Source organism: Vitis riparia, chromosome 16, assembly GCF_004353265.1.
Source record: "Vitis riparia cultivar Riparia Gloire de Montpellier isolate 1030 chromosome 16, EGFV_Vit.rip_1.0, whole genome shotgun sequence".
NCBI classification, from domain to species: domain Eukaryota; kingdom Viridiplantae; phylum Streptophyta; class Magnoliopsida; order Vitales; family Vitaceae; genus Vitis; species Vitis riparia.
Genome location: NC_048446.1, coordinates 15,150,977 through 15,223,065, shown reverse-complemented (window position 1 = coordinate 15,223,065; position 72,089 = coordinate 15,150,977). Strand labels below are relative to the sequence as shown.

At 32.6% G+C, this 72,089-nt stretch overlaps 2 protein-coding genes across 4 annotated transcripts; one reads left to right on the top strand and one right to left on the bottom strand.

Annotated features, from left to right (window-relative positions):
- Positions 1-28: 28 nt before the first annotated feature.
- LOC117933050 (CDGSH iron-sulfur domain-containing protein NEET) lies at positions 29-854 on the bottom strand. The gene is made up of 2 exons (XM_034854409.1): positions 557-854; positions 29-301 (listed from the first exon to the last, which is right to left on the bottom strand). The coding sequence occupies exons 1-2, from the start codon at positions 808-810 to the stop codon at positions 202-204; spliced, it is 354 nt and encodes a 117-aa protein (XP_034710300.1). The 5' UTR covers positions 811-854; the 3' UTR covers positions 29-201.
- Positions 855-35,676: 34,822 nt separating this feature from the next.
- Positions 35,677-70,167, top strand: LOC117933577 (K(+) efflux antiporter 5). 3 transcript variants are annotated; one of them, XM_034855006.1, is made up of 21 exons: positions 35,677-36,028; positions 39,602-39,645; positions 46,996-47,063; positions 47,168-47,252; positions 47,337-47,398; positions 47,585-47,660; positions 47,801-47,875; positions 53,316-53,387; positions 53,500-53,583; positions 53,689-53,757; positions 53,854-53,931; positions 54,039-54,127; positions 54,408-54,504; positions 57,743-57,796; positions 66,193-66,288; positions 67,296-67,484; positions 67,583-67,660; positions 68,702-68,746; positions 68,952-69,047; positions 69,573-69,656; positions 69,890-70,167. In XM_034855006.1, exons 1-20 carry the CDS (start codon positions 35,794-35,796, stop codon positions 69,612-69,614), a joined length of 1,734 nt encoding a protein of 577 aa, XP_034710897.1. In that variant the 5' UTR covers positions 35,677-35,793; the 3' UTR covers positions 69,615-69,656; positions 69,890-70,167. The 3 variants fall into 3 exon arrangements, with proteins under 3 accessions (XP_034710897.1, XP_034710896.1, XP_034710895.1); XM_034855005.1 differs by lacking the exon at positions 69,890-70,167 and having other exon boundaries at positions 69,573-69,865; XM_034855004.1 differs by lacking the exon at positions 69,890-70,167 and having other exon boundaries at positions 35,678-36,028; positions 69,456-69,865.
- The last annotated feature ends 1,922 nt before the right edge of the window (positions 70,168-72,089 follow it).

Below are 72,089 nucleotides of genomic sequence, written 5' to 3'. Positions count from 1 at the left end.
TCTGTTGCTGCTGCAGACAAGAACGAAGAACAAGAAAAAATGAACGGTACTTTGACCTCTACGATTGTGAGATGAAACTATGTTTGTTTCAGTAAAAGTTTGGTAGAAACACATTGCATCGAAACATCATTCATCAGATAAACTCCGAAGTTTCAGTTTTCAAGTCTAGCATGCCGAGAAATGAATGAGATGAAAAGATTACTACTTTTTCAAAAGCAAAGGCCCAACGTTATCTCCAGTAGCTTTGTTGTGCTTCACATGGCTTCCATCACAGAGTGGGAAAGTCCCAGACCTCCAACACCTGCACCCACATAGCCATTAACTGAAGCTGTTGAACCTATACCATTCTTTTATCACTAACAAAGAAGGTAAAGAATTGGTCAACAAAACAAGCAAGCAAGCAGACATAGAAAACACGACTTGGGGATACTTTGGGAAGGAAATATGTACCAATGAACAATTTGAAAATCAAGAGACTGAATACCACTTTCCCTTTTTTTCTTTTGTTTTCCTGGTATTTCTCAACAACCAAACAGAGCATAAAATGAGAAAGTACCTGCAGTAAGCAGTGACGGGTTTGGCGAGCTCAGCGACTGGAACAGAGTCAACGACTTTCTCTTCCGTTTTCCTAATCTCTGGGTTTATAGTCTCTGCCCTCACCACCACAGCTCTCCTCGCTGCACCAGAGGAAGAGATGGGGAATTGGGTGCCGAAGCTTCTTCCTCCTCTGCCACTCTTCAGTGCCTCCATTGACGGCGATGATCTTGCGCTGTATGAGAACCCAGCTCCCACCATGCTCACCGATGCCATTGTGAAAATCCCTGTCTCTCACTTCCGTTTCTGGTGGAGAGGGTGAGTTGGTGGGGATCTATATCAAGGTGAAACTTGTGGAGGGCACGCTCCTTCTGATGCGTCGAAATCGAATGGGTGATGTAGTGCCACGTTTGTTGAAGAGGAAATTACGCTGCCTAACGGTCTTTTTGGGGCTTTGGACCGGGACTGAATCGACGGTTCTTTTTGGGGCCTTTGGGCCGGGACTGAATTGGTGGTTCACGTGCTCAATAAATTTACAGTAGCTGGGTTTTTAAAATTTTATGGGCTTTTAAAAAGGCACAATGATCCAACTCCTACCCCAACCCAGCCCATGGCCCAGCGAATATCTGACATAAAGTGCTGAATGAGGGTGTGGGACAAGTAGCAGCTGATTTAAAAAAATTCAGCTATTTAAACATGCACAGCTTACAAGGGTAGGGCTTGAATCAAAACAATAAGATATATTTTTTAAACGTGTATATATATATATAGTATATATTATATCCTTCCGTTTTCGATATGCATTTTTACATTTAAATACTATATATATTTTATTTAATAAAATTTAAAATATTAATATATTTATATATAAAAGATAAAAAAATAAATATTATTAATTTTAATTTAATAATATATATATATATATATATATATTTATGACATCACTAGTTCGATAGTGATTCAGTCACCAATTTGATCTTCGAATCGATAATTTTTTCTGTTCATTAATCGGTCTGATTCTAAAAACATTACACAAAACACATTTGACAGATAAAAATTGTTTCCTATGGTATTTTTAAATAACGCCTTTTAATTGTTTTATAATATTTTTACATGTTATTTGAGAGTTTTTTTTAATATGTAGAATAATTAAAAATAAAATACTAGATATAAATATTATTTTTAAAATATATTTAAAAATATTAAAAATAAGTTAAAATCATTTTAAATTTCCACACAAATTTTTATTTTATAAAAATTGGATAACAATTTTTAAAACCTATTTTTGTTTTAAAAAACATTTACCAAACAAACTTTCAATGCCAGTTTGTCATTCCACCTAGGTGCTTAGACCAAACCTAAATGGTTGGGTAGGATTCAATTTAGGTAGGTTATTATTAAGATGGGAACATAATTAAGTTGATTAATCATGATTAAATTAAAATTTGTTTAATTGTTAAATCAAATCTACTCCATTTAGGATTGTTTGATTTTGATTATTGTCCCAACTTAAGTCAAAGCTAGACTCGCATAATTTGTGAAAAAAATAATAATTAAAAAAAATATTTCCACTACTAAATATAGAATCCAAAAATATAATAATTCAACCAAAAAGGTGAGATAATAATAAAACTACTATATTAAAAAAAAACTATATTATGATTCAATTCAAATGTCTAAGAATTCTTTTACTTAAGCTAAGTTGATAATTTTGATTATTTATTTGGAAAAAAGGGTATTGTTGGATCACCTCTTACATCTATAAAAGAATAAAGGTATTATTTGATAATTTTTTTATAAGGCTTATTTAGAAGATTTTGAAAAATAATTTGGGAGAATTGAGCTTTAGACCCATTTGGCTTTGATAATTAATAAAGAATCCTTCAAACACCTATAATTGATTTCAAGGATATGAGATGAGAATAAACAAAAATACCCACTTAACTCATTTTTGTCTTTATTCTACCACCCTTCACATGCCACTATTCTTTCTTATTTAACAATTTTTGAATTTTTCATTATTTTTTAAAACTCTTTTATAAATAATTGAAAAATCAAAAATATTTTTTTATTTTTAAATTATAAATAACCAAAAATTATATTAATGATTCAAAGACTATTTTGGAAAATAATTTCTAAAAAAATATTAATTTAAATAAATAAAAATTACATTTTACATTTATTTTTATCTTTTATATTTTAGAAGTAAATAATTTAATGATTAAAATACTATTTAAAATAAATATATTCACTATTTTAATTTTTTTTATTAAAAAGTATTTTAAAGTTTTTTTTTACTATTATAAAATAAAGTGTTTATTTTTTTTAATCTTCTTTCTTCCTTATTTTAATAACTTTTTGAACATGACTTTTAGTAATAAGTTATATGAAATGTTTCAAATTTGTTTATTAAGAATTTATTTTAATGATTTGAATTAATTGAAAATTTATTAAAATAAGAAAAAGAAAAAGAAAGAAAGAGGATGGATGGAAAACTTTTATTTTAAGTACTTAATTAAAATGTTTTCATATGATCGAACTTTAGAAGTGAATTATATCAATACATAGTAGAGATTGAAATTTTCTTATATAAAAGGGTTGAAATGTATATTTACTTATTTTAGATGAAAACAAGTAGTTAAAAATTATATAGATTATATTTGAGTTTGGTTTTAAAATATTTTTCTAGTTTTTATTTTTTATTTTTAAAAATAATTTTTATTTTCTATATTGTCTCTTTTTGAAAATATTTTTAATTAAAAAATGAAAACTATTTTTTAAAATGAAATTGAAAACCTTGTTTAGTACTATTTTTTTTATATGAAAATAAAAAAATAATAAATTTTATTTATTTATTTATTTATTGCATCACTGTACAATTGTATTACACTAACCGTATAAGGGAAATGTGCTAAATGTACAAAGGTGTACAAGGCTACCCTTTGTGAAATATTATAATCGATTATGAGTCATTCCTTTATTTTTTTTATCACTCATGAATTGTATATATATGTCATGCACTTTATTTAATTCATGCATGAAAATTCCAATATTTTTCCTAATAATAATATTTGGAGAAAAAAAATTTTGACCTTAAATCATCTACCATCCTCTCAACTAAATCAATGAAAATATGGTTAAACACTCCTATGTGGACACATAACTTAGGAGAGATATAAAATTTGTGTCATTGTATAAGGGTATTACACTAAATGTACAAGGGAAATATACTAATTGTACAAAGATGTATAAGATTACCATTTGTGAATGATTTTAATTGATTCTAAACTACTTTTTATTTTCCTTGTCACCCAATAATTGTACAACTATGTCCTGCACTTTATTTAACTCTTACATGAAAATTCTAATATTTTTTCCAATAATGATATTTGGGGAAAAAAATTGACCCTAAGTCATCCACCATTTTCTCAACTAAACCATTGAAAATATGATTAATACACCTACATGGATATATAAATTAGGAGATATATGAAATTTGTGTCATTGTACAAGTGTATTACACTAACTGTACAAAGATATTACATTAACTGTACAAGGGAAATGTGTTGAATGTACAAAGAGTGTACAAGGTTTCTAATAGGTTTTATACGATTTTTAAATAATTTGAATTTGACATTAAGACGATTATTGATAGTTTTGTTTTTCTTTTTTTTTACCAAACTATGTCATTAAGACATTCTCTACAAAAATTAACACATAGGAAATAAAATTAAAATCAATCATATTTGAATTGTTCATTATAAGTAAACTAAATGAAATATATATTTTTACTATTTTGCCTTTGTAAATATAATTTCATTGTTATCAATAGAGATTAAAAAAATCATATTTAAATGACATTAAAAATAAACAAAAATTATTTTTATAACATTTTTATTTTTTAAAACCATTAATTTAAATTATGAAATTAGTTTTAAAGTTAAAAATATTTGTTGTAATTATAATTTTGAAGATTTCATGATTTTTATCTTATTACTTTGAAAAAATTGCTTTAATAAGAAAGTATTTATTTTAATGGTTTTAAATATTTAAATCTTTATTAAAAAATATTTAGGATTAGTGTGGAGAGCAATTAGATAATTTTGGAATGAAGAAATTTTGAATATTTTTGAAGACTTTAATTCGGCCAATTACCCTATTTACATTTTCAAAATTATTGGAAGGTTGGTAAATTAGTCTTATAAATATTGTCTTCTTAATTAATATATATATATATATATATATATATATATACATGTGAGTATTTACATTATATTCAAAAAAATAATAAACACCATGTGCCTAATTTGCAAGTTAGAAAAAAAAAATTAATAATATTTTATGAAGGAATTTAAAAAGTATTTATTATATGTTCTATAAATTTGAAAAAAATATAATATTTGATGATATCTAATTTACAAGTTAGAGTAAACAAATAATACTAATATTTTAGGAGATGTTTAAAAATTGTTTAATATATATGAGAAATAATATAGGTTTGAAATAAAGAATGATATTTATTATATTTTATGTAAGTTTGAAAAAAAGAATAATATTTGATAAGGTATTTAAAAGTTATTCACTGACAAAAATACATTTGGTAATAATAATTTTTAACCATCTTTCATATTTGATGAAGAAAAATGATTCAAGTTGGTTCCTCTGTTAAATAGGTGAGAGAAGAGCAAAAGAGTCAAAGAGAGAATGAGAAAGATGAGGTGATTGGTTAGTTTTTTCATTTAATAGTCAAGGGTATTTTAGAGATTTTTTAAAGATAATATCCTTACTCTCAATTTCCACTCTTTCATTAGGTGTTGGGCTTAAATATGAAACTTATATGGACCATACATTAATTTTTGGGCCCAGCTGGGCCCAAAACACAATTTTCCCAAATAATTTTTGATAAAATTTCTTAAGTCTTCTTTAATTATTATTAAAATAAAATTTGGTTTAGAAAATTAAATATAAAAAATGATTTTCTCGAAATATTCTCCATCAAGGTATTATATTCATATTCACAAGATACAAGTTCCTAAGAGTATTTTTCATCTTTCCCCATATTGTTTAAATAAATAAAAGAAAAATTGAAAATACCTCATAAATGTGTAAAATATAATTATTTTTAAAATGAATTATAAAAAGGTTGCTTTCTATCCAATGTTTGTCAAATGCATTTTTTCTAAGTTATAACTCTATTTTGAAGAAAATTACCAAACAGGGTCAAAGATTTCGAACTCAAACTAATAATAACAATAATAATAAACAAAAATAAAAAATAAAATCACAAGAGAAAACCACCTAACCTTTAAAAGTACGTAACATGTAATAATCAATATGTATAATGTTCTTATGAGCCTCTAAAAATATGAGCTTGAAGTAATCAAAGAAGATTTCACTAAACAAGTCCAAACCACTAATATAGGCATTATTAATTAATTATTATTATTTTTCAAATTTTGATACCTATGAGATAATCAATTTTTCTAAAAATTTAAATTTATAAAATTTGAACTCATAAGCATCATGTTCTCTAGCACCCTCCCTCACATATAGCCTCGTACCCATATGTATAGAGATACAAAACCCATAAGTAAACAAACGATGAACCACCTCTTTACTATGAAGTGAAGTGTAGTCTAAAAGTAGTAAAATAACAAACTAAAATTTACATGTTTCAATAGTCAATGAAGGAACCAAAGGGAGACAAAAGATTGTTTAATTCTTATTTATCATGAAGGAAAGATTACATTACCCAACTTATATTGTAATCACAAATATCTACACAGGGCAAATACCAATTACAAACAGATTCTTCAAATCACTTTTCTCTGTTAATTCTCCCCTTTAAGTTGGTGTTGAAGCAACAATGGAGCTTAACTTAGAGTCCATTTTGTAGGGTTTTAAAAATATTTTTAATCTAAAATCTATTTTTTGAAGAAAAATCAAGTGTTTGACAAAATTTAGGGAACATTTTAATTTTTTTTTTAAATTACTTGTAATATTTTTTGGAGTAACACTTAATTGATGATTATCCTAAAAATACTTTTAGAGAAAAGACTTCATTCGAAACACTTTGAGTAAAAATATTGCCAAATGTGCTCTTAGACAATATCTCTTCAAATCTAGTTATAGTTAAACTTTTTGTAAATATATTAACTAGTTGTTGATCACTATGGGTAAAAGGTATATAAAGTATATTGACTTGAACATTTTTCTAAAAGTGACAACTAATTTCAATATGCTTTGCTTGCTCATGAAAAACTAGATTGGAAGCAATATGTATAACAACTTGATTATCACATAACAATTTAGTCCACTTAGAAACACAAAAATTTAAATCCTTCAACAAAACTCTAAGCCAAATAATTTCACTAGTAATTGTAGCCCTAACATGATATTCAACTTCTATATTGAACCTAAGAACTCAAGGTGCAACTTAGATAGATTAGACCTATACATGAAATTCATTTGTTCAAGCTTAACCCAACTTGAGGTTTAACCCAAGCTCAATATAAGTTTATTTCCCTAAACTTAGGTTCAAATCAAGTTAAGCTTGGGTTAGTAAATACATGTTTAGATTAGTCGGGTGAATAAGCATTATGTAAATTTAATATCCATTTTACTAAATATTTTATCATTCATCCTATATTTAATAAATAAAAACTATTAATATATTCATTTTATTAGGTTTCTAGAACCTTCACAAATGAATATGGTCATATGTAAATTTACAACCTTCATTTACATAATTAATTTAATAGTTGTAAACCTATGCTACACTCAATAACATGAATCAAAATCCCTACAATAAAAGACAAAATAGAATAAAACAAAAGAACATAAAAAAAAAAAAAAAAAAAAGTGGCATTTTCAAGCAATTTCTAATTTAATAATCAAATTAAAAGTAAAATTTATACGAAGTCAAGCTAACTCGACCCAGTTCTACACTCGAGAGAAGGGTTGAATTGGATGTTGTCAATTTTTGCACAAACTCAGTAATTTACTAAATTAATGCTTAACATGTATGTAATGAAATAATTTAAACAAATTACAAGTAAGCAAGAGAGAGAGAGAGAGAGAGAGAGAGAGAAAGAGAGAGAAAGAGAGAAAAGAGAGTGTAAATAGTGGTTTGACAACCACCTACATTCATTCCCTCCAACTTCGTCCCAAGCCTGCCTAGAAGTGTTTCACTAAATCAAGAGCTCCTTCAATCGAGGCTTTTTAATATCTTTTTACACTAAGATTCAAGGTTTTAATAGACTTTTATAAATGCTCAAAGTGTTTACTCAACAATATGAATAATTTGCAATAAATAAAAGAGTACAATAATGAATTGAAATGCAAGTAGGAAAATGCTAAGCTCTAAGGTAAAATCAAGAAGGTTAGTCCAAGGTTTCTTCTAATGAGGTTTTGATGATAAAAAATATAAGGTTAAAGTTACCAATGATTCAATCAATTCAATTCTCTAAGGTTTTTAAGAAATTAAAGATAATTCAAGTCAATTCAATGGAAGATCATGGTTAACGAAGGCTCGATACTATTGAATACCCTTGAAGACTTCAGAACCAATGTAAAATTGGTCTTGTTGATGAACTTGAGTCATTTAAAAATTTTCATGCATTTAAAAGTTTTAAATTCATCCGCTTATGCTTTCAAATTAAACATATTTTGATAAAATTGGACGGTTTCATATTTTTTGATAAGCCCTAGCTTAAATTCCTTTAAATCTATTCTCAAAGGATTTATGTGATGTTTTCAAAGCTTTTCTTGGGAGTCCTACCCTTGTCTAATCTCATTTCCGCAATTTTACTTTAATGGTTGATGTGCACTTTGTGCACCTTGAAGGTCCAATGAGTTATTTTTAAATGATTAAGTCAATAACCTTAGTTAGTGAAATTAACTACTCAATCGATTGACTCCAGATGCCTAAAGATTACCTACTGGGGCATTAAATGCCTAATGACTAGTTAACTGATTGGACCCATTGCTTAGTTGGTTAAGCCTAAGTATTAGGTTTTAGGTACCTCAACTACTCTCCTATATTTGAGCTTCCAAATACATTTATGTACAAGAGACCTTAAACATTCAATTATTTACCAACCAAAAATCATTCAAAGTTCTTTAATGAATTCACTCCTTCATTTGCAAATCTCTTTATGCACTTCTTATCACTGAAAATTGATGTTTTTCATATATGAAAATAGGCTTTTGAATAGATTTTGAGTGTGAATCATTATCTTTTAACTTAATTATATGTTAAGTCCCAATTAAGGACTAATGTTTACATGTCGTAAAGAATGCAACTAAAAGAGTATAACATGTGTATAAATTTGAATGCATGACAATCCAAAAGGATGATGTAAGCAAAGTGGAGAAGCTTGAATCACTAAAACAAATATGATGTTTTACAATAAATGTTTCTATAATAAAAAGTTGGGTTTTTTGTGACAAATATATTTTTACCACAAAAAAATTTTTGTTGTGAGTTTGTCGCAACAAGTTCACTAATAAATTTTATCGACGAATAGAAATGTTGTCACTAAAAGTTACTTTTAGTGATGAATAATATTTTTTACAAAAAATAAACTAGTCATAGTAAAAAAATATCTCTATTTTGAGACAAGCTTTGTGATGAAAAGTCTATTTTTACAATGAATGCTATTTTATGGAGATATCATATCTTTAACGACAAATCTAAGTTTGTGGCAAAAAATATTATGGTAATAATTTTTTTTTTGTAGGTTTCGAGCATGAGTTTTTATTTCTAGAAACATGATTACACCTCTACACCTATCCAAAGCTTAGAAGAAGACATTTTGGTTACCTAATAATTATTATATTAAATTATAATATTTGTGCCTCGAACTCATAACCCTTCATTTTATCATCACTTTTTGAAAAGAATTTTGTCATATCTTTTATCACAAATCTCTATTATAAATAAACTACTAAAACCTAAATACATGATAACTCTAACTAAAAAAAAATGAAAATAAAAAATAGAGTTACCACGACTTTGTAGTATTCCCGGTTGTCATCATTTGAGATTAATTCTAATGTGTTTAATTGTTTTTATATTATAATGATTGATTATTTGCTAAATATAAAAAGAAAAAAAAATCCTAATGTAAATGAGAAAATAAAGGCTAAACTTAAATGAGAAAAACACCTAAGAAAGGGGGGGGATGAATTGGGTTTTTAAAAATTCTTTTTGAAAACAACAAATTCAACCACAATAGAAACAAATATAAAGAGATAGAGTTAGAGAAATCAAACTCAGATTTTATAGTGGTTTGACACTTCCTTGCTTACGTCCACTCTCCTCAATCTCCTAATCGAGTGAGGGTTCCACTAACTTGAAGCTTCAACCAAGCTTCTAATCTCCTTTACCACTTGGATTCCTGCTCCAATGGGCTCTTACACAATCTCTTCAAGATTAAACTCACTTGAAGACTTTAACACTCAATTTACAAGAATGAACTTCTCTCAACCTAGTTCAATAATAACTCAAATACAAATCAAAGCTAGGATGAATCACAAAGGTGCACTAAATGATATGCAAGTGAAGATTTAATGCACCAAGAAAGAAATGAGAGCTTTTAAGGTAAGAACAAGTGGGTAGACAAATAAATGCAAGTGTTCTATATCTCATAACTGAAGTGGAGCTTTCTATTTATAGGTTTCTAAACTTGGGAGCCAAGAAAAAAAAAATCAGCCTCAATCAGTCGAGTTGGGGGTCGACTGAATGATTAGCCATTAAAACATTTAATGCTTTGGCAGGTTACCGTTGCTTCGATCGGACTTCGATTGGACCTCGATTGAAGGTCGATCGGAAAGGAAGATACCTCAATCGGGAAGGAAAGGATACTGGAAGAGGTAGAGTATGTTTTTGTACTCATCGACTAGACCTCAATTGGGCAAAGGGAACCGGTCGATCAGTACCCTGGCCGGTTGAGCCAGTTGGCCTAGTGCCTCAACTGATTCAACATTTTGGCCCTGAAAACCTTTTTTTTTTATTTTTTTTTATGTTCTTTTCTTTTCTAATACTTAGGCAAGGTTTTTAGGTAAATTAATATGCCAATTTTGAAACGTTTTGCCTAAGGTACATTTGATAAAACTCAGGTTTTAATGAAATTATAAGTTTAAAGAATAAATCGAGTTTTCCAAAGATGCATGAAATGATATGTAACCTAAGTGCATCCATGCATTCATCTTACTTACATTTGTTTCTTATGATTAAAGGTCTTCCAAATGTCTTGATCTTGTATCCATTAGGTCATTTGATGAATTTCCAATTTAATACCTGAGATTTTTTACAGTTCAAACAAATTAGTAACTTAACCATGATTTGTTATCATCAAAACCTGATTAGGAGAACCCTTAGGCTAATAGTAAATAAATTAGAATAAAATATGGACAAAGATTTCCTAAAATAAACCTATTTAAATGATACAACGAACATTGATTTTTAATTTAATTTATCAAGATTGAGGATCCATAATCCAACTTTAGGTATAGACTTTTAAGCAATATAAGGGTATATAATTTAATAGTCTTAAGGTAATGCATGGTCTAGGGAGATCAACCTAAGTTCTACACCTTAGCGTTGATCCGTATCCTAATTTTTAATATTTTATTCTACCGAATTACTTATGAATATGAAATCTAAGTTTAGGTTTAAGGTTTTTAGGCTTTTACCACTATGTGTAGATTTACCTTAAGGTAGATAACAATGACAAAACCTATGATAATTAGAGATCGAGAATTACCAAGAATCCTTAGTATCAAGGAATGTGCGATTGTACCATATCCTATGTCAAATTAACTTTAGAGTGTATTTTGATTTCAATATAATACTCAAACCTTTTATTCATTCCATTATTAGTCTGATTTCACCCATAGTTTCCTTTTGGATGTAACCTTAAGTTTTTATGTTTCACCCTAAGATGACTTTTTAGCTTCTTACAAGCATCTCTTCACATACATAGACCATAAAAGAATAAAAAAAAACTATTCTTAATTTTAAAGAAATTAAAAAAAAAATCATTTAATAATAAAAAGAAAAAGAAAAAAAACTAAGAAAAACCTTCATGGTCTTCTTCTCCCCTAAAAATTGCCAAGACATCTCTAATTCTCCTAAAAAAAAATCAAGAACTCTCTCATTCTACTAATAAATAAATAAATAAATAAATAAATAAATAATAAAAAACTCCCTAAAAAACTTAAAAATTGAGTTTTTATAGTTTTCATAAAACCCAATACATGATATATTTCTATTGACCACTTATTTTATAAATAATTACCTAAAATTGACAATAAAATAAAATAAAATAAAATCATGATTTCTAGTCATATAAGGTCCACTTATGATGGATAGAATGTCTAATATGCAATTCTCGAGGTGGATGAAGCGAAACATCAAAGTGGCAGTGTGTGATTTCGAATTTGGGATCATTTCAAAATGGATTTCAAAATCATAAGTTGAATTTTGAAATCATAAGTTAAATTTTGAAATGGTTCTTTAGTTTTTCATAATTGTCTTCAAATGACTATAACTTTTTCGTTTTAGCTTTGATTTGTGCACTGTTTAAAGCGTTGGACTTCTACCTTCTTAAGCTTCAAAACTATATGTGGCTTGTCCCAAAAGGATCATGAGAAGTACTTTCATAAATCATGTCAAGGGAAGGGTATGTGCTACTACTAGGTTTGAATTCCAAATTCCATTTTAAGTTTGATTGCATTTGCTTCCAATCCCTTTCCTCATGGTTGCTTGCCATCTATCTCAACTCACTCTATAACATTCATTACTAGTATTCCATGCTCATGACTCACTCATTTCAACCTTTCTTGGACTCTTCATTGTTCACAAGTTTTGAATATCTTTGTTATGCATGTTTAACGTTTTCTACTTTTTTGGTTGATAATGACTTTTACACTTATTATTTTTTTTCATACCTTAAACCTAAAGTTTGGTTTAAAATAGAAGTTAGATCCATAATTAGGGTTTTAACAACAATTTGAGTTAAAGTTGGATGAATTGAGCTTTTTATATTGCATAAATCATATCACATATGTGTCATTTGAGTGCATCTTTTGTCTTCAATCATTCTTCTATAAACCAATTGATGTTTAAAGAGGTATAACAAACTTTTAATTGAGTTTAACATTATTTCTATCTTTATATTCATATCAAATTATAATTATTTTTTATACTCTTGTCAATGAACTAGTAGAAACTTACAAAAGAAAATTATATATTTCAAAACAAACTTTATAAAATTATTAGTATTTATTTACATAATTATTCTTTAAAAGAATATCCAAAGATATAATTTTTTTTTTAAAAAAAAGAAAAAGAAAATTGAGATGTAAAACAAATAAAAACTTCATTTTTTTAAGAATATTCAAAGATAGATTTTTTTTAAAAAAATAAATAAAAGAAAACCGATATTTAATTGAATTATAAGAGAAGCCAAAATTTTTAGTAAAAGAATCTTTGAAAAAAAATCTAATAGTTATGTAAATAAAAAGAAATTAAATGGGAAAAAATGTCTATGCTAAGATTAAGAAACTTTTTTTTTCTAATGTTTTTGTTATCTTATTCTATTTAATTCAATATATTTTTAATTAATAAATACATTTTTGCCATGAAAATTTTAAAATAACATGTAGTTTCAAAATTTATATATTTTTGTTAATTTTTTTAGAAATTTCATTTATATCCTCAAAATTATAATTGTTAAACTCACATAAAAAAAAAAAAAAAATCAAATGATTGAATTTTTTTATACTTTTTCTCAACATCAATTTTTTTTATGCTTTAATAAAAAGACAATTTTTATTAATGATTATTTTGTATAATACTTTTATAATTTATTAAATATGTAAATATTAATTAGTTAATAGTTTTACTTAAATTTTAATTTATAATAGAAAAAGTGGTGTGTATAAAATTAAAATAAAAAGTAATTTTCTATCGTAAATTAGATTTTGGAAGAAAAAAAATTGAAATTTATAAGTCTTTTATTACATGTTTTTTTTATTATAAATAATTTTGTGCTAAAAAGTAAAGTTCGTAGCATAATGCCACATATTATGTGTTTTCAAGACAATGAATTGTGACTAAAAGTGACATTTTGTCATAAACAATCTTGAGGCAAAAGATGGAGTTCATGGCACGATATCGCGAAAATTATTTTCGCTATATTTTTAGCAATGAAAAGTAACTTTGTAACAACATTTAATATTTTACCATAAATAATTTTGTGGTAAAAAGTAAAGTTCATGGCAAAATGTCATATATTTTGTAAAAATTATTCTCGCCATATTTTTAGTGAAGGGAATTTATGGTTAAAAGTGGCATTTTACCACAAAATTGAGTTTATGACAAAAAAAAAAAAAAAAAAAAAAAAAAGAGGCAAAAAACAATATATGTTGTAGTAAATGCATAAGAAAAGATGAAAGCAAAGAAAACAGGATTTTCGATCCATGAGAGTGAATTTCAATACCAATTCGTTATAACAAGGGAGCCCAAAACAATTTTGATATATGAAGCTTCAATATCGAATATTTGATTCATTAATTTGACGAGGGAATTAAAGTTTCAATGGGTATAGAGAGTTTCACCTTTTGTCAAATTTTGTTTCGACATTAAAAAGTCATTTTGATATAGCATTTTTAGTATGAAGAATTAGAATTATATTGGATAAGATGAGTTTAAGAGATTATTGAAATAAATTTCAATACCAATTTAATACAAAAAAATGAATTTCAATACCATTTCAATACATTAGAGGTACTAAAATCACCCAATAGTAGCATTCCAAAAGGGGAAGGATGAATTAGGTGACTAAATTTTTTTCAAAAACAATTCAAGTTAAGCAACAAATGAAGTAATATAAGTAAAGATAATAGAGGAGAGATGCAAACTCTTTTTATAGTGGTTTGATGAAAAGTAAGACTTTCCAATTACCTTTTGAAATGTCCAAGGTCCAGATTGGTTGTTTCATTGACCAATTTTCTTGCTTCAAGTCATGAATGGAACAAGAAATATGAGAACCATTCTTTTTTTCACAACATAAAAGCCTTGACCTTCTTTTTCACAGAGAAAAACAAAAATTTCAAGAGAAAAAAGACTTTTGTTTCTTTAGAAAGAAAAATTGTATTCTTTTTTGGTTTTCTGGAATAGAAGAAAAACATATTTCTTCACTGTCATTTTTAGAGAGAAGAAAAAACATGTATTCTTTATCTCTAGTTTCTCAGGGAGTGTTCTCACATAGAGAGATAAGATTAAAAAAAAAACTCATTTTTTATTTTTATTTTAATAGTGATAGTTTTTGGGTAGTTTTGAAACTCCTAGAAACTGCTCCCCTTATTTATCCAATTTATTGGGTCGGGTCAGCCCACTTGAGCACCCAAACCTAACTCCAACATCTCCTACTTGCACAAGATGGGTTGTACTTGCTCGACCACTTATCCAAGTCCATTGTATTCCACTTTTGAAAATCATTCATATAGGCAAATGGGTTGTGTGACCATGTGAGCACACCTGCAATTTGGGAGCTATATACTTATGGACCTGTTAGGGATACATAGTAGCTTAACCAAAAAATAAAAAAATAAAAAATTATGAGTGAACAGTAATAATCATGTCTCATTGTACCTCATACTTATTTAGTTACATTTTTTAATGTATACACTTAATCCCTTAAAACTGTAAGCTATCCAACATTATAAATGTATTCCCAATTATATCATCTACAAAAACAATTAACCGATCAACCATAAACACATCTTTATCAAAGTAACTCAAAAAAAGTCTTCATTTTAAGCTCATGCTTTTTAGATCCAAATTAATTTCTTGCTCAATATGTCCCATAAGGATAAATTATTTCATTTTCGTCAAAAACATACCAAAGTAACAACATTAATTTGTCACCTCAAAACATAGTCAAAAGTACAAAGAGTACAATAATGAGCTATTATACTTGTAATAAGCCCTAAGGATCTCACACAGTGAGAATGTAGGGATTAATCACTCGCTTTCCTTATTAATCACATTCAAATACATGTAGTATGAAATACATGCTATGGTGGTTTCTCTCCACTTAGAGAGTGTATTTCAAACTACCACCATATGGACCTCAACTAAGAGCTTCATACTAGTAGCTTGTTTGAGTTTCGCATCTATGGTTCTCCTTAAACCTTTTTTGCTAAAACTTAAAATTGGTTCAAACAAGCAAATGTAATTATGGGCGATTACATTTGGTCAAGATGTCATTTATTATAAACCTCATCTTGATACTTAATCAAAGCGACACTCATCATCTCTTGTATACTTTTCACTCATTTATCATCATTAGTATATTGTGTCGCATCTTAACTTATAAACATATTGATTGGGGTGGTTGCTCGTATGAGAGAGCCAATCTCTACATGTTGACATACATATATATGTAAGTACCAATTACATATTCAATTATATGAATAACAAATACTCGTTTCATTTTATCATGTATAAAGTATTTTATATACAATCAATAATGATCGATGACATATGATCCACATAGATCATAACCTACACAATCCTAGTGACTTTACATATACAAAAAACATGTTTCTTATAATGGATTTCACGAATGGATCAACATCCATTTCATGTGTAGGTAAATATTTCAAGATCACCTCATTTTGTGTAGTAATATCTCTTATAAAATTATTCTTGGTATCCATATGCTTAGTTTTTCCATGATATTTTGGGTCCTTTACATAAGTGATCACAACTTGACCGTCACTATAGATTGTTGTTGGCCCCAAAGCATCCTTGACTATTCCCAAGCTTTGCAAAAAAAATCTTTTCAACCATACGACTTCTAATATTACAACTAAACAAATAGTAAATTCAACTTCCATGGTTGACAAAGTTATACAAGTTTGTTTCTTACTTTTCTATAAGTTGACACCATTATTAAGCAAGATTGTATATCTAGATGTTGATTTGCGCTCATCTAGATCACCTACCCAAACAACATGTGAATAACTTACTAATTGCAATTTTTTGCCTTGATAACAAAAGAAATAGTCCACAATGTCTTTTAAATACGGAGAATTCTCTTTACTATTTTCCAATACATCATTCTAGGATTTTCTTGGTAACGACTCACCATCCCAACAACATAACATAATATATATATATATTACGTTATATATATAGTCTTGTACACATCGTAGCATACATTAGACTCCCAATAGCACTAGAGTAGGGGACATTAGTTATTTTTTTTCTTTTGGAGTCTTTGGACTCATTTCTTTACTTAGGTTTTCACCTCTTGCAAATGGAGTGTCAGTGGGATTGCAATCTTGCATATTAAATCATTCAAGGGTATTATTAATATAGTGCTCTTATGAAAGAGTCATTAGTATGTGAGAACGATCTCTATGGATCTTTACTCCAAGAATATAAGATGTTTCTCTTATATCTTTCATCTCAAAAGAAGATGACAACCATATTTAAATGGTTTGAACAAACTCCAAATCATTTCCAACTATAAGTATATCATCCATGTATAAAGATAATGAGAAAATAAATGCTATGCTTAAATGAGAAAAACACCTAAGAGGGGGGTGAGTTGGGTTTTTTTTTAAAAAACTTTTTCAACACAACAAATTCAAGCACAATATAATAAAAAAAATAAAGAGATAGAGTTAGAATTCAAACTTGGATTTTATAGTGGTTCGACACTTCCTTACCTACGTCCACTCTTCTCAAGCTCATAACTGAGTGAGGGTTTCACTAACTTGAAGCTTCAACCAAGCTTCGAAACTTCTTTACACTTGAATTCCAGCTCCAATGGGCTCTTACACAAACTCTTCAAGATTCAAACCTCTTGAAAGCTTTAACACTCAACTTTTACAAAAATGAATTCCTCAACCTAGCTGAATGATAGATCAAATACAAATCAAAGCTAGGATGACTCACAAGGGTGTACTAAAGGATATGCAAGTGAGGATTTAATGCACTAAGAAAGAAATGAGAGATTTTAAGGCAAGAACAAATGGGTAGACAATTGATTGCAAGTGTTCTCTATATCATAAATGAAGTGGAGCTCTCAATTTATAGGTTTTCAAGCTCGGGAGCCAAGAACAGCAAAAGACAGCCTCAACCGGTTGAGCTTGGGGTCGACCGGTTCACTAGCCGTTGGAGCATTTAATGCTTTGATAGGTTACCATTGCCTCGACCGGACCTCTATCGGACAAGAGCAATAGGTCGACCGGTTCCCTAATTGGTTGAGCTGGTTGGCCAGAGCCTTGATCGGTTCAAACTTTTGGCCCCGAAAACCTATATTTTTCATTTCTTTTCTTTTCTAACACTTAAGCAAGGTCTTTAGGTAAATTAATATGCCAATTTTGAAACGTTTTGCCTAAGGTACATTTGATAAAACTCAGGTTTTAATGAAATTGCAACTTTAAAAAACAAACCGAGTTTTTCAAAGATGCATAAAAGATATGTAAACCCTGAGTGCACCCATGCATTCATCTTACATTTGTTTCCTATGATTAAAAGGTGTCCGAAAGTCTTAATCTTGTATCCATTTGGTCATTTGATGAATTTTCGAATTTATACCTGAGATTTTTTATCATTCAAATCAATTAGTCATTTAACCATGATTTGTTATCATTAAAACCCGATTAGGAGAATCCTTGGGCTAACAATCTCCCCCTTTTTTATGATGACAAACCTTGGTTATCTAGGAGAAGAAAAAAAAATCTTCCCATCAAACCAATCATGAATCAATCAATCAAAATTTATGAATGTAAAACCAAGATAATCAGGACATGCGAATTTTCAATAGGAAACAATGTAAATCATGAAAATAGCATATCATATATATATAGTAAAGTCAAATGTACATGAAACATAAACATATAAGCTAATCCAAACAGATATGACAATGATATGCATGTAGGTATCCTAGATCCTAGATATCTCTCCCATTTTGGCAACATAAAAAAGAAACGAAAGGGGTCTTTATGAGATCAAGACTGAGAATGTGGAAGTGGAAACACAGAGCGGAGTTAAGTCATCATCTCCTTATGCTAACTCTCCTAGAGACTCTCAATGTGCTCAATCCTCTGCTGGAGATGATCAAATCTAGCCTGCTGCTGATCCATGCGATCATCCATACGCTCAAATCTCTATTGTAGATACTCAAATTGAAAAGTGAAGTCAGTTTGATACTGATCCATGCGATCCTCCATGGAATAGAATCGAGTATCACTGACTACTGCAAGTTCCTCCATGCGAGTGTCAAGTGAGCTGATCTGAGCAGATAAATCCATTCAAGACGCATGATCAGGAGCGTGAGGTGCCTGATGAGGTGATGTCTCGGTGTGAGGAGGCTCAGTGAATGATGGCCTAGAAGATGATCTCGTTGTGTATGTCGACTCAAACATCATCGACTCTGAAAATGTGGCCTCAAACTGAACACCCTCTGACTAGAGTGATGGGATGTCAAGCTTGGGCTCTCTCTACTCAAAGTCTCTCTAAAGGTCTAACCCACCCTCCATCTCTTTAATCTCGGCCTCCTTCTCTACTCCGGGATGCATTTGTCCCTATCCCCGGGCCTGTGCTGGTAGTCTCTTTACTCTCCTAATCCAGGACCCATCGGGGGCCTTTTCAAACTTCATCCGCCCCAAAGACTACTCATTATATGTATAATAAATATTGGGGGCCTCGAAATCTATGTCATTGCTCAAATCAACCCCGACATCCTTGAATACTCTAGTGAGGAAGTGACCATAGGGGAATACACGGGTCGTGCTCTCACAGCATGATATCACGTGCATCATCATCAAATATCCCACGTGAATCCATCTCTCCATCAGAATGGAGTCCACAAGGAATGCCTCAAGGTAGAAGACCTCATCTCGGTGTCCACCTCGTGGCAACATGATGGAGTAGATCAAGTGGTGAAGTACTCGGCTGATCACGGTCAGACTATGTGTCGATGGTTTCCCCATGCCCTAGGCGTCTGCAAGTCCACACATCCTTTGAATGACCTCTCTAGGTTCGAAACCAGGCACAGTGGGCCAAGCCTTGGACTTATACACCCTAAGTCCAATTGGAGCAATGTTGAAAATGCGGCAGATGCTCTCTAGGTCCATCTGGATCTCAATACCTCTAACGGTGGAAATGTTTGGTCCACCAAGTCCATATGCCACTCTCGAATAGAAATCTCACACCAGATTCGGGAAAATCGACTCCGAAATCGTCACTACTGGCAGCTAACCCATCCGTCTGAAAAGTCTCTCAAACCCGAAATGCTGTAGTTAAGATAAATTGATACTTCTCCCTGGAACTAGTTTTCTTTGAGCGAACTTCTGCTTGTACCTCTAATAATCATGTCAAACCTCGTTTTTCGATGAGCCTCCATCTAAGCAGGTTGAGACGGCTCAATAGGGTGCTTGTCCTGTGCCCTAGAGACAACCGTCTATTTCTTATGAGCCATCAGAAAGTCAAAGATGAAGGGGACGAGGCTGGTAGAGAGAGAAGCACACACCTGAAACCTTAGGTGCGCAGGCAAAAAAATGTAACTGGCTGTGACGCGCGTTGAAGAAGGAGAAGTCGTCCCAAATCCAAAGCCCTAGCCTCTGATCATCCCAAAATCCACTCCAAGGCCTGCAATCGGTCCAATATCTTGCCCAAATTGGCCGCTGGAAGCAGAAATGTGAAGAACCCTGAAGAAATGGAGGAAAATAGTGGAAAAAATGAAGCGTGGGAAACTCTTTAAAATCCCAGCCCCAACGAACCGATCGACCGGTCTTAATCCAATTGACCGCCTGGTCAACGGTCAACGTAATTTGACTTTTCTCCTTTTGTGTATTTTCTCGTCTCGTGATTCTCCCTTGCCAATTTCAGTTGAAATCCCCAATTTTTGATACCCAATGCCAAGGAAATTTTGATTTTTGGTCAAAAATTGACCATTTATCTAAGTATATGTCTATATGATGCATATGATGTGAAATTCATGCAATCAAAAGGTATATTCATTAAGAATTCATTACATCATAAAGAAATTACTCCTAGTTGTCATCTAATATCAACAAATTATTCTTCACTTAGAGGTTTTGTAAAAATATCGGCAAGTTGATCTTTTGTTCTTACAAATTCAAGTGTAATGTCACCCTTTTGTGGATGGTCTCTAAGAAAATGATGTCTAATCTCTATATGCTCAATCCTAGAGTGTTGCACGAGATTTTTTGAAATATTTATGGCACTAGTGTTATCACATTTAATAGGAACATGCTCAAAAGATAAATCAAAATCACTAAGTGTTTGTTTCATCCTAAGAATTTGTGCACAACACAAACTGGTTGCTATGTATTCGACTTCTGTCATTGATAAAACTATTGAATTTTGCTTCTTACTATGCCATGAAACAAGTGAGTGTCCTAGGAAATGACAAGTTCCACTAGTGTTTTTTCTTTCAACCCTACAACTAGCAAAATCGACATTCAAGAATCCAATTAATTCAAAGTTATCACTCTTGGGATACTATAAGCCTATGTCCATTGTCCCTTTCAATTATCTAAGAATTTGTTTTACGACACTTAAGTGAGATTCTTTAGGACAAGATTAAAATCTAGCATACAAGCATACACTATACATGATGTTGGGTCTACTAGCGGTCAAATATAGCAAAGAACCTATCATGCCTCTATACATAGTTGAGTCAATGGATTTACCTTTCTCATCCTTATCAAGTTTAATGAATGAGCTCATTGGAGTCTTCATTGTTTTGGCTTCTTCCATGTTGAACCTTTTGAGAATATCTCTTATATATTTTGCTTGATTGACGAATGTTCTTTCCTTTAGTTACTTGATTTGAAGTCCAAGGAAGAAGTTGAGTTATCCCATCATGCTCATTTCAAACTCACTGTGCACGCATTTAGAAAATTCTTCACAAAGAGAGACATTAGTAGCTCCAAAAATAATATCATCAACATATATTGGAACTAAGAATATGTCATTTTCTTTGGTCTTTATGAAAAGAGTTGTGTCAAATTTTCCCATTTTAAAACCATTTTTCAAAAGAAATTTACTCAATCTTTCATACTATGCTCTTGGTGCTTGTTTCAAACGGTAAAGTGTTTTTTTAAGTTTAAAAACATGGTTAGGAAAGTTAAAACTTTGAAAACCGGGTGGTTGTTCAACATATACTTCTTCATTTATAAAGCCATTTAAGAAATCACTTTTTACATCCATTTGATATAAAATAAAGTCTTTAAAACATGCAAAGGCAAGTAGCATCCTAATGGCTTCCAATCTAGCTACGGGGGCAAAAGTTTCTTCATAATTTATCCATTCTTCTTTATTAAAACCTTGGGCTACCAATCTTGCTTTATTTCTAACATTTATGCCATTTTCATCCATTTTATTTATAAAGACCCATCTAGTTCCAATAACACTTTGATTTTAAGGTATTGACACTAATTACCATTCTTCACTTCTTTCAAATTGATTTAACTCTTCTTGCATAGCAATCATACAATTTTCATCAACTAGAGCGTCATTTATATTTTTAGGTTCAATTTGAGAGATAAAAACAAGATTATTGCAAATATTTCTAAGAGATGATCTAGTTCTTACCCCACTAGATGGATTACCTATAATTTGATCTTGTGGGTGGTTGATGACAAACTTCCAATCTTTAGAAAGGTCTTAGCTTGATTCACCTTGCACTTGTTGAAAATGGGGTAGTGCCAATGGTGATTCTTCTTTCTTGGGATCCTCTCCAATTTTTTTTTTTGTTGCCTTCTATCTTCAATTGGCAATTTTTCCATGGAGGTCTCTAAGCTTAAATCATCATCAAAACTCTCTCCTTCTTGGAGAGAATTATTAGATTCATCAAAAATAATATGGATGAACTCCTTTACAACCATGGTTCTTTTGTTGAAAACTCTAAAGGCTTTACTTGAAGTTGAGTAACCAAGGAAAATTCCAACATCCGATTTTGCATCAAATTTTCCAAGATTGTATTTGGTGTTTAATATAAAACATTTGCACCCAAAGACTTTAAAATAGCTAATGTTGGGTTTCATATTTTTCCAAAGCTCATAGAGAGTTTTCTTAAGAATGAGTCTCAATAATATTTTATTTAAAACATAACACGAAGTGTTAACCGCTTCGGCCCAAAAATATTTTCGTAAATTGTTTTCATTTAGCATGGTTCTAGCCATTTCTTGAAGAGTTCTATTTTTTCTTTCAACTAACCCATTTTGTTGAGGAGTTCTAGGAGCCGAAAAATTATGGTTAATATCATGCTCATCAATATTCTTCAAAATCAATATTTTCAAATTCTCTCCCATTATCACTTCTTATACAAGTAATCGTAAAATCTTTTTCATTTTGAACCTTATTACAAAACTTTGAAAACTCATAAAAGACTTTATTTTTTTGACTTAAAAACAAGATCCATGTATATTTAGAGAAGTCATCCACAATAACATGTGCATAAGATTTTCCTCCAAGACTTGGTGTCCTAGAGGGACCAAATAAATCCATATGCAACAACTCAAGAGGCCTAGAGGTTGAAATGAAATTTTTGTTTTTGAAAGAGTTTTTGATTTGTTTCCATTTGACAAGCTTCACAAATTGTCTTTTTGAAAATTTATTTTGGGAAGGCCTCTAACAAGTTCATTTTCATTGAGTTGGGAAATGAGGTTCATGTTAGCATGTCCCAACCTCCTATGTTACAACCAACTTTGATCATGCATGCTTGAAAAGCACCTATCATGACCATCATATTTTGCAATATTTATAGCGTAAACATTATCACATCTATGGCCCATGAAGATGGTTTTATCATTTTGAATATCCCTGATGATGATGCAATGAGATGCTTCAAAAATCACTTTAAAACTTTTGTCACAAAGTTGACTAATGCTTAAAAGGTTATGTTTTAAACCATCCACTAATAAAACACTTTCAATAAAAGAAGATGTGTCATTACCAATGTTGTCTTGACCAATGATTCTTCATTTTGTATTGTCTCCAAAGGTAACATATCCTTCCTTTCTCTCTGTAAGGAAAGCAAACTTGGATTCATCCCCGATCATGTATCTTGAGCATCCACTATCCAAGAACCACTTATCCTTCTTTGAAGCCTACAAAATAAAATTCAAGTTAATTTAAGTAACCATATCTTTTTGGGTCCTTAAGGGTTAGTAAGCTTGGGTTTTTCAATCCAAACCTTTTTAGCTTTTGCATTTGAATTCTTTTGAGAACCATTTATTAAGGGACATGTACTACTAATGTGCCTTCCTCTTCCACAAAAGTTGTAAGTGGTAGAAGGACTTGCACTTGAGGATTCTTTTACAAAGTAGTTTTTAAAGTACTTTTGATTTTTTGAAGATTTGAATCTTAGCCCTTGTTTGTCAAAAACACATTTTTGGCTAGCTAAAATCATTTCAAAAGATTTTTGTCCATAAGAGAAAATTGAAAGAGAGAAGGTCAACCATTCATTTTTCTTTTTCAAGGTCTCATTTTCATTTCTCAAAATCTCATTTTCTTTTTCAAGATGAGTTTTATAAATTTCAACAATTGAAAATTTCTCTTTCATTTCTTCAAGTTCTTTTTCAAGTTCTTGAATTTTCTTTTTAAGAGAATTATTTTTCAAACCAAGTTTTTCAAAATCCTCATATAATTCTTCAAAAACATCATGCATATCTTCATCACTAAAGTTAGAGTTTACCTCATCAAGTTCATCTATTGCAATGAAGCACATGTTTGCCACTTCTTTCTCATTTTCTTCTTCGAAGGATTCTTCACTTTCACTCCAAGTGGCCATCATTATCTTCTTCATTCTTCTATTGGCTTCACTTTTATAGAGAGGACAATCATATTTTATGTGTCCTGGTTTTTTGCATTTGAAGCACACCAAATCTCTTTTCTCTTCTCATTTCTCCTTGTCACCATGAGATGAAGATTCCTTTTTAGAAATGTCTCTTCTAGAGCTGAACCTTCTTCCTCTAAACCTTTTACCTCTCATGTATTTGTTGAGCTTTCTTGTGATGAGGGCTAGATCATTATCCTCTTCACTTTGTTTTTCTTCTTCAAATTCTTTTTCTTCCTTAGTTGTAGCTTTGAGAGCTATGCTCTTCTTCTTTTTGTTTTCACCTTCTTGTAGCTTCTTTGTCAAATTGATCTCATATGTCATTAATGACCCTATGAGTTCCTCCATAGGTAGTTTGGTCAAGTCTTTTGCTTATTGAATTGCGGTGACCTTGGTATGCCACTTTGATGGGAGAGACCCCAATATCTTCATCACATTTTCGGATTCCTTATAGGTCTTTCCCAAAATTTCAAGACCATTGACAATGTCGGTGAACCTAGTGATCATCTCAACAATGATCTCATTTTCTTTCATTGAAAACAATTCATAGTTATGAACAAGTAAATTTATTTTTGACTCTTTTACTTGATTTGTTCCTTCATGAGTTATTTCAAGCAATCTCCAAATTTATTTAGCCTATTTGCATTGACATATTCTATTATATTCATTTATATACATAGCACATTGTAAAGTAAAAACGACCTTAGCATTTAATTGAAAATTTCTTCTATCAAGCTTATTCCATTCTTGCTTAGGTTTTGGAACCAAGAATCTATCAACTAGTTTTGTAGGAAAAGTTGGGTCATCTTCAATGACGTCCCATACGCCTAAATCGGTTGATTGTAAATACCAAGTTATTCTAGTTTTCCAATAGGGATAGTCGGTTCCCTTTTGTTGGGTATACCCTTTAGCTACTAATTGAACTTTATAATTTTCAATTGATCCATCTATCTTTCGTTTTATTTTAAGAATCCATTTGTTCAATAGTTTTTCAATCTTATGGCATATCAACCAAGTCCTAGATTTGATTTTTTCGCATCGACTCCAATTCCTCTTTTATTGATTTTCTCTATTCATTTTTAGTTGGATAAGTAAGAGTCTCTTGAACCAACTTAGGCTCAACATCATCATATTGAGTGACAATATGAACTTCCTCTTCAATCTCAAATAGTCGTCGATGAATAATTTATTGAGAACTTTTTCTCAACATCGACTCTTTTACTGTACTTGCTACAAGTCCTAGTTCACTCTCACTTGATTTAAACATCAATTGTTGTTCGATTATGGATCTTATTTCGAGATCCATCATTTCATAAAGATGTAAATCCTTATCAATCTTACCCGTAGTAGAAAATCGTCCTCTAAAAATGTGACATCTTGTGATTCTAATTCAATTACTATTTCATCTTCATGCTCACCTGTGAATACATACCCTTTGAAGAGTTCATTGTATCTTAAAAAGGAACATTTCCTTCCTTTAGGACTCAATTTTCCATATTTATGAGAAGGAGTGTGAACATAAGCCACTGAACCCTAAGGTCGCAAATTGCTAGGATTAGGCTTTTGGCTATTAGATAACTCACATGGAGTAGATGGAACAAACTTTGAGGGTACTTGGGTAAGCACATTAGAAGTAGTTAAGAATACGTCTCCCTAATATGAAATGGGAAGATTTAATTGAGTCATCATTGATTTAACCATGTCTAACAACATTCTATTCCTCCTCTTAGCAACATCGTTTTGTTGTGGAGTCCTTGGAATAGTCTATTGCGTACCAATACTCTTTTCATCACATAAATCTTTAAATTTTTTTGATAGATATTCTCTACCCTGGTCTGTTTCTTATGTTTTAATCCTTTTGTCTAACTGATTCTCAACTGAATTAATATAACATCTAAAACAATCTAATGTTTATCACTTATGAGAAATCATATAAACATGACCGTAACGAGTAAAGTCATCTATAAATGTGATGAAATACAAGACCCTATACCTTGCTCTAACACTCATAAGACCATAAAAATCAAAACAGATCAATTGCAATGGTATTTTAGTTCTAATTCCATTTCCAAATGGTTTTCTTGTAGTTTTATGAACTAGACAATATTCACAATTTAGCATATCAATTTTAGTGAATTGACCAAGAAGATTTTCTCTGACTAGTCTATTCATTCTTCTTTGTCTAAGATCACATTATCACATGCATTTCTAGAAGTAGTCATTAACGAATAATAACTATCATTAGTACTAGACAACACACATTTATCAATGTCAAAAACTATAAAACCATCCAAAATAAATCTAGAACCATAATATGTTGTTCCCAAATACAACTCCATTACTGAATCATGAAAATTCAAATTGAAACCTAAACTAAGAAGGACTAACATAAATGTTAGCCCAAGGGTTCTCCTAATCGGGTTTTGATGATAACAAACCATGGTTAAGTGACTAATTGGTTTAATGATTAAGAATCTCATGTATAAACTCGAAAATTCATCAAATGACCAAATGGATACAAGATCGAGACGCTTGGAAGACTTGTGATCATAGGAAACTAATGTAAGATGAATACATGAGTGTACTTAGGATTTTCACACGTTTCATGAATCTTTGGAAACTCGGTTTATTCTTTAAAACATCGATTTCATTAAAACCAGAGTTTTTAACTAATATACCTTAGGCAAAATGTTTCAAAATTGGCTTAATAATTTACCTAAAGACCTTACCTAAGTGTTAGAAAAGAAAGAGATTAAAAAAATAGGTTTTCAGGGCCAAAAATGCTCAACCGGTCGAGGCTATGGCCAACCGGCTCAACCGGTTGAGGAACCGGTCGTCCAGTTGTGCTCGTCCGGTTGAGGATCGGTCGAGGGAGGTAAAAAACCTTCTCTCTCTCCCAGTAGCCTTCTCTTCTCGGTCGAGGTCCGGTTGAGGCAACGGTAACCTGTCATGCATTAAATGCTCCAACGGCTAGTGAACCGGTCGACCCCTAACTCTATCGGACGAGGTTACCTTTTGCTGTTTTTGACTCCCGAGCTTAGAAACCTATCAATTGAGAGCTCCACTTCATTTATTGACAAGAGAACACTTGCATTCAATAGCCTACCTACTTGTTCTTGATAAAAAAGCTCTCATTTATTTCATAGTGCATTAAATCACCACTTGCATATCCTTTAGTGCACTCTTGTGTGTCATCCTAGCTTTGTCTTGTATTTGAGCTATCCTTAAGTTAGGTTGAGGGATTATATCTTGTAAAAATTTGAGTGTTAAAGCCTTCAAGAGGGTTGAATCTTGAAGAGGTTGTGTAAGAGCCCATTGGAGCCAGAATCCAAGTGTAAGAAGATTGGAAGCTTGGTTGAAGCTTCAAGTTAGTGGAACCCTCACTCGGTTAGGAGGTTGAGGAGAGTGGACGTAGGCAAGGAAGTGCCGAACCACTATAAACCCGAGTTTGAATTCTCTAAACTCTATCTTTTTACTTTGCTTATATTGTGTTTGAATTTGTTGTGATTGAAAAGATTTTAAAAACTCAATTCACCCCCCATTTTGGGTGTTTTTCTTAACTAAGCATAGCCTTTGTTTTCTCAATAAAGACCAAATTTCGTCGAATATCCGGAGCATAAAGAACATCATGTAGGAATAGGGTCTGTCCTTTATGCAATTCCAATTTGCAAGTTCCAATACCCTTAACCCTTAACTTTGAAGTTTTTCCTTGCATGAATCCATCTTGTATTGAAACTAATTCGCTGAAACTCTACATAAGCTCCTTGGTCTCTAACTATATGGTTAGTGGGGATTGAGTCTACTTTACTTCAATACACTCACAAGTAAAGTAACCTTTGTTACCACAATTATAGTGTTTTAACTTGCTCTTATCCTTTTTAGCATGCTTAAACTTCTTGCGTGTCTCAATTTTTTCTTTCTTTGAAGCATCATCAAATCTCTTATTCTTCTTAAAGAATTTTCTATTACGCTTAAAGTCGAAAGTTTTGTGTGAATTGGATTCAACTACATAAGCTTGTTCATTAGACCTAGCAACCACAAGTTGCTTGACTTCTAATTCAAGATGGCGAACTATATCATCAAAGGTCTTGATACTCTCATTATGTGTCATGTTCACCACCATGTGTTCCTAGCTCTTTGGTAGAGATTTGATGAGCGCCTCAACTTGTTGCTCATCAGTGAAGACATGCTAGGATGTCTTAAGCTCTCTTCATTCTTTTTCATCTCCTTGAGATGTTTCATTGTATGGTTCAATCACATCTTGTAATTTCCAAATTTCATTACAAGTTTTCTCAGCTTTGTAGTTGAAAGTCCACCATACTTTTCCTTTAGAACTTGTCACATTCATGATCATTTTGGTAAGCCTCATACTCAATCAAGAAATCATCTTGCATACAGTTTAACAATGTAATATGAGTTATTATTATTATTTTTAGGCCATATAAGCCTCCTGATTTCTTCTATGTTGAGTAGAGTTTCCTTGTTTAAGTTCTTATATGACATGATTTAGTGTTTCAAGAGTTTCTTGCTTTACAAGGATATACTAAACTTTGAGATGTCAAACCTCGTAGTTATCGCCATTTAGTTTCTTACCCTTATTTAGTTATATTATGATGTTCCTAGTTGTAGTCGACATATTCAACTACTTAGAGGTATTGCACAATCTTATTAATTGGTACTTCTATGGATATTGATACTTTTACTTGCTCTAATCATATTCTAATATGTAATAACCTTAAATTACAATAGAAATGAAAGTTCACTATGTTCCCAATTAGCTCCTATATATAATTTTAATTATTACAAATTAGAAATAATCTATACAAGTATTTCTAATTTTAGGTAAGAAATTACTTAAATTTCTTTTTAACCTAAAACCCCTCATTCCATAAAAAATAATATTATACAACTAGCATGCATCAATAACATATATTAAAGAACCAAAGACATGCATGTAAATAAAAGACATACTTATTTATCAAACGATAAATATTCATGTCATATCTTACATATAAGATATTTACATTACATGTACAAAGCATAAAAAAGTAACATGTAAAAAAAAAACTTATCTTCTCTCTTGAAACTAAAAATATAAACAATATTAAGATTATTCACAATGTCTTCTATAATTCTAGATGTTGTTTTCAATAACCATAATCTTCTTATGAAAAAAAAAAATCTAACCTAGTTGGTAGAGTACAAAACTCTTATCCTTATGGTCACGGATCAATCCTTTTCATGGGCAATCCTTTTTATTTATTTATTTATTTATTTTTATTTTTTCATTGAATAACAGATACTCATATTTAAGACTGTTATTTTTATAAATAGTCTAATTATATTTGAACAAATAAAAAATTACTAGACACTAAGTTAAAAATCTTGTAATAGAAATGAGGGCATCAAAGCCCGAACTTGGGTCTCAAGTGAGCATAAGAGAGGTTCTAACCAACAAGAGTAATTCAACTTTGATGTTAATGAGTAGATTAAAACATATTTAACATTACAACTCAAAAATTACATTAGATATTAAGTCAAAAATCTTGTAATAGGAATGAGGGTGTCAAAGCTCGAAATTGGGTCTCAAGTGAGCATAAGAGAGGTTCTAATCAACAAGATCAATTTAACTTTGATGTTAATAAGTAGATTAAAACATATTTAACTTTTTTGTATAATCATTACTTTTTCAAAAAAATGAGCCCTTCTGGAACCATAATCAGAAATTGTGGCTTTTGTATAAATCCTTTTGGTTTTTTTTTTTAGTGTCTTGGAATAAAGCCAATATATATATTATTATTATTATTATTTTTTGAATTTAGGAATAATGTATTTTTGAACCACAACCAATTTTTTTTTTTTTTTTACTTTGTTCATTTCTTTTTCAAAGAAAACATTCTTCTTTAAAGAAAATATCCCTCTTCTTCTGAAACAGAGAATAAACAAAAAGACCAAAAGCTAGAAAACAACTTAATGGGGTTTTGATACCAATAATGAAAAATAAGGCTTCCTGGTTACCTTTTGAAATGCCCAAGATCCAGATTCGTTGTTTCACTGACCAATTTTCTTGCTTCAAGTCATGAATAGAACTATGCATGCGAGAATCATTCTTTTTTTTTCACAACATAAGAGCCTTGACCTTCGTTTTCATGGAGAAAAACAAAACTTTCAAGAGAAAAAGGACTTTTGTTTTTTCATAAAGAAAAATTGTATTCTTTTTTGGTTTTCTAGGATAGAAAAAAAACATATTTCTTCACTGTCATTTTCAGAGAGAAGAAAAAACACATATTCTTTATATCTAGTTTTTCAGGAAGTGTTCTCACACACAGAGAGATAAGATAAAAAATAAAAAATAAAAACTCATTTTTATTTTTTATTTTAATAGTGGCAATTTCTAGGTAGTTTTAAAACTCTTAGAAACTGCTTCCCTTATTTATCCCATTTATTGGGTCAGGTCGGGTTAGCCCACTTGAGCACCCAAACCAAACTTCAACATGGTTCAACAAACTTGTTTACATCTACTCTCCATCTCATTTCCGAGTAAGGTTCTATTAACTAAGACTTCAAATCAAGTTTTCAAACTTGTACACTTGGATTTAATGACTTCAATGGACATTACAATTCCTTGTAAATTCGATGTCAACTTGAAGATTAAAAACACTTAACCTTTCAACAATAATGGGCTTTTAACAACTCTCAATCTAATAAACTATGACTTAATACAAATGAAAGCTAGGATAAATTCAATGGGTGCATTGATTAGAGCTAAAATATGTGCTCTAACAGCACATATTCAATATGATTTGTGCACCAAAGGATATTCAAATCAACAAACTTGACCCAAATCAATACTAAAGCCCTAGCCATGAGTTTAACTTGTACTTTGGAGACTTATCTCAGGTTAGAAGGAAGAAAAGGGTGCAAGTTGAATCACTTTAGATTTTGAAAGATAAAAAAAGGGCTAAATGAGAAAATAAGTGACTCAAGACTCATGGACCATGATGAAAGACAAGACGAGGATATCATGAGTTTGGAAGATGAGAAATGACCATTATGGAGTAAGAAAGAAGGCAAGAAAACATGGGAAATGAGGCATGAAGCAAGATTCAGCTGCATAGAAATTTGGAACTTAAAATCTAGTGACAACATGTACTTTGACTTTGAGGACAAATTTGAAGTACTTTCCAAAGTCTATTTTAGACATACTATATATCGTTTCGAAGCTCGTGAAGTTAAGAGTTCAACACTTTAAACGGTATACAAATAAAAGTTGAAATAAAGAAGTTATGATCATTTGAAGACAACTGTACAAATCTGAATAGCCATTTCAAAATGATTTCGAAATTCAACTTATGAATTCGAAATCCAATTCGAAATGACCCCAATTTCGAATTCACCCACTGCCAACTTGATGTTTCGCCTTCTATACCTTGGGAATTGCATCCATGACACTCCATCCGCCCTAAGTGGGCCCCACACGACTAGAAATTGCCATTTTATTATTTTTTTAATCGTTTTTATATAATTATTTTTGTAATAAGTAGCCAATGAGATTATACCACATGTTAGGTAATTGATGATATTATATAAACTCTCTTAGTTCTAGGTTTCAAGGATCTTGGATTTTTTTTTTCGGAGAGTTTGACATTGAAAGTAGAAGAAGATGAGAATTTTGGTTTTTTTTTCTTTATTATTATTATTATTATTATTATTATTATTATTATATATATATATATATATATATATATATATATATATATATATATATATATATATATATATATATATATATATATTTAGTTTCTTTTGATTCAAATTATGAATTTTTACCCTATTATGGATTGTGAATGTGACATCACCCCCAAGAGAGGTTAAGAAGCCAACTTGGGGGTTGAAACATGAAAACCTAAGGGCTAGGAAACCTATAGGGACAATGGGTAAATTATTGTAACAATGAGATTAATTATTGGTTGGGTGACAATTTATCAATTTTTTTTATCCTATTCTTGTGAGTTAGTTTAGGGAACGATACAGTAGGTTATTACCCAATACTAGTGATTTTTAGTAATTCTTAATAATTAGTTATCCTCGTATTTCCTATCGTTATTTGCCCCAAAATAAAGCTATAAAGAGTAGGCAATGTTAAAAAGACAAATCTTAAACTGGTAATCAATTTTATTCATTTGATGGTTTTGATACTCTATTTTAAAAAGGAAAAATTAGGTTTCAGAGGCAATTTTGAGTTATAGAAGTCAACTTGATCGCGAGTAGCAAGGATCCCAATACCCTAAGATCATATTACTTAAAAGACCTTTGTTTTTTCTAATTTATATACCCTAGGTTGGATTGTGGAAAGCCCCAAACTTGAAACAATTGAATTTAAAATTAATATTCATTTTGTTGTTAATTTAATTTCTTTAACTTAGTATCACATTATTCACATATCATTTTTCACTTTAAGATTTAAACAAAAACAATTCATTTATTCTAGTATTGATAATTTCCATAAACCAGTCCTTGAGGACGATACCCGGAGTACTAAAAAATTGTAGTGACTCTTTCTCTAGTTTTTCTTAACTAAAGTTACTACGTAAAAAGGCTAAGTAGTTTGGTATAACAAAGAAGTTCGGTCATGCATTAAATGGATTTGCGATTGAATGATTAAATGCATTTGAGTTTGAGAGCTTTGAATAAGAGAAATCAGTTGGTAAACAAGTTAATGCAAATGTTATCTTGTTAATAAATGCAAATGAACTCTAAATTTATGGAAAACCAACCTTGGACACCTTATTTTGAAAAAGTCAATCTCGATCAGTTGAGCTTTGATTCAACCGATTGAGTAGTTGTTAGACACTAAATGCACTATAAGTGACTTTTGGTCCTTTTTAAATTTCGACCAATCCTTGATCGGACCTCAACAAAAAAAGGTTGAGCCCCTATCAATAGCACGAAGGTTTTGAAAGAGAGAATATTTTTTAGAGGTTTGAACAATCCTCAATTGGGAACACCCAATCAATTGAACCGGTTCAAGATGACCTTATTCGATTGGGCTAAAACTAGCTCAAAAATCCCCTTTTTCTAGCCCAAAACTTCTCCTTGTTTTTTAACTCTTTAGACTTGTTTACTACAATATTCTCAAGATTAATGTTGATAATTCTATATTCTTTGGTACTTTTGTGATTTAATTATCTCATTTATTAATTTTAGAGGCCTTGTATATTCCTCCTTGTCATGATGCTTTAGGAGTTAGATGTTAAGGTTACCTTAAAGTTGCTTGATCAGATCTCTTCATATAAATGGAGGGAGATCCATACACCTTTAAAATGTTTGTTCAAATTTGTTAGCTTAAGGGTTATTTTAAGTACATTTTGATGATAACAAAATATGGTTAAATGGACTAACGTGTTTAATCAAGTAAAGTTTAAGGTCTTATTGAGAAAATCAAAAGAAAACTTAAAGTTCACCTTTAAAAGTTCAAATGATACAAAAACATGGATATATGAAGATAAGTATTGTCTAGAAATTTGTGTAAGATGAATCATTTGATGCACTTAAAATTAAAACATTTTTCATGCATTCATTCATACTTAGTTTGTCTTAAAAATGATCTTAAATGTCTATAAAATGAATGAATATGTCTTGTACAATAAAATCTTAGGTTAAGTTCTTTCAAAATTAATTTACAAAAGTTTATAAATGAGTAACCTAACCTTTGGGAAGCTTTGAACTATATATATTCACCTCTAGGCTACTTATATATTCATCCTAAATATTTTCCAACTATTTTTGCAATAAATATTTTTAAAGAATATTTAATAAGCCATAAATATATTTATAAATATTTTTGTGTGAATTCTAAAAAAAAAAAACTTTGGAATTAACTTTAAACTTATTTCAATTTTTTTTTGACTATAAAACCTTGGAGATGGGGTTTGTGCCTTAGAATTTTATTGAAAATAAGAAGAAATTATGGAAGAAGATAAAAGAAAGTGTGAAAGAAAAGGAGAGAAGGAATACTTTAGATACATTGAAAATATTTAGATGAATTTATTAATATGATTAATGTTTCAGAAATTATATTTGCATATACATCTACACATCCACCAAATATAATTAATACGGCAAAAAATATACGCCTTCTATTGTTATCTTCCACGCTATACCTTCTCCATTTTTTTTTTCCTTCCAACAAATCCTAATACAAAATTTTTTTCGTCCAAACTTATTTATTAATAAAAAAAGTATTCGAGTTAAGTTCAAAACTAATTTCATTTTTTTGTGTTTTTTTAATCTATACATTACCATTATATTTGTTCGATATAAATTTGATTTAGGACTTATTATGTATATAATTTGTATTAGATATTTATTATAAAAAAGAAAATATTTGAGAGGAATTTAGAAGTGAAAATATTTTAAAAAAATAAAAAAGTTTCCCACAATACCATACAAAGTTCAAGTGATTTTTCTTTTTAATTTTTTTTTATAATTGTTTTGTGTTCATATTTGTTTTAAAATTTATTATTTTAATTGAATTTTTTTATTTAGTATATTTTTTTTAAAGTCCTTTTTTATTTTAAAAAAATTAATTTGTAAATGCTATTTATTTAGAATTTAATTTTGTTATAGTAGCTATATTATTGAACTTAATAGCAATTAGTAATGCAAATCACGTGGAATTTACGACTAATAATAAACGTAAAAAAAACGAGTGTGATAATAACAGCCACCGTGGTTCTTCCCGTTTACATTCGTGGAAATGAAGGCAAGAGCCCACCGCGTGTACTTTACACGCTCCAATAGCCTGGGAGAAAATGCACGTGCTCTGACTCTTGGCCATGGTCAAGCACTCCATCTCAGCGCGTGGAAAAAGTACTCCCCTCTGTGCATTATTACCTAACGGGGAAACGAAGCGAGTCTTTCCTCCTGCATTAAGACCTAACGGGGCAACGTGACATCTAAACTACCATATACTACTCATTTAACACTAATATTGATATGCCCCACTCTCTCGCTCTCTAATAATTATTCCACTCGCCACCTCTACCTCACATCTCTTCCTTTCCTATTAACTTCATTTTGCTTTGTCCTGGAAAAGCAGTGTCAGTTATACACGTGTCATCGAATGCCAGCGAGTATTTGAGTTCTACACACCACCGCGAGTAGTCATATGAGGACTAATCAAAAAGAAAAAAGCAAGACTTTTCCTTCACAAAATGTCATACACAGACAATCCCGCCCTCGCTTCGCAAAAACAACCCGAACCAAATCATACCTCTCTCTCTCTTTATTAATTTCTCATGCCTTCTCTCCCAAGCTCCATTTGTTTCTCTTTCTAGATTTTCTCTCGCTCTCTCTCTCTCCAATGGCGAAGCTATTCGCCTTCGGAGCGTTGTGGTTGTGCCTTGTGGTGACGGTGATTTGTCCAAGACACTGCGTTTCGGTGAGATCTGATCAAGAGATCAGGGACAGGTTTTATGGCAATCTTCTCAACGGTACGGCGCCGGATTCTGGTGACGGAAGCATCGCCAAGATGTTCGATCGCGTTCTCGAGAAAGAGTTCTCCGAGAAAGAGTTTTCCGAAAACGATCAGCCTGAAGGTAAGGCTTTTGCTTCTTTGTTTTTTTTATTGTGAGTTGCTGGTTTGTAGTGGTGTTAGATGCGATTTTCTTCTGAAAATTGCTTGACTAACGAATAAAAATAGTATATATAGAAAGTGTATGCGAATTGAGAAGAACACTTTTGGAACTAATTTTGAGTTTTTATAAATCGTTATATTCGTGTGATTTATTTGCTTGTTTATTGTTCCCTACAAAATGCGAACTATGATTTGCGAAGACGAGATGAGCCGCCGAGTTGAAAACTTGGATGTGGCAACTCTTCAAAATGCAGCGTCGAAAACTTTTAAAAATATGGACCTATTTTCAGAGTAAAACCTTTTAAATTGTTGGACGGAAGACCTATTTATAATGCACAGCTGAACATTGGTCTTTATGAATATTTTTTGAATGTACTTGTTTACACGCCCTTTTTCTTTATCCTTGTGAGGAGTATGTTGGCTCACATAGTGGAGTCATAGATAAAAGGTTTAGGGGAAATGGACTCACCAAATGTTTTCTATATGGAAAATGCTTAAAAGAAACCCCAAGTTTTGACCAAGTGCATAGGAAAGTGACCCATTTGCAATTGATGGAAATTGAGACGATAATGTAATCTCAGTTTGCATTAGACTTTGTGTAAAGTCTTTTGTAGCATTATTGTTTATATTAAATTTGAAATTTTTGGTTTAGTTTAAGTTTTATTGTGTATGTAGGTACACTGTTCAAATTTAAGGCACCATTTGCATGTTTTTGTTGGAATAAATGGAGATGGACTCTGTTCCAAGTGCTGGTCCAGGTGCAGTTGTGTGTCGAGAAGTGGACATGCACCCAACAAAACAATCCTTCGGATACCAAGTCATAGTTTTTGAAAAATATTGCTTGTTACCTTGAAAAGCTCTTTCTTATTCAATCATAACTGAGGCAATTTATTTGGATTTAGTGTCCATTCATGGTGTAACCCTAAAAATGATTTGAAATTGGTCTCCTCTTCTTTCATCATAATCATAATATTCTTGGCCAGATCATGATTTACCTTTTAATGTGTGTGTATATCATTTGCTAATATTTTCTTTGTTAAAATCCTCTATATTATGTCTTTAGGCACAGAGGCAGCATTGTAGCCAAATGATCATAAGTAGTGACTTCAAAAGATGCTGATGCTGGATTCTGTATCATGTGTTGTACTGCATTTTATAGAGTATTCTTTATTGGTTAAAACAACTGATCTATGATAGATGAATTTGACTTACATTCACATACTATTTTGTGCTGAATAAACCGATTGGTTTAAGTAGGCTATCCATTCTACATTAACTGTATCGTTCTTTGTATCTGAATGGTCCATGTGTGTGGTTGAATGCTACCACTGCCTAATCCATGATTAATTCTAACACAGCAGATGATTTGCTGAAATACACAATTAGTATCCACAAATAGCCATAATCCATCCAACAGAAGTGTAGAACACTCAGTTAGCTTGACTAATCAACAACCTCACAAAAGGCTTTAGACAAGTCTGTCAACCTCAAATACTCGAATTGTATTCTATATTTATCAGTTAGGTTTAAACCAGGTGATCCATAGATCAACAAAGGTCACAGGCTCCAGAATAAAAATCTATCTCCTTGGCCATTCACATAAGCTCTTGTGGTAGAGATGCTCAACAAATTGATAACCAGGGTTGTTGAGGACTGTGATGATGTGATCTAGTGCAGGAGACTTACATGACAAGAGTATGCCACTTTCAATTTGCAAATCAGTTCAATTTCCCCCCTACAACCAAGGAAGGGCATGGACATGACCTTAAGCTTATGCTTTAGCCTTTGGGATTGTGGTTGGCCTAAGGATCAACATGGATACAAGTGAGTTAGTTGCTGTCAACATAAAAAAATTGGTTCCCTTCTTGGATTGACCACTTGTTTAAGGCTTCATCTCAATCAAAACCTACAACAGCTCATTTTTAGGATACAATGGTGGAGTAGGTCTCCAAATGATTAGTTGTTTAGATTGAAAGCCCACTTGTATGTGGGTGGTGGGATCACCTTAATTTATGGTTTGTTTGGCATATATCTCATTCCAGTATTTGTTAGTATTCAGAATCCTAGTCAAAATTTCAAAGAGATTTCCTATTGTCTAGGTCTGATGAGGGTTTGAGAGGTCACCTAAAAGGTGGACCAAGTCTGTAGGCTGAAGTCTAAGGAGGTTTAGGATTTAGGAGAATTTCAATGAGGAATGAAGTTTATATAGGAAAATGGTTATGGTGGTTCCATAAAGAGAATAACTCTTTATGGCACTAGGTAATCATGCATATTTACAGACTGCATAGATAAAGGGGGGATAGGGTGCTGCAGTGTTGTTGGGACAATGTGGTTAGATATTGCCATTTATGCCTTTGGAAAGCTAACACAATGTTTAATTGACTTTATTCATCATATTCTAGTGATGGTTCCCTTATTGATTTCTCTTTTTGGTAGGATCTATGGTGGGAAGTTAAATGTGTTTGTGATCTCTTTCTTGTCTTTATTCTCTTTGGAGTTTAAGGAGTTCTCCCTATTACCAGGTTCCACTTTCAGTGCATGGCTCTCCCTTTGGGAATTTTGAATTCCAGAGGAATATTTTTAGATCGAGAATGAAGATTTATTCAACTCTTCGCTTGACGTGTTTTCCTCTCTCTTGCTCTACTCAACAAAAGGTGTTGGACCTTGGGGCCTAGTATTTTTTATTCTTGTCTAAATCTTTCTTCCTAGCCTTTTTAAAAGTGGATTTGCCTTCTCCCTGCCCCTAAGCCAGACTTATTTGGAATTCCAAAGCTTTCCTTGGTCCTTTGCTTGGTTAGCGGCTAAAAGAAAGATAGATACAAATAATTGGCTTGCAACCAAGGAGACCTCAAAAAGTTAGTCCCAATTACTGTGTTATCCTTGAGGAAGGGGTAATTTTCCTTCATAGTCATATTGTTTTAGAGTTGCTACAGAGGCCTTTTGCAGTAAATAGGCTTATTCTCTGTCTCCTTTTGCCCTTCCTCATTGACATCACAACCCCCCATCCCAATGCTTTGTCACCTTCATTTATGGTCACAATTTTCTAGGAAGTAATGGGAGAAAATTTTTTGTGTCAACACCAGCAAATGTTGAAAACAAAGTTTCTTTTGTATGGTAGCATTGTTGCCACAAAGCATGGGTGTGTGTAAGTGCAAATCCATTTCCTGATATTAGTATTTTTGGAAGTTTTCATTCCCAGAATCCATAGCTCTATTGTTGTGTCATGGGTATCAGGGTCACAAATTGTTGCTTTGCTCTATTATGTTTAGGGACTTCTAGTGAAACAATATGTAAGGCTGCTATATAGCCTATATTACATTCTGTGCTCCATATCTGTACTCTATAGATTGAAATTTATGCTTTATCCTCTGCTTGACTTATGCAAAATTATATGTTGCATAGTCTTAGAAGTCTCAGTTATGGATTGAATTATGGCCCTTCAATCTCTCACTTTCAGTCATTTTCTTGATACTTGATTAATTCCTCTGATGCTATTTTCTTAATGTTTGATCCTACTCCTTTTTAATTTTCATAGGATCCAATGGAAGCAGCTTCAATAGCAGTGTAGCCGATCAACAAGTAAGTTTGCTTCTCTTAAAAATTTTTGGACAGAAGTGCAGTATTTTATATCAGTTTTACTCTATTGTAACAGGCTTAGTCCACCTCCCTTTGTATGTAGGGTTTGTTCTGAAAATTGAAAACTTTGGGCCTTATGTGTATTGCATGTCATGCAACTCAAACACTTGTTTGATATATCTAACCAGAAAACTTGAGATGCTTCACATGCCATGTTAACTTTTTTTTCCAATCACAATTGATATTTCCATAATATGATAGTTAATAGGAAAATTTTGGATGACATGCTGGTAACTAGTTAATATAAATATGGTTTAATTTCTTTGATGATACAAATTAAGTAATGATTTCCTTTGACCTCCCCACTTTTGAGCGAATGAAGAGACAATCTTGTTCAACATGTTTTGTCCTTTCATGAAAACATGATTTCTAGCACTATGAATGAGTGCTTTATTGTTGCAATCGAGAGGAGTTGATCTAATATTGGTATGCCAACTTCTTGTAGAAAGGTTTTTAACTAAGTCAACTCACATATCATACTTGCTATTGCCTAATACTCTGCGGTTGAACTAGAGCGAGCCACAATTGATTGTTTTTTGCTCTTCTAGTTTACAAGATTACCTCCAAGAAAATTGTAATAACTACTAGTTGATTTTCTATTATGGGGAGTTCTTGCCCAATCAAAGTTAGTGTATCCTTCATTGTGTGATGTCTTGAGGATTGATATGGAAGACCACAATCAAGATTTCCCTTGCAATATTTCAAAATTTGTATCACTACATTCAAGTGAGAAACCTATGGAGTGGTCATAAATTAGTTGACAATGCTGACTATGTAAGAGATATTTGGTCGAATAATGGTTAAATAAATCACCGTTCCCACTTATCTCCAATGCAATCCGAGATCATCCACTAACTCGCTTTCATTCATCAACTTTTTATTGGTTTCCACAGGGTTAGCATTAGTTATTTATTAATTTTTAATATCAGAAGGCTTAGCAATAGGTTTTGCACCCATATAACCTATATCTCTTAAATCATCGAGAATGTACTTTTGAGACTAGCAAATGCTTCTTTTTATTATTTATTTATTTTTTAGTTTTTTTAATTTTTAATTTTTTATCTTCAAACTCCAATACCTAGAAAATAATGAAGCTTACCTAGATCTTTAGTGCAAAAATTGGTGTGAAGGTGACAAATCAAAGTATCAATCCTTTTTTGGTTACTCTTAGCAATAACAATATCATCTACATGTACAATGAGGATTGCGATGTTATGATTTGTCCTTTTGAAAAGAATTGAATGACAGTCATGCTATGAGATACTATTGCTTTGTGAATTTTTCAAACCATGCATAAGAAGAATTTTTTTTGATAGGCAAGAAGATAAATATATTAAAAAGGGCTACCAAAAGAACGACCCATGGTATATAGACAATTTACACCAACCGCCAAGAGGCAACACCAAAAGCCAAATCTACAAAACATGAATGGCTAATATAATGCCACCCTCAGCGAGATCCCAACCAATCGAAAAAACTAAAAAGAGTGGAAGGAGCATCATTTATAAACATCTTAGTCTCAAACAAAAGAATTTTTTAGTCTTTGGAGGGAAAGCTTGTCTTCATCAAAAACCATTCTATTCCTTGCCTTCCAAACTGTTCAGAAGATGCATAGGCAACTCACTCTCCAAACCTTCTTACTCTTTTTGCCCATAAAAAACTATGCTAACCAAGAAGAGTCTCTCTAACCAATGAAGGAAGCACCCAAGATACTCCAAAAAGGGTAAAAAGCAACTCCCATTATATCCTTATCTCAACACAGTGGATAAGGAGATGGTCTGTGGATTTTTCCTTAGTGTGGCATAGAAAACATTTATTTGCTAAAGACCTTCCTCTTTTCTGAACTTGATCCAAGGCTAAAACTTTTCCCCAAGTCACCTCCCATGCAAAGAAACTAACTTTAGATTGCACCCACGCCTTCCATATGAAATTGGATGGAAAAGAAACTGATGTCCCCAGCTCCAAAGCGGTGTAGAGAGACATAACTATAAACTTCCCACTCTTTGTCTTTGTCAAAAGCACCCTATCTTTCTCATCCCTACACACCCTCAACCCATGCAAACTTAACGAAAATCTCTCCACACATCCCTCCTCCCAATCATTGAAAGGTTTAAAGAAACAAGGACTCCGCCCCTTCTCCCCTTAAATAGAAGAATTCCAAACTTCCTCTACCCATGCCTCCTTAGAAACTGCTAAGACAAATAGGGAAGTGAAGGAGCTACATAAAGGTGCAACCGCATACCACTTATCCTTCCAAAACTTGACCCTCTACCCATGCACACCAAGAAGGAGATCCTACTACTCACAAGATCCCAATCCTTCTTTATGGCTTTCCAAAATCCAACACCATGCCCTTCCTTCACTTCCCAAGAACACCACTCCCTTCCTTTTTCCCCATACTTCCCATTGATAACTTGATTCCAAAGGGCCTCCATTTTGTTTGCAAAACCCCAATTCCATTTGCAAAGTAAAGCCTTATTGTGCGTATAGAGACACTTCACACCCAATCCCCCTTTCCTTTTGTCTAAGTAAATAGTATCCCACCTTACTATATGTGGTTTCCGCATAAGAGCCCCATCATCCCATAGAAAGTCCCTCTAAATTTGCTCTAACTTCAATCTAATCGACTTTGGGATGCACAACAAGGACATAAAATAAATGGACAAGCTAGACAAGGGGCTTCGAATTAGGGTAATTCTTCCTTCGTTGGAGATGTATTGTCTCTTCTGCATGACCAACTTTTTATGAAACCTTTTCTTCCACTCCATTCTAAGCTACCACTGATTTAAATGGGGCATCAAATAGAAGACCCAGATAAAAGGAAGGGAGACTAGCCACCTTAAAACCAAACTTTGAAGCTAGATCATCTAAATTATCCACCCCTCCCACTAGAAATAACTTGCTCTTATCCAAATTTATTTTCAACCTCGAAATGGCGTCAAACCACCTAAGCAACCAACCTAAGTAAGTCATCTAATCCTGAGAGGCTTCACCAAAGACTAGGGTGTCATTTGTAAACAAAAAATGAGAAATTTTAACCCCTTCTCTGTCCCTACCCCTTACCTGGCATCTTGACAAAAAAACCCCACTAACTTCTTTAGTTTGCAAACATACTCCCCCTTGGACTCAAACCCAAGTGGTTGAACAATAAATATTGTTTCATTCAAGTCGTTATGAAAGAAGACATTTTTTTACATCAGGGTGGCTAGTGGTTAGAAGGGCAGTTGAGTATGTCATGACTTGGAGGGAGTCAAAGAGAGGCAGTTTTTGAGTTAAATCCTGTTACTGCTCCTTCGCATTTAGCAATCGGAAAGTGTTTCCTTTAGGCATTGTGTGGAACCCTTGGGTCTTGAGGAGGGTTAGCTTTTTCACTTGGGAAGCTGTTTGGGAAAGAATTCTAACTCTGGATCAACTCAAAAGGAGGGGTTGGTGTTTACCGAGTAGATGTTATTTGTGTAAAGGTGAGGAAGAATCAACAAATTATATCCTCCATTGCCCTAAGGTAGCCATGCTTTGGCAGCTCATTTTTGCCTTTTTTTTTTGTGTTCAGTGGGTGATGTCTTCTTCAGTAAAGGATGCCCTCCATAGTTGGCATGGCTCCTTTGTTGGAAAGAAAAGGAAGAAAGCTTGGAAAGCAACTCCCTTGTGCTTATTTTACCCTCCGGAAGAAAATCATCAATAAATAACATGAAATAATGACAACCAAACAAGCCAATCCTTCTTGGACCCCAAATATCAAAGTGGACCAACTTGAAAGGGTGCATTCATTTGAGTGAAGTTTAAAAGTAGCCTTGTGATTTTTTTGAGCTCATATGTTTCACAATTAAAGTGAGTAAAGGAAGGTAATGTAGTATTAATTGACGAAGACGAATAGAGGATGGGTGATCAAGATGACAATGGCACAGGTATGGGAAGATGATAGTATGGAGAGTTGAGGACTTGTGTAATGATTGCAAGTAGTAGAGGCCATCTTTTTCAAATACCCCACAAATCATTACATGATTGAACTATACAAGTGAGAAACAAGTTTGTAAACAAATGGTAAGTTGAATAGAAATAAGGACGTATAAAACATACCAAAGTATAAAATCAAACATACTAACTGTTTTAATCCCATGAATATGAGATCTAGATGTTTTCACAATAGTTATAAAGGATGGGAAGGATTGGAAAGAAGTAATGACCTGTAATATGATGAAATGCACTAGAGTTGATAATCCAAGGAGCATTGGTTGAGGATGAAGACAAGTATTTCCTTTATTACCCATAGTGGCAGTGGAGATAGATGGAAGAGTAGAATGATTGATAAAATAACTTGCTCCTCAATAGTGGTAGCAGGTATCTCCCTCTCAATGGTAGCCTGATTAGCCCATGTAGGTGTACCATGAAACTCTCAACAAAAGTTATAGTTGTTTCGACCACAATGAGTATATCGTTCCGTGCCATGACCTCCTTGGCCACAACATGTTGTGCAACCTCCATGTGTAGGAGTTGAGCGACTAATAGGAGTAACAAGGACTAACATATTGGATTTGTAGTGTTGGTGGATTTAGGATAGTACGTCGAGCAAGAGCAAAAGCTTCACCAGCAGTGGACAGTTTTTCACTAGAAAAAATCTGTGAGCATATAGGTTCAAGCTTTGGTCAAAGACTAGGGATGAATTTGGCTTGGCGAAATTCTTCTTGGTGGTGCTTCTGGATCTCTAAATATGAAGTCAAGGGTTTACTATAAACATTCAACATTTCCCACATTCCCTTTTATTTTGAGTAATATTTTTGAACTGATCTATTGAGGGGTGCTTTTTTTGGTGTTTTTCTTTGTTTTTTGGAGGTGCTTTGGGTGCTCGTTGTATACTCCCTATACTTATGAAGCGCTTTTCTGGCGCTTTGAGTTTTAATACACTTTTTATTTACTTATAAAAAGAAAATATTGTTGAACTGGTCTATTGCTTTGTTGGCAAGAGAATAGATTTTGATATTATGAGAAATGTTTTTGGCAGAAGAACACATTTCAGCAAGGTATTCCAAATGCCCTTAGCATTAATACTTTAGGTTCCATGCAATTTCAAAGTCAAGTCACGATTTGTGCATGTGCTTCTTCTCAAGCATCAATTAACTTTGTGTTTGTAGGTTTAGACAATCAAATATGGGAAATTTTACCACTTAAACTTCTACTTCCCGTGACCATGGGAGATGGTTAGGCTCATTTAATTCGGCACTAGTCATAAAGGCATGGAAAAGTGAGTCTTTGGTTGGCATATTTTCACCTATGATGTATGAGAAAGAAATGGAGTTTCAAGATCTAAGAGAGACTTTGAGAGAAAAAATATGGTAAAAAAGAAAAGAAAAATCCTAGTAAGGTAAGGAAGACTTTGAGATGAAAGTGGACTGCTAGGTAAGGGATAGTAGCTTTGGGACAATGATGCTTTAATACCATGTTGAAAAGAAGAGGATATATGTCATGTTTTCTATATTTTCTGCATGAAGTTAAGAAGGTATTTTATAATTCTATAACTGTAAAAGAAAAGAAAATAAATAAAATATATTCCATAATTTCTACTACAATCTCTCCAACAATCTTTCCTATTATTGCTACTATAATCTCAACACCATTTGAGTGTCAATGAATGAAAGGGATGAATTCTATTTGGAGATGTTGGCGAATGATAAATACCATGCTTAATTAAAGGAAATTTTTTTTTGGTTTTTGGTTATGTCTAGAAAAAACATGTGAAAAAAAAATGTAATTTTCACAATATAGACGATGAACCACATCCATTTCTGTCTAAATTCTAATTTATTTTCAAGCTATAAATTGAAAAGGTTGAATTGATTATCTTCTTGCATAAGGATACTAGATTTCACTATGAAAAATATGAATGGAGGTCCAAAAATGGGGAAGGAGATGGAGCCATCAGCCACAATGGCTTTGCTTTACATGTTGAATATGTTCTCAAGTAGAGCCTCTAATGTATGTAAAATCTTCATGATATTGCACACTTAATTGGATACAAAGCCAATAAGTAGTGATACGGCTAGGAATCCCATACAGAGGGGGCAAACTTTTATAACAATAGTTAAATTAATGACAATTTGAGTTAATAATAATGATAATTAACATAAAAATTTACATATCGACTGATCATATTTCTATTAAATAAATTTACTATTGTCCTCAAAGGGGTTTCATATATGAATAACCTCACTATCGTTGTTATTAATTTTTCTCAATATAAAACAATAGAGCTATCATTCAGTCATCAATTTCATTCAATGGCTTGATTAATTTTGCCGTATATATTGTTGAACTATCATTTACTCATTGATCTTTATTCAATTGCTTAATTAATTTTAAGAAATTTAATGATTTCATTTAGAAATTTTACAAATTTTTTATTATATAAAAAAACAAAAAATAGAAAAAAAAATGCAGGAACTATTGCATAAGAAATTTGAGAATTTATTTATTTAATTTTTTAAGAAGAACTCATAGTGAAGCTGTATATAGTTGGGGAAATGTTGGTTTTTGTTTGGAAGCTATTTTGTTGTGTTTATTTCCCTTCATAGAATTTTGTTCTTAAAGAATAGAACATGAATTGGATTCAGAAGCTTTTTTTTTTTTCTCTCTGATTGAATGCATCTAACTGGAGTTGTTATTTTATGTTACTAATATGGACAATTTTAATAAAATCTTAAAACCCAGCTTAGTGCTAGGGAATTGGACTTCCTGCATTCCAAAGCTGGGTTTCAAACCCCTATAAATGCAGGGTGGTATGTGCCCCCTCAGGTCCTATGTAGCTCATTCCTCACTAATAAGGCTTGGGCTTGCATGTAAATGAATAGTATGAAATGGATTTAATATTTCATTTTCTGTTGTGTTAGGATGGTAATCAATCTGTAATCATCTTAGAAGTAACTTGTTACCTTGGCATCAATACATTTTCTACATATATAAAAACATTTTTTTTTTCCAGCAGTTGTATTTTTACTAATTTCATCTGAGGGAGAATTTGTGCATGAGTGCTTTTGTCAAATTGTGTATTGATTACCAATTACTTCTTTTGATACTGTCAAAATGATGCACATTTTATTAATTTATGCTAAGCACCTCCTTAAATGTCTGGATTTTACTTCCTGTATGCTTTGCGGCGTTTTGCCTTTTTAATGCATATCCTTACTTATCAAAAAAAAAAAAAAAAAAATGTCTGGATTTTACTTATCTTTCTTCCTTCTCTTTTCTTTTTCTTTTTTTGATTCATTATGCTGAATATGAGATTCTCCTTATATTTTTCAGGCTGTACTGGAAACTGTGGCTAAAATTACTCATGAGAAAGCCAAGAGAAACGATACACAAGAAGCAAAGTATGAATGCATAACATGTTTTTAGGGTGCAGAGTGATTGCACCAGTAGCTTGAGGCTATCATCTGTTATCAAAATAGAATTACTTATTTTTTTCCCCTGACAGTGGTACAAGGTCTTTCCAGTTTCAAGATGTTTTTTCTCTGGATAATGAAGGTACTGATGACGTAACGACCTTGATAGATAAAAAGGTATAGTACAACTTAGGACTTCAAAATAAATGTTCCAGGTTTAATTTTTTGCCCTGCTAACTGTTTCTTTAACTTAAATGGTAGGATAATGTGTTTGTGATGTCAAACAAGAAATCCAAGTATCCAGTGCTACAAGTGGATCTAAGGTTGATTCCTTTTATATTTTTCCTCCTGACTGCTATACATGATCATTTGAATCTTTTCAGTTTCATTAAATAACAAGCAAATCATGTTGTATTATTCTCAAAATCTGTCATTGAAGTTGTTGAATATTAATCTTACATATGGCTATTGACTGGTGTATTGAATTTATCATATTCCATTTCTTGCAGATTAATTTCCGATTTAGTGGTTGTAATAGTTTCTGCTGCCATTGGTGGAATTATCTTTTCCTGCCTGGGACAACCGGTTTGTATCTGTAAAAAGTAGCTGCATTTAGTTTTTTTGTCACCTAAACTAGATTAGTTCTCTTCAGCTTGATCTTCAACTATATTGATCTATTTAGATGTTCATAGAGCTCACTGTTTCATTTTGGCTATATATGGTAGGTTATTGTGGGCTATCTTCTTGCTGGTTCAATTATTGGACCAGGGGGCCTAAAATTCATCAGCGAAATGGTACAGGTATGCTGTTTATAAAGGCAATCTCGTTTTCTAGATAAAATTAAATCGTCAACTTGTGGATTTTTTTTTTTTTTTGGGTTTATTTATTTATTTATTTTTGTGAATCTCTAAAGAATTAGATGTTTTCCATTCTCCTACACTAACAGTAACTAGTCAGTTTTCCTCTTATTACTCAGCTAGACGAGATTTAAACTTCTCAGAGTCTGCCTTGAATCAATATATTGAAATTTAGTGTTGATGAATGCCGCCTTGAAAGTTCGGTTCCTGTAGTCATAGGGAATTTGTAGAGATACAATTGTACATCCTCTTGGTATTGTCTGTGCTAGCTGGGCTGGTGACTTATTACAGGGTAGGGTTGTTAGCATTATTATGGGACTTAAGAGAACAGAGATGAGAGGTTACTCTTCGCTCATTTTGGAAGTGACTTGTCCATATGAATTTTTTTTTTTTAATAAGCAAATAATATGACTTTATAAATAAGTGCCAATATGATAAGCTTGAGATCTGGCTTAAGTGACAAAGGGTTGGGATAGGGATGTGAAAGGTTTTAGGTTCAAGTCTCCAAAGGGACAAAAAGGAAAAAGCAGGACCTGTCAAATAAAAAAAAAAGAAAAAAAGAAAAAAAAGAACGGAGGAAGGGTTTAAAATAAGAGATTCTTGATTTGTTTTCTTTATGATGCACGCTCATCTTTGTAACGCTAACATAGAGGAATGGAGGTTGATGTCATAGCCAACATTAGGGCCTTTATGCATGCTTTGCTGAGGTGTTTTGTCAAATTGATCTTCATGCCTTTTACTTTGCTCTTATTCTTTTTTTTTTGTGCACTTAATGAGAAAAATAGAGATATAACAATTATATCATTACGCAGGGATGTTTCTTCAATCTGCCCCAGCCCCATATGACATGTCTAGCATGTGTAGATAAATGATACCAAGATAGGATGCACCTGCCTGAAATCCTTGATCTAGTATACCTTAACATACCAAATTGACTTCATTACAACAAATTTCCCACCTCAACCTGAATGCCTGAAGTCTTTTGGGTTAATTCCTCTTCAAACTTAGAATATTATTGGGTTTAGTGTGTTTGAAGATCAGCTCTGCATTCTGTCTGGCTAAGCAAAACATTCATTGTGTGCTTCTCTTGTCCATACTGGGCTCAATTTGTCCATCCCAGGTGTTGAGATTATATGGAATGCTTAAAATGCTTTAAGCAATCCTTTTCTATACTTGGAAGATAGTTCTCATGTTAGAGAGATTACATTTGGAGTTTAGATCTTTGTATTTGAAACTCTTAGGACATGCCGTGAAATCTCTTTAATGTCCCATAGTACTACCATTTGAATTTTTGGAATACATGTAACTACATCTAAAATGGACCAGCCAAATAATTTACCCTTGGTTAGATGTTTTGCTTTGATGGTTTAGATTCAGGGTTTGACGCCACTCATCCAGCTATATTTAAACATGAAATCCAATTGGTGACATGCAAGGATTGAAATGTCGGTTTTTTCGTCGAAATATCGAATATCGGTGGTGCTTGAAACGATATTGGGCACCAATTATCGATTGGCAGGAATATCAGCAAAATTGCTGAAATATCGGCGATATATTGACGAAAAATCGAGCATGGGGTGACTCACGATAGCAAGTGGAGGAGAGCACAAAAAATCGCCGATATATCAGGGATTTTTTGGGCGATTTCCTCCCTGCATCAAATCTAGCCTAGATTTCCCCATTTTTCGACTGACGCAGTTAATGCTACCTCTCACCCTTCCATCCCTTCAAATTTCAAATTTCATTTACGTTGCTGGGTTTTGAACCTAGGCCAAAAGGCTTGGGTTCAATCCTGATTGCCATTGGGCAAAGTTCCCACTTGTTTATATATGATGATAATAAATATGTTAAAGTTCATTATTAAAAAAAAAAAAAAATTTTAATTATTTTATTTTAAAATTTATTTAATCAATTAATAAATGTATAAAAACCATCATTATAGTTTTCTTAACAAATATTTTTTAATATCATTTATATGATAATTAAATATTAAAAAGTCATATATGCATCATCATTTATTTGACATTATTGAATGCATTTGAATTAAATAAATTATAGTTTTAATATTAAATGTATCATCATTTATCTCATTAATCCTATTTTAAAAAATTACTATCACTTTACTTTTAATTTTTTTGTATTTGTCATTTTAATTTTATTTAATTTTGAATGTTTTTATTTTAAAATATTTAAATATAAATTTATTCAAAAAATACTAAAAAAAATAATAATTAAGTTCTAACATTTGATAAATTAAAATTAATTTGATTAGATAGATAATAAATTATTAATACTGACATATCCTTGCTTACTGAGATTTTTCTTTTTAACCATACTTATGTCAATTACATTTAAAAAATAACTTTATTATGTGTATTTTTATTTATTTTAATCATTTTTTGGAGTTTCTCCAAATGTTTCCATGAATTTTGAATAATTTTTGTTTTATCGATATTTTTGTTAAAATATCCACTTATATTTCTTCAATATTTCCGATATATCTGTAAAATCCAAGTATTGATCATTTATCTCATTAATCCTATTTTAAAAAATTACTATCACTTTACTTTTAATTTTTTTGTATTTGTCAATTTAATTTTGAATGTTTTTATTTTAAAATATTTAAATATAAATTTATTTAAAAAATACTAAAAAAAATAATAATAATTAAGTTCTAATATTTTATAAATTAAAATTAATTTGATTAGATAAATAATAAATTATTAATACTGACATATCCTTGCTTACTGAGATTTTTCTTTCTAACCATACTTATGTCAATTACACTTAAAAAATAACTTTAACATGTGTATTTTTTTATTTATTTTATCATTTTTTGGAGTTTCTCCAAATGTTTCCATGAATTTTAAATAATTTTTGTTTTTTCGATATTTTTGTCAAAATATCCACTGATATTTCTTTAATATTTCCGATATATTTGTAAAATCCAAGTATTGATATATCCGTGTTTACCGATATTTCAAACCTTGGAAACATGAAACCCTTCCTCATTGCTCTTCTATTCTATCTCCTGTCACTAAGTGTTGTATTCTTCAAAATTTCCTTCTTGAAATGATTCTAGGATTAAGAAAAATGCAAAGGGACTTTCTTTGATTTGGGGTTAGTGTGAGAAAGAGAGATCACCTTATTAGGTGTAAACTTTAGGAAGGAAGGTGGTTTGGGTTTGGAAGTATTTCTATGAGGAATAAAGCCCTATTAGGGAAGTGGCTTTAGTGGTTTACTAAGGAAAGAACATGCTCCTTGTGATAAGTTCATATTGAGTATCTATTTTTTGATAGGTAAATGAGAGAATATATTAAAGTGCGCTAGCAAAAAGGTGCATACCAAAAGGCTAGCAAGAGAGAAAGGGAAATACCAACCACCTTGAGGCCATCCAAACCAGGACATCCTGAAACAATCGAACTCTCCCTAATGAGAAAGACCAGTGCTAAAAGCACAACCCACACCCAAAAACCCTTAAGGCCTATCAAGGAATAGAGAACACGTCGAAGACCTCTTAGAGCCCAAATCCTGCAACCTAGCTGGAATTGAAGAGAGTAACGTCAACAAGAAGAAGCTTAGACCCAATTGCCCTTCTACCTTCCCCTGGCTAAGAGAGGAGAGCAATTGTAATTGATCGAGCATTTGAGTTTTTTAATCTCCCTCTCCAAATGAGTAGCCAAAAGTGATTTCTTCTTTCCCCTTGCAACCTTAACTTCGTGAACTTTTCTTGACTCCATTTTCCTGAGAAGGGAATTGATTTCCTTCTCAAACCCACCATTGGCAGTCCTAAAAAGTTGTTGAACGTAATAAACTTTTTAGGGAGGCTAGCAGAGCCAAGCTTCCCCTCCTCCAAAACCCTACAGATCTCTAAAGCTTTACTGGCCTCCACCTCCTTTGGCCTAATGATTTCGATGCCAATATTTTAGTCAAGTAGTCGCATTGTTGTCCTTGGAAAGCCATTACACAATTTTTTCAGGATTTCTCTAGTCATGCCTGGTTTAAGGTAGTGAAGGTGGCAAAGATTTGTGCAAAGATTCATTTTTAGTAAGATTTGTGATGGAGAGATCAACCTTTTTATTTTCAATATACAAGACTTGTTAGAGTTGTCACAACTAGAAACAATTCTATTTCATCTATTCTTGGTATCTCTTCCCCTTTTTCTTGGAACTTTCATTTTCGTTGAAACCTCACTGATCTGGGGATCTAGGGATAGAGGATTTTGGAAGACTCATGCCATCTCTTGCTACTGTGATCCTCACACCATGCTTTCCAATTGAGAGAATATGGTCTTTATCGTTTTCAAGCCTATTCATAGTAAATTTTTTTTCTTAGCCTTGTCCAAGCAATCAACTCTAGTTCTTTTCTCTCCATCAAAATTCATCTAGAAATCTAAAGCTCTATCACAGGTCAAGGCTTTTGCTTGATTAGTGGCCAACAAGAGGGTTAACATGAACGACTTGCTTTGAGTGTGCAAAGAATTTTGAAATCCTTTAGTCCTAATAGTTGCACCATGTGCATGGGTAATGGAGAATCAATTGATCATCCTTTTTTACACTGTTTGATGACTATAAGGCTTTGGTATAGACTATTTAGATTTACTAGGTTAGTGGGTTCCCTCCCAGAATTATAAGCGATATGATGTCCATCTCTTTGGAGATTTGGGGGCACTATTAGAGATAGAATTTTATGACAAATTGCTTGTCTTACATTGATTTGGATAGTGTGGTGGGAAAGAAATGGATAATTTTTGAGAGCAAGAGGAGGACTTCAAAGACGATATGAGATCTAGTTTATTTCTATTCCTTCTTTTGGGTCTTAGCTACTAAAGATTTTAAGGCTCTCCCCTCAATGTTATTCAACTCGATTAGGAGGTGGTATGTAGATCAAAGGGTTAAGATAGCAAAGGGAGGAACATTGCTTTGGGTCCATTTTGGTTGGTTTCAGATCAACTCTTAACTAGTATTTAAATGATGTACATGTCCTAGTATTTTGGAGAAGGTTTCTCCTCTTCTTTTGATCAAAGTTTGTATATTTTGGGAAGGATCCCTCATCCTTCAAGTGTACTTTTAATTTATATAAATCAATATTTGTTTTTGATAAAAAAAAAAAATTGATTATGTAATTGCCTTTCCTATTGGCTTTTGGGAATTGTGATAAATTTAAAGACATCTTAGTCGGTTCTTTTTGCTCTGTTTTATTCACATATTATTGCAATTTTTCTTTCAATCACATTCCATCCATTTTGATGCATATAGTTTTAGAAGTTAAACTAGTATGCATTCAGTCAATTATGTGCAGTGATTCTGTCAACTACTTAACTTGTGATGAGTATTCATATGACATGTCATTTCTTTTTTCTTAATTATTATTTTTATTACAGGTTGAAACTGTTGCACAGTTTGGTGTTGTCTTTCTTCTTTTTGCTTTGGGGCTGGAATTTTCTTTGCCAAAGGTATGTTATCTTCAACTTGGGAAAATTTTATTATCAAACTCATACACAATAATGTTACTATGAAATATTTTCTGGTTATTATATTTTACATTTTTTCCCTTTGTTGATGCAGTTAAAAGCTGTGGGACCTGTTGCTGTTCTTGGAGGGCTGCTTCAAATTATTATATTTATGTTCTTGTGCGGTGTAACTGCCATGGTAGGGTGTTGATAATCAATTATTATGTGGACTGTAATTATCGAATCTGGTTTTGTGGCTCTTATATAAATGGTTGCTAAGCTTCAGAATCTGTTCACTTTGTAGTTATGTGGAGCAAAGTTGTCGGAGGGTGTATTTGTTGGTTCCTTCTTATCAATGTCATCAACAGCAGTGGTACTTTTTCTGAACATTTCTGATACTTCACTATTTTCTTCTCTTGGTTGCCGCAAATATGTCATGTTCACGCTACTTCCAATTTTCTTTTACTAGGTGGTAAAGTTCCTGGTAGAACGGAATACTAATAATGCTCTTCATGGTCAAGTTACTATTGGGACACTTATTTTACAGGTATAGTTTCAGCTGGAAGATCTGTCAACAATTGAATAACATATCAAGGCAAAAAACTTGATTTTTTGGTGCATATCCATACATTTCTTCACCATGGAATATTTCAGGATTGTGCTGTTGGTTTACTCTTTGCTTTGCTCCCAGTTTTGGGTGGTAACAGTGGCCTTTTGCAAGGAATGATATCAATGGGAAAGCTGTGAGTCCATTTCTATGATTTTGCATGTTTTCTGTGATCTTAATTTTTCTTATTTCAATTATTAGCCATCCTGTGTATGATGAATTTTCTATGATGACTTATATGTTATGTCGTAAATTTAACTCTAACGAAGATAAATTGTTGATTGAATTACATCCATTTCCCTTGCTCTGATTGCCAAATTCTTTTTTTTTTTCTTTTAATTGCATCATTCTTAGAATTAAGCTCATATAGTTGATCTTCTTGAAGCTGACCTGTATTTTTTTAATTAAACTTTTAGGCTTCTGGTTTTATCCATGTTTTTGACTGCTGCATCAGTGCTATCCTGGTCATTTGTTCCTCGGTTTTTAAAGCTGATGATACAACTATCATCTCAAGTGAGTAATAACCATGCTTCTGTATTTCCTATTTTGCTTTTGATGAACTCTACAAGCTAATAACAAATGCATGCAATGCTGTGCTCTAGAGTATGTATTTTCATCCAAAAGAGATTTTTTCTAACAACGAATTAGCAATTGCACATAAAGGAGTCATGGCTATTAAATCTGATCATATGAATATAACTAGTACCTGTACAATGGGTTGATTCACAAACTGACCCAGAAAAATCATTAAAATTTTAAAATTTTAAAAATTGTGAATAATCTTGACCTTGTGTTTGAGGTGGTCAAGGACTAATTCAAGTGAATGATAGAGAAAATGAATTGATCAATATTGTGGATGGGCTACCGTGTTATCAAATAGGCTAATTGCTTTTGTGAACTTGATGAACCTGGTTAGATGGTTGGTCCAAATGCAGGTAAGCCTAAGGACGGACTATGTTCCAAAGGGATACGATGGGATGTGTAGAAATAAGGATGAAGGACTATGTTCTAAGCTGAAAGTGCTGAAACTGAGATTGAAGATGTGGAATAAAGAAGTTATTGGTCATGTCGCTGTTCGAAGGGAGCTGGCTTTGAAGCAGGTGGGTTTTTAGGATTTTAAAGCAGGAGGTTGTCAGACGGGCAGCAAAAGAAGAGTTCTGCAAATGGACCATATTAGAGGAAGTCTCATGGAGGCAAAAACCTAGGGAGATTTGGTTAAAGGAGTGGGATAAGAACACCAAATTTTTCCACAAATGGCTAATGCTCATAGGTGGGAGAATTTTGTGGCCAAGATTAAGGTGAACAGGGAATGACTTATAGAGGAATCCAAAATTAAGCAAGGAGTGGTTCGGCTTTTCACCAACTTTTGTTCAATGCAAGAGATTGGAGACCATGCATTAGTGGCATCTCTTTTAAAACTTTGTATCATTAGGAGGCAATGGGCTTAGAGGGTCTTTTTTAGAGGAGGAAGTGTTTAGTGCTTTATTTGATTTAAATGAGGACAAAGTTGTTGGCCCAAAGGGATTCACTATGACTTTTTGGCAATTTACTTGAGATTTTGTGAAGAACGAGGTGATGGGGTCCTTTTTGGATTTCTTTGCCAACTGCAAATTTGGAAGAAGTTTAAATGCTACTTTTTGTTTTTTGCTTTAATCGTAAAGGAGGGTGCAAAGGATTTGAAAGATTTCAAACCAATTAGTTTGGTCAGAGGTCTTTATAAAACTTTTAGCAAAGGAGTTGACAAATAGATTAAAGAAAGTGGTGGGAAAAGTGGTATTCAAGTTTCATAACACTTTTATAGAGGGGAGACAAATTTAAGATGGGGCCCTTATAGTGAATGAAGCAATTGATTCAATGTTGAAGGATGGCTTTAATGGTGTCATTTACAAGTTGGACATAGAAAGAGCATACGACCATATCCATTGGGCCTTTTTGTTTGCACTTATGGAAAAAAAATGGATTTTGGCTAGAAATGGATTTAGCTAGATTCAATGGTGCATATCCACAACTAAGTTTTTCAGTGTTGGTTAATGGGACTCCTTTTGGTTTATTTTAGAGTCCGAGGGGGTTTGAGACAAGGGAGTCCTTTGTCACCTTTTTTTGTTTGTTTTGGCTAGTCTTGAGCCGCCTATTGGAGAGAGCTAGGGATGAGGGCTACTTGTTAGGTTTCAGGGTGAGATAGAGGGGGGAGAGGTGGTGGAGGTGTCCCATCTCTTGTTTACAGACAACACCTTTGTCTTCTGTGAGGATTCCCAAGGGCAAATGACTCATTTAAGTTGGCTGCTCATGTGATTTGAGGCTTTATCAGGGTTGAGAATTAACTTGGATAAACATGAATTGATTCCAATTGGTTGTGTCAAAGGAGGCTTGGGTGGCGGATCTGTGGGATGATACAGGAGGACTGGGACATTGAATCCTACGCTTTACTAGGAACTTTAATGATTGAGAGTTGGATATCATTGAGACTTTCTTCTCCATGCTGAGAGGGAAATTGGTTAGGAGGGACGATAATGACAAGGTGGTTTGGAAAGATGCTAAAAAGGGATTGTTTTTAGTCAAATCTTTCCATACAGTTTTGGAAATGGGGAGGGTAATCCTTTTTCCAATGAATATTATTTGGAATTTGTAGGTCTCGTCCAAAGTGAGCTTCTTTGTGTGGGAAGCTAGTTGGGGAAGAGTTCTAACTTTAAATAAATCTCTAGAAGAGAGGGTGACCATTGGTGAATAGATGTTATCTATGCAAGCAGGAGGGGCAGTCTATTTGATCATTTACTTCTTTATTGCTCTAAATCAAGGATTCTATGACACCTATTGTTTTTCTTATTCGGGGTGGATTGGGTGATCTCTTCTTTGGTAAAAGTTTTGCTCTTAAGTTGGCAAGGCTCCTTTGTAGGAAAGTAAAGGAACAAGGTGTGAAATGTTGCTCCTCTTTGCATTTTTTGGACAATTTGGTGGGAACGTAATCAAGGAGCTTTTGAAGATAAGGAACATTATGACCAATTGTTAAAACTCTCATTCCTTTGTAATCTCTCTTCTTGGGTTAGCGTGTACTTAAGTGAAGGCTCGATGCCTTTGTTTGATTTTGTAGAGTGGGTGGGGTCTTGTTGAGTGCCAAGGTGTTTTTTGTACTCTTTTTTTGTGAGCTTGCTTTAGGTGCTCCTTATATACATTTTGTGTACATCGGTGTACCTTCTTCTTTTACTAATTTATACATACCTTTCTTTACCTATCAAAAAAAAAAAGGGATGAAGGGATTCATATAAAGGGAGTTATAGGTCTTAACAGATTGAGAGGGGAGACGGGCCTGATTTATGTTTCAGATTTGAACAATGATTAGACGACAAACTATGAAAGTATTTAGAGAAGAGAGGAAGGAAGCTCATAAAGAATGAGAAAACATAGGTAATAGATGAGATGTTATTTCTGAGCTCTTCTTCTTGCACCACCTTCATCTTGAATTGAGTAATTTATCTGGTCCATCATAATGAAATTGCCAAAGGTGCAGTCGGGACACTGTTGTACACTAACAAGCTCATTACCATCAAGAATTAGAGGATATCTTCATTGTAGAGTACCTTAAATGAATTATAGAGTCACACAGTAATGATTAACTGAAAACTTGGGTGGGTGTTAAACCATGAACCCAGTTCATGTTGCTTCATTCCATATTATACAATCTGTTTTGTTTATTGTAGCTTTGGTTAGATACTTTTTGATTTAATTAGCATTTCCTGTTTTGTGGAATCTTCAGACAAATGAACTCTATCAGCTTGCTTCAGTGGCTTTCTGCTTATTATCTGCTTGGGTAAGCGTACCATATACTTCCTTTATGTTTATTAAGGCTAAGACTGTGTTTGTTGCTGCAACATAAGTTTGTATCTATGTTATTATCTTGGAAGTCAAGTACTTTGGTCTCTCTTTTGTCTTCGTGCTCTTGAATTTCCAAGCTGAACCTTGTTACATCATCACTGCACCTTAAAAAGAAAATAGTATTTTTCTACTTGATTTCAGGGTGAATTTTGGCATTACTATGACTGAACACTGCATCATGCCATAAGAAAATTCAAAAACTAAACATTCTAAAGACAACCAGTTTAGCAAGTGTCCAAGGCACTTCAATAATAAAGTTCCTAGTAATGTCCAATATTAGACTTTTGAAACAACACCTTTAATATGCTGATGAAATTCCAAATTAGTATCAACAAAATTTCTGAAAAGTACATGTTCAAGATTAACAAGGTGGACTTACCATGGAAAAGGGCAACACTTTTACTGAAGTTTCTATATTTTAAAATATAAGTATTAAATAAAACACCATATGTGAATAGTTTAGACGTAATACTTTCTAGTTTTCCAATAAACTTGTTCCCATGAAATACAAATATGCATATTACAATTCATATGATTAATATTCTAATTTCTCACTTCTGACCCCAATTATGTGGATATAAACTTCACAACCTACAAAAGAGAGTCAAATGTTGAATAAAGAAAACTTGTACAAGTCTAGCCACCTCATATTGCAGTGCCAAACTTCAATCATGCAGTCAATTCATGAAAAAGAGAAATTAATTAAATTTGATCACATTCCTAAAGAATTTCTCATCCAAATTTAATCACATGGATTAACATTTTATTGCAGAATCTACAACACTATATGCTTTTTTTTTATACAAGTAAACGAGTATTGTATTAATAAAAAGGTATACACAATGTACACATATACAAAAAACCAATAGGGACGATAACACAACCGCACCCTATGGGGAACTTAACCAATCCACAAAATCTATCAAAAAAGTAATGCTACCCCCCATGCACACTCTAATCCAATCCCAAAATAAATACAAAAAAGAACTTTTAAAAGTTTGATCTAAGCATTCCCTATCCTCAAAAGCTCTCCTATTTCTTTCCCTCCAAATGGACCAAAAAATTCAAAGAGGGGCAACTTTCCAAGCCTTCTTCCTTTTTTTGCCAACTGGAACACCATTCCAACTTAGGAGCACCCCCTTCACAGAAGAATGCATCACCCATTGAAAATGAAAAGAGCACAAACCAGCTACCGCAATGTACTTGCTTTCGAACAATGCAAAAGTAAATGATTTCCCGATTCCTCTTCAGCCTTGCACATGTAGTACTTGTTTGGCATCCATCCCCCCTTTTGAGTTGATCCAGGGTCAAAATCTTAGACCAAGTTGCCTCCCAAGCGAAAAAGCTGGTTCTAACAAGGCCCTAAGAGTTCCACATTGTATTGTGTGGGAAAGGCTCCACTCTTCTACTAGCCAGAGAAGAGTAAAAGGACCAGATTGAAAAATCACCATCCTTAGTCTCCAACCAAACCATGACATCAAAAGTACCCAAAACAGTGGAGTAGTTATGCAACCTCCCAAATAAGGCATCTACCTCCTCTATCTCCTAATCATTGAATTGTCTAATAAACCTTGGTCCCCAACTACCCCCATCCCAAACATCTACCACCCAAGCATCCTTAAAGGAAGCTATATAGCATAAAGATCCGGGAACTCATCCCTTAATGACATATCTCCACACCATCTATCTTACCAGAATTTGACCCGATTCCCCGAACCAACCTGAAGCCTCGTTTTATCTTTGAAGGCCTCCCAACCATTTCTAATTGTCTTCCATACTCGTACACCATACCTCCCTCTCACCTCCTTTATGCACCACTCCCCCTCTTGAATTTCGTACTTACCAACAATTACCCGTTTTCAAAGAGGGTTCCTTTCTTTCACAAATCTCCAAGACCATTTACCCAAAAGTGTCTTATTGAAGAGAGAAAGGCTTTTAAACCCCCCCATTTTGCTTCTCCAAACACACAATCGACCAATTAGCCAAATGAGACTTTTTCTCCAACTCCCCTCCCCACAGGAATTCTTTTTGAATTTTTTCCAATCTAGCCACCACTTTTTTAGGGATAACAAATAGGGACATAAAGTAAATGGGCAAACTAGGTAAAGTACTCTTAATCAGCTTCTGTCTTCCACCTTTTGACAAATATCGTCTCTTACACAAAACAAACCTTTTTTGGAACCTTTCCTCCACACCTTCCCATACCCTACTAGTAAGGAGCTTCCAAGGGGAGGCCTAAGTAAGTGGATGGAAGAGAACCCACCTTACAACCTAAAACCTTGACAAACTCCTCCAAATTTAGTACCTTCCCAACGGGAATCAATTCACTTTTCTCCAAATTAATCTTAAGACCCAAGCATGTCTCAAACCACATAAAAACCCAGCTCAAGTACTCCAAGTTTTCCTTACTTGTATAAAAAAACAATGAGTATCATCAGCAAAGAACAAATGGATACCTCGACACCTGCATCATTCCTCTCTTTAACTCGGAAACCCTTAATAAAACTACCATCCTTTGCCCTAGAGATCAAACCGGAAAGGATCTCCATCACCAAAAGAAAACAAATAAGGAGACAAAGGATCTCCTTGACTCAACCCTCTAGAGCTGCTGAAGAAACTAGAAGGAGATCCTTGTTTCAACCCTCTAGTGTTGAATCTACAACACTAAATGTTCTGCACATTTAGTATCAAATCTTCTTGTCTTAATGTGATATTTTATTTCAACAAATTAGGAAGTCAAAATTTTCAAATATATAGTGAAGCCGTAATCATTACCTTCCTCTTGAGGCAAGCTATTATTGAATGCATCACAACTCAATAGGCCCAGGCAAATTGACATTGAAACTGATAAAACAAGTACACGTTGGTGGAAGATTTTCCAACTATGATAAAATATTAAGGTTAACTTGTTCATGAAATCTAAGACAAGCAAAAATAAAAAATTAGAAAATAAAATTTTTTAGTAACAATACAACATATAATAATAAAAAAAGGTTTGAGTATTTTAAATGATGTGCCTTTCATCTCAAACCATAGCCAACTTTAAGAACACATCAAGGTCTCCATGTTAGATTTTGTGGATTGATTAGGCTCTTCGTAGGGTGCAATTGTTGGTTTTTGCGTATTCACGCTTATTTGTTTTTTGGGTTGTTTGTATACATCGTGTATACCTTTTATTTTTTAATACAATTTGCATTTACCGATAAGAAAAAAAATTGTTGGTGTACTACCCTATCACTTGTATTACAAAGTTGACTTTGATGCAACTATAGATATAAGAATAGCATAGATGTGTTTGATCATTTTCTAAAAAGTTGGATATTTAACACTATCTATCTTCCACCATATCAAGACATCAAAACTAGGACAACATGGCACAATAGGCCCCTCTCATGTTGCATGGGTTTGGTTTGAGTGTCAAATATGGATGTGTGTAGGTGTCTTTATTCTTCACAACTCCAATTTTAGGATACGGGGGTTTGGCTAAAAAGAATCCACAAAATGGGTATGGGTACTGGGATATAACAAAATAAAAGAAAAATCAATTGAAAATAAATTGGAAGTGAAGATATCCTTAAATTCCCACCTTTTCCCTCTAATTCCCTTTTTTTCCTCTTATCCCCAAATATTCCTACAAAATTTCACTTTTCAGCTAACTCGTCTTTTTTGTCTAATGTAATTATTGTTAGAAAGTTGAAAAAAAATAAAAGGATATTAATGAACAAATCAAACAACAACATCTACAATAAAATAGGAGTATCCAACAAGGATCCCATACCCACACCCATATCATGTTGTATCAAAATGGGTACACTGGGTGAGATTGAAGGATCTAGGTATCGTAGGGTTCCTTTAAGTAATGGTCTAACTTTGACTTCACATGAACCACTTCAAAGCAACGATTAACAAATAAATAACCAATACATCAAAAGAATGACCTTCTTATCATAATAGATGTGAAGATGATCCAACTCCATTGGAAGAAGCTTGGTGGCTCAACTTAAGACTTTAATTGATACTCATAAAACAACTTGTAACAAACTTGGACAGACTTTTTCAATTTTGTTTGAAGCTTCCAACCCATAAATTGTTGGAAAGTACAAGTAAAAAAGCTTCATCCAAATGCTATTGTCATCATGGAGTGACACACACAATAGTACTTATCAAAATTTTCCAAAATAGATAAGGTCATTGTTCTTATAACATCAATGGAATAGGTGAGCCAATCATGCAATGCTTCTCTAATTTCACAAACTTTAACAACATTGTTACACTGAAAAACTACTCTAATATCTCACATATTTTGTTGTCATATCCTACTCTTGTTTTGATGACACATGTGTAGTGTTTTTCATGTTGCTTCAACCATGGGAACACATCGTTATAAGTGATAACAGTTGATAGTATCAAGTATGTAGATTACCACCGTGTTTTGCAATCAAGGCATTACTTAGTGCATGAAAACTTTCCACTCTTGATGGTGTTGCTAACCAAAATAAGACATTCTCATGAATTTTGTGAATCTCTACCCCTATGAGATTCAAGCCATCCTTCACAATCAAGTTCAACATGTGTGGCACATTGCATATGAAGTAACATCCAATCTAAGAAAAGTGAAATAGTCGCAAATAAATTATCCAAAAAAACATTAATTGTCAATATTCCATTGAAACCAACAATCCATTAAAACTTCATTGCTTTTGTATGTGGAGGAAGCACATAAACAAACCTATCAAAAATTTACAAAACTTGCGATTAATACAAGTATTATCATTAAAGAATAAAATGGACAAAAAAGATAAAATAAATCAAACAATAATATAACTAATTAAATAATCCGATGATATAGTGATGAACACAAGTCAATAACTCGTGTTGTGATAGCCATGTTGCTTTTCTTTTGCTGATGTCCACATATCAATTGTCACTACAACTCAACTTTCAAGGTTTCCCTAGTTCTTATAAGTTATATATATAAAATATTAGATATAATTGTTTTTTTCAACCTCATAGATACTTATTATAACGATCCACTCCCAATCGTGTAGATATTATCCGCTTTAGGCTCAAAGAGCCCTTACAGTTTTAAAACACTTGTACAAGGTTAAGAGAAGTTTGTACATATATAGCATTAGGAACTTTTTCTACTACCCAATGTGAAATATCACATTCGCCCTCCCATGTAGGCACAATGTCCTTGTTGTATCCTACGGGATTACGAGGCCTAATAGACAAACTCCCCTTGCAAGGCCAAACACACAAAGTCCCACGTCGAGTTTAGGATTGACTCTGATACCATTTGTAATGACCCACTTTCAATTGTGTAGATATCGTTCACTTTGAGTCTAAAGGGACCTCACGACTTTAAAATGTATTTACAAGGTTAAGAGGAGCTCATACATATGTAGTGTCATGAACTTTTTCCTTTATCCGATGTGAGATAGCATAATAATGTTTTTGGGGTGAGGTTAATTGTGATATCCCACATCAGATAAGGGAAAAAGTTTTTGACACTATATATGTATGAACTTTTCTTAACCTTATAAATGCATTTTAAAACTGTGAGGGCCTAAAGCGGATAATAACAACATGGTTGGGAGCAAATTATTACAAAAATTGTGATATCCCACATCAAATAAAGGAAAAAGTTTCTAGCGCTATATATGCATAGGCTTCTCTTAACTTTGTAGGTGCGTTTTTAAGCCTAAAAAGCCCTTTCGATCCAAAGTGGACGATATCCATACGATTGAGAGTGGATTGTTACAAAATAAAGTCGTGAAAACCCTTTGAACCAAAAGCGGACAATGTCTACACGGTTGGGAGCAAGTTATTATAAATGTTTTTTAAAATAGTAAACGAAAGGAAATGAACTCCAAGCCCAATAAAGAATATTAATACAACTTTATGGATCAAACATTTTCAATTATGATTACAAATAGGAGATATAATGTACAATTTTTTTCATAAAAACTTCTAAGTTCAAATATGCTAAAACATCTAAAACTTTTCAACCAAACATTTTCATATTTATGTCAATAATAATTTCATATCAAATCTAATAAATGCAAATGCATTCAAAATATTTTTACTCTAATTATCAAATAACTAAAGGTGCTCAATTAGGTAGGACTTTGTTGCTAGGTTAGGTGAGACTTTACAAATGGGTGACTAGCATCAAATTTGTTCATTTTAAGGTGGACAGAATCAAATACTAGTACTCGTAACCTCTAACCAAACCCTTAGAGGTTAGGATCAAAGTAATTACATTCCTCATCTGAGAAAATGTGAAGGTCAACAATTTTATCTTATTGACTAAGGTCAAATAGACAAACACCCCTTATAGGACCTAATGCATAAAGGTCTACATTAGGATCGAGAATCGACTCTGATACCATTTATAACGATCCGCTCTCAATCATGTAGATATTGTCCCCTTTGGGCTCAAAGTGGACAATATCCACACGGTTGAAGCAAGTCATTACAAATAGTATCAAAGCCAATCCCCAACTCTAATATGGGTCTTTGTTTTTTCGGCCTTGCAAGGGTATTTGTCTATTTAGCCCCGCAATCTTATGAGACACAATAAAGACATTGTGTTTGCATAAGAGGTGATTGTGATATCCCATATTGAATAGGGGAAAGAGTTTTTGGCGCAATATATGTATAGATTCCTCTTGACCTTGTAAACGCGTTTTAAAACCATGAGGGCCTTGAGGGCCCAAATTGGAGGACTATATCTACATGGTTGGGAGTAGGTCTTTACACTTATCATGTCACATGTTCTTATATTGTGGGAAAGCACCTTAAACTAAGGTTGAAGGCTACTAAATAGATCCCTAAGGCCGATATAGTCAACAACGAAAAGAGGATACTCTTGCAATATAATTGCTCATGCATGTTTTTACCTCTAGATATCTTGATCAAAAGCAAAACCCCCAAATTGCACCTTTCCATCATTCATTCTCTCTGTTAGTAACAATTGCTGCTTAGTGTCAACATTCTTTCGATTTATGCACCTTTGTAAATAGGCATGCAAATGTTTTGTCCTATTCTTGCGATTAATCTTAGGTTTTGAATTGCAATGATTACAAATAGCATAGTCATGTCCATCTATTGTTATTTTTCAAAATCATTACACACTAATGATGTCAATTTTCATTTTTTAGTAAGAGAGACTATATTAGTAGTTGAAGTGGTACTTGTAGTTATAATTGGAGTCATTGGACAAGAATTGCTTGGTCTGATTTTCAACTTCTTCCAATGCCATATTGTTTAATTTAAAACAAATGATGAAAAATAAATGTAGATAATAATGTTATAGCATATTAAGGAATCAAAAAAGCTATGAAGACATGTTGAACTTTTAGAAAGTTTCATGAGTCTAGTGTGGATTTATTGTTGCAAATGCCAAGAGCAGAGAGGAGGCTGGAAATTTAAGGTTTCAAGAAAGAAATGTAATTTATACATAGGAGGGGGCAGAGCAATATAAAACCAAACACATCCTGAACCTATCTGGGTCTTCAAAGACCTCCCCAAACCCAGCCTGAACCCCAATGAAGCTCCCTCATGCCTGTCCCAATAGGGGTGGAGTGGGCTGGGTGACCCTATAAAATCTAACCCATTGCCAGCCCTAGGAAATTAAGTTGTTGAAAATTTCCAGAAAACGGGTTGCTGGATTTTCTAGACAGCAACTACTTTAGGTACAAACTTCATGGTAGAAATATGTTTACCATTTTATGAAGATAAAGAAATCATGCCTCCAATAATCAAACCAAAACGCTCAAAATTCCATTAATAAAATTTGAAGCTCATTTCCGTTCAAATTTCAAGGAGTTTTATCATTATTTTGGATGAACGGTTAAGGTGTAGGGTACTGTCCAGTGCTGTTATGCTGGTTCTTTGTTTCTAAGTTTCTTTTCTTTGTAGTGTACCTTGTATACTTTACAGGTGTACTTGGTTTTGCCCCTTTCGTGCCTTTCTATATATTTGATATCTTCTTGAAGAAGATAATGTGATGCTGCACACAAAGAATTTAGTAATATTGATTCATGGTTTCTAAGATTGTTTTATACATTGATGATTTTAATGCTTGAGTATGGTATATGTGTTAATGCTTAGTTGGTACTAGAAAAAAAAATAGATAAAATTTAAATATGAAAAAAGAATAATGTCAGTGGTATGTGGACATTTTTGACCTTTAGAGTAAGTGAATTTGAAGATATTGAAGCTGCAGCAGAATATAATTCTCAACACAGATTTTCTACATGTCTTCTGAAAGTTTCTCTCTCATCATATGATTTTAATGCTTTGGTATGTCCTGCAACATTTCAGTGCAGTGATAAGCTGGGCCTTAGTCTTGAATTGGGTTCATTTGTGGCTGGGGTTATGATATCTACGACTGACTTTGCGCAACATACTTTGGACCAGGTAAATCAAGGCCACTGATATTATTCCAAATTATTCCATTCATATTGATGTATTTATCACAATAGCCCAAATAAATTTCATATATTATTCTTTCTTTTTATTTATTAATTTTATGACATTTTTATTTTCAATTAATTTTTAAAAATTTTTTGGGGACTCCTCTCTCTTTTTAAATTTTAAATTTAGTTCATTTCAATTTGTTAATTTTATATAGCTTAAATTTTATTTCACATATTAAGAGATAAATCCAAAATAATTTATACCACCATATAGCTTTTTGCATGTTGTGTGGATGTGGGAACTTCCATTACTTAATCAATTTCCACCTTTCTCATTCTAGCAATGCAAATTAAAGCAATACCTTGGATGCTGGAAACATAGAATGTGGAAAGGGAAAAATTAAAAAGTGTAACAGACATTATAAAGTGTACAATGCCACAGAGTTGGCAAGAACATCCAGCAGGCATGCGCTTTTCCATTATGGTTTTTCTTATGAAGTTCGAAATGAAGGAAAGGTTCATCTTAACTAGGTCATGAGAGACAAAGTATGGCTATGCTGGACTGATAGCTTACACGTTCCTGCATTGTGAATATATATGGAGCCTGCTGGTAGTGACCTGGGATATGCCCTTCCAAAGAAAGGATCTACATACTGCCATGCGCATATGATACATCACTCAAATAATTTGGAACACAGCTCATAATCAAATAAACATGCTGGGCACATCATTCTGTTTTTCGACAGATCACCATCCAAGCCTGAAATGTGGCGTTCTTTTTATGCAAAGTTACCTTTTTGATATAGGTAGTGCTGCTCTAAGTCTATAATAAATGGAATGGTACCTCCAGATAAATGAGTGGTTATGCTCATGAATTATTATATGCTGAATGTAGTTTCCTAGTAGAAGTTCCCTCTTTACTCCAACTGTAGAATTCTCCAAGTTTTTATCATGTTTCTATTGTCATAAGAATGAATTTTCTGTATCTGTCGCTTTTCTATGTTCTAGGTTGAACCGATCCGGAACCTATTTGCAGCTCTCTTCCTTTCAAGTATTGGAATGCTCATACACGTGCAGTTCCTATGGACCCATGTGGATATATTGCTAGCATCGGTTATTCTGGTTGTAGTTGTTAAAACAGCTGTTGTTGCAGTGGTCACTAAAGCCTTTGGATATAGCGTTAGGACATCTTTCCTTGTAAGTTGTCTTCCTAAGATTTTTTAGCATAACTTTGATTGATATCAGATAAATTCAACATATAATCTGGTGATAATTTTCCCATTTGGAAATGTTAGGTTGGAGTATTGCTTGCTCAAATAGGAGAATTTGCTTTTGTTCTCTTAAGCCGGGCTTCGAATCTTAAACTTATTGAGGTGCTCTCTCTCTCTCTCTCTCTCTCTCTCCCTCTCCACTCCTCTTGTTCACTTGATCACTAGTATGTATATACATGTGTATTCTGTGTGTGTCTGCACTCTTGTGTGTGTTACATCTATATAATTGGGCCCATCTCTGCACAAACTAAGCCTTGGTGAATGTATGAGATGAGATAAGTTGGGCTTTGTCTGGGTATTGGATCATATGACATTCTTGTATGCATGCCAAGGGGGAATGCTGTCCTGATTTTATGGAGGATAGTAGCATTTTCAATGCTTCCAATTGTAGCCAAATGCTTTAAAATAAGAAATGCTGACTCATGTGTCACCATATTCAACATGTTTGCCAGCACATAAGTCTACAAGGTGTCATGCTCAGGCTTCCCCCCCTTTTCTATGAGGTGGGAAATAAAGTTCTATTTCAAACTTGCCTCCATTTCCTCATTATAAATGTTGTCCATTATAACCTCACATTCCTTCCTATCCAGCTGCTTCTGAAAAAATGATGCTTTTTAAAGAACTTACCTGAGACTGCCAACTCACCCCTATGTTGCCCCAACATTAGTCATAATAAACTTTGACGTAATCCAAAAGCATCTGCTTATTACTCCAGATTTGCATTTGGTGAGAGCTTAAGAGCCGGTTTGGCAACGTTTTCTAAATTAGTCATGAAAAAACAGTTTTTGAAAATAGTTCTTAATTGGTTTTGGAAATAACATTCTATTTGGAAACTCATGGAAAATAATTTTCTTGGTTTATTTTTTGTGAAGGTTCTATGCACTCATGTACACTGCAAATGCTCCCAAAGTATTGTCCATATTTCATTTGGTTTTTTTAACACTCTACACAAAACACTTGAAAACATTTTAAATTTGTTCTAAAATTAACTTGTTTTTAGAACAAATTTTCAAAAAACCATTTTTAGTAATCACTTTTTTAAAGTTAAAAAATCATTTTTTGTTCTAAAAACCATTTTCTTTGTTTTCTTCTTTAGCACTCTTTTACATTATCAATGTTAACAGATTCTGTTTAATAATTTAGGGGAAGATGTATCTTCTTCTACTTGGGACAACAGCTCTTAGTCTGGTAAGTGTCTTTTACAGAAAACCTTGGTTCTTTCTTTCCTAACTTGCTTTGTCATAGACATATAGCACAAAGCCTTTTGAGTTTTATGAAAATTGACTAGTGTTGGATAAGTAAGCTAGAGTACGTTTCTACACCAAGATTTTTTTTTTTTTTAAATAAGCTTTTTGCAATATTTTGTGCATCTCTGCTAATAATTATCCCACAGGTGACGACTCCTGTCCTGTTCAAACTGATCCCTGCGGTGATGCATTTGGGTGTTCTCATGCACTGGTTCCCTTCAGAGAACAGCAATCAGAATGAGGTCTCTCTCTCACTGTTTAAATATTGCCATTTTCTACTGAAACTTACGCTTCATTTGGTATAGCTTACTGTTTTTGGCTTTAATTAAAAACTAAAACCAAAGTCAAAGTCACAATTTTAAAGGGTAATATTAGTATCATGAAAATTTTATCAAACATAAAAAGAATGTTTTGTATAAGCCAGAATAGAGCTTCTACAAGAGTAATATTTTTCTTGGATTCTACTTATCAAAATATATATATATATATTTTTTTCTTGGATTCCATATTAAGTCATAAGCTCTTTGAACAAAATTAGCATATAAAAGATCTTATTAAGCTCAAAAAAGAATTTTTGACTTCTCAAAAGTCAATCCAAATTGGGCCTTAATATAGAAAGCACGTTTATTTGTTTCTTAATTATGTTGCAGGAGAGAGCTTCCGTGCTCGAATCACGTGATAGATTATTGTGACCCTTGGAGTACATTACTGTGGCTCTCGAAGCTAGATTTTGAAGAATTTTTTAATTTTAGAGTTTTGTCTTACAGTCAATTCCATCACCGAGGCTTCATTGCAGCATCAAGGCATGATCAGCTCCCCTGAAGCTCACACTGGAGCCTTGGAGTTCTCATGTACATATGTATTCGTTTATATTCTTTCCACACTGTACATATATTCTTTTTGTCCACCGCTGGCTCATACAAATATGTCGGGACGTTATTATAAACTGAAAATTCCATACAAAATCCTACAAAATTGTTTCCCATGTCCTAAGTATTTTTCTTTGAACAAGTGGAGAGGTATTTAATAGTATTTTTATCTTGCCTGACCAGTTTTCTGACACTAACCGGTGCCAACTATACAGGCTTCAGGTTTGCTCAGCATTGCTATCCACTGTGAAGCCATGCGCCCAAGATGGGATCTGCAATTGTGGGTCCCTTTTTGGTTTCGGTAAGGTTTTAAATGACTTGAGAATCGGACCAAGAGGGTCGATTTTAATTAAACTGATGCGGTTGGAACTCCAATTGAGAGTTCTTGTGGGTACTGCTTTTACTTCAAGGATTCATCTAAATACCTTAAGACATGATATATTGACTGTAAAGAATAGCAAGGATGACTTTTAGTACAGCTGTTAACAAAATATATTAAGAGTGCGTTTAACAGTGATGTTTATATTCCTTTTAATACTTAGATTTTTTTTATCTTTTAAACATAAAAAATAATAGAAACGCTTCTTAAAATCATTATCAAATACATTCTAAATTTAAATCTTTAAGACATGATACTATCATATATATTGAAGTTTCATATATATTTGAAAATATTTTTTGAAGTTCAATTTTTAAAAATTATTGTATTTTTTTTAGAAGCCCTTGAAGTGATAAGTTACCAAGTGATGACAAATTTTCGATCTTGATTAGTTAATGGGTGATTATTATTATTATTATTATTATAAAATTAAATAGTATTTTCACCGTAATACTCTTTTCATTCAGCTTTTTGCAAACATTTTCCTACTACAGTCCCAAAGAAGCCACAACCATTAGCACATACCGGTGAATCTTCCATATTTTTTTTCTTCGTTCTCTTATTTGTAATGAGAATATCTGAGATCGATGAAAACAAGCTCAAAAAGAAAAGGAAGGATCGAAGTTGCAAAAATGAAATAAAAAAGACAATGTATACTCAATTCAACACCAAAATGATCAAAGAAATAATAAAAGAGCAAAAGTGAAAAAGAGAGGAATTCGAAAAGGAAACCCAGTGTCAAATTCACATAGAAGGCAGCTTTTGGAAAAGGTAAGGGGAATGAAACTCAAACTCGAGGAGGATGGGTAGATGGTAATAGAGATATTATTTTTATGCTACCAATGATGGATAACATTCCAAAGAAAATTCTGGTGCAACTAAAATCCCTTTAATTAAGATAGACTAGAATTTTTTGTAGAAATATTTTCTGTTCTTACTATCTACACCTTGTACATTTCGTTATCTCTTTCACCCTCTACATCTCTTAGGTCTAACATGGGATGACTTGGACTTTCTTTAAAAAAAGAAATCGATTTAGGTAATGTGGACCGCGCATTTTTGCTCGATGCGTTCCCACTCGATGGTGTGACTCGTTTTTCATTTTATTTATTGAAAAATATGATTTTTCTAGAAAAAGATTTGGAGTTGCCACTTATTTTTGTTTTATTTTTAAAGAAAAAAACAAAATAAGAAAAAAAAATCCCTAAGTATGACTCCTGAAGGAAAAACAAGTCTGTGAAAAACCAAAGTCAGGTTCGAGGGTCAAGTTACCTATTGGGAAGATACGGTGGTGAGTCGTAGCACCCCTCTAAGCCCTATAATAAAATCTCTACTAAATAAGGTGAAACAAGTGTGATAATTGATAAAGAAATCAATAGATCTAAGTGATATGATCAAATAATAAAACGAAACATGCATAAAAAATAAGCAAAGTGGGAATGAGATCGTACCTTAGCAACAAGTAATAGTGCACTATCATGGAACAAAGTTAGCTCGAGTATAAAATCATCACATGCATATCAAAGAGTAAGAGAAAGATCAATCAATATTCATTAAGCATAACAATTGACAATCAGAAGAGAAAACTCATATGTTTGACCCCCACTAAAGCCCAATTTATCTTGTATGAATTAGTCCCACAAATTCTATTATTTTGGAATTATAAAAATCAAATTCATGCTTATTTAAAAATCAAGGAAAACGAAAAATTATTTTAAAATCAAAGAAAATTTGTAAAAGTACTTACCTGAAAGGAAATGTAGCAAGTTTATTTAAAAACATGATTTTTAGTGACTTAAAACTCTAATGAAGGATGAAAAGCGATATAATTAAAAAATATTTGAAAACTAGAGTGAAATTAAAATTATTTGAAAGAAAACTAGAGTTTCAAAATTTATTTGAAAATTGAAGTCTTGAAAATTATTTGAAAATTGAAGTTTTGAAAATTAAATTTAAGAATTGGAGTTTTGGAAATTAAATTTGAAAGAAATATGAATTTTGAAAATTATTTGAGAATAAGAATTGAAGTTTTGGAA

What these genes read in the sequence shown, in the direction of transcription:
- LOC117933050 (XM_034854409.1), bottom strand. Translation starts at nt 810, where the DNA reads ATGGCATCGGTGAGCATGGTGGGAGCTGGGTTCTCATACAGCGCAAGA. An exon ending in CCCGTCACTGCTTACTGCAG is followed by an intron (nt 302 to 556) that starts GTACTTTCTCAT and finishes ATGTGGGTGCAG; the next exon opens with GTGTTGGAGGTCTGGGACTT.
- LOC117933577 (XM_034855006.1), top strand. Translation starts at nt 35,794, where the DNA reads ATGGCGAAGCTATTCGCCTTCGGAGCGTTGTGGTTGTGCCTTGTGGTG. An exon ending in TTTCCTGCCTGGGACAACCG is followed by an intron (nt 47,661 to 47,800) that starts GTTTGTATCTGT and finishes TATATATGGTAG; the next exon opens with GTTATTGTGGGCTATCTTCT. An exon ending in TTGGGACACTTATTTTACAG is followed by an intron (nt 53,932 to 54,038) that starts GTATAGTTTCAG and finishes GGAATATTTCAG; the next exon opens with GATTGTGCTGTTGGTTTACT.